The 72089-nt window shown below is 38.8% G+C and overlaps 3 protein-coding genes and 1 long non-coding RNA gene across 7 annotated transcripts; 2 read left to right on the top strand and 2 right to left on the bottom strand.

Annotated features, from left to right (window-relative positions):
- Positions 1-6894: 6894 nt before the first annotated feature.
- LOC104602472 (peroxidase RIP1-like) lies at positions 6895-8720 on the bottom strand. The gene is made up of 3 exons (XM_010266167.3): positions 8449-8720; positions 8116-8310; positions 6895-7697 (listed from the first exon to the last, which is right to left on the bottom strand). Exons 1-3 carry the CDS (start codon positions 8659-8661, stop codon positions 7143-7145), a joined length of 963 nt encoding a protein of 320 aa, XP_010264469.1. The 5' UTR covers positions 8662-8720; the 3' UTR covers positions 6895-7142.
- A 16964-nt stretch (positions 8721-25684) lies between these two features.
- LOC104602473 (peroxidase RIP1-like) lies at positions 25685-27872 on the top strand. The gene is made up of 3 exons (XM_010266168.2): positions 25685-25978; positions 26775-26969; positions 27097-27872. Exons 1-3 carry the CDS (start codon positions 25769-25771, stop codon positions 27649-27651), a joined length of 960 nt encoding a protein of 319 aa, XP_010264470.1. The 5' UTR covers positions 25685-25768; the 3' UTR covers positions 27652-27872.
- A 481-nt stretch (positions 27873-28353) lies between these two features.
- On the bottom strand, positions 28354-45877 carry LOC104602474 (cationic peroxidase 1-like). 3 transcript variants are annotated; one of them, XM_088899081.1, is made up of 6 exons: positions 45778-45877; positions 44960-44968; positions 30921-31015; positions 29434-29625; positions 29103-29268; positions 28354-28920 (listed from the first exon to the last, which is right to left on the bottom strand). In XM_088899081.1, exons 1-6 carry the CDS (start codon positions 45875-45877, stop codon positions 28535-28537), a joined length of 948 nt encoding a protein of 315 aa, XP_088755207.1. In that variant the 3' UTR covers positions 28354-28534. The 3 variants fall into 3 exon arrangements, with proteins under 3 accessions (XP_088755207.1, XP_088755208.1, XP_010264471.1); XM_088899082.1 differs by lacking the exon at positions 44960-44968 and having other exon boundaries at positions 30921-31051; positions 45805-45877; XM_010266169.2 differs by lacking the exons at positions 44960-44968; positions 45778-45877 and having other exon boundaries at positions 30921-31252.
- A 611-nt stretch (positions 45878-46488) lies between these two features.
- On the top strand, positions 46489-57724 carry LOC104602475 (uncharacterized). Of its 2 annotated transcripts, XR_016082066.1 has the most exons (3): positions 46489-46625; positions 46807-47335; positions 57510-57724. It is a non-coding gene; the product is annotated as an uncharacterized LOC104602475 (long non-coding RNA). The 2 variants fall into 2 exon arrangements; XR_736083.2 differs by having other exon boundaries at positions 46489-47335.
- The last annotated feature ends 14365 nt before the right edge of the window (positions 57725-72089 follow it).

The following is a 72089-nucleotide window of genomic DNA, read 5'->3' as shown; positions in this document are numbered from 1 at the left end:
CATCATCATACTGAGCTGCTGCTTCTTTTTCTCTCTCTACACAAGATGAGATGATCATTTTAATCTTTTTGCTAGGCGGCCGGCTCTGAGGTTACGTGTTCCAATTATTGTCCTATTTTTTGGCCTTACAATAATTATTGTCCTCGATTGTGTCGAGAACACTTATTTTGATCGTTTCCCGTTGGCATTTTATTAGGATGCTGATTCCAGGAAGTTTCTCTCTCTTTCTCAGAAAAGAGATAAGAGATGCTGCGCGCACAAACGCTGTACCAAAATTGATGAGCACAAAAGTTACAAGAAAAATGGTGAGCATACTACTGATTTTACTTATGATCCTTACAGGTTACTAATCCATCTTATACCACAAATTAAGAATAACAATTGAAGGGCCCACTTGGAATGACAATACCCACTTAGCAAGTCTACAAATTTCACCTCCACATATTCACTTATGGCCTGATGAAATGAATACATGAAATCATGCATGACCAATGAAGAGGGTCTCTTATCTAATGAACGTGCTCAACATCTACATCACACGAACGAACCTTCCACATATCAGTGAGGGGGCAGAGGGAGAGGAGGAAGGGGCGCGCTTGGGCCCGGTTGTTGGGTGAATCCTTCGGTTTTTCTTGTTGTGTGTTTGGTTTGAAGGGAAAAGTAGGAAAAGAAAGAGAAAGGTAGAAAAACTTTTACAAATCTTGCATAGATTTTTCTCCCTTTCCCTTTCTTTCCTTTCCTTTTCCTTCAAACCAAACATAAACTTGGAATTTGGCTGTCGTTCCCCGGTTCATGGTTTCCAGTGGGATATTTACTATGTTTTGTTGTAGGCTGAATTTAGTGTTGCTTACACGTATGGCTGTAAAGCTTTTTTAGTTTTGTTTAGGTTCCGAGCTTTTCTGAGCCAATCTGTTAGCTGTTGGCTAGTGTCGCTGTAAATTCTCTTTTTTCTTTTAATAATTTTTTTTTCCTTTTATTCTTCAAAGAAAAAAACAATCTTCCACATATCAAGATTAGGCCCAACAGCCAAACAATTCCTTTCTTCTGGGGAAATTTGGATGGCTATTTTATAAGGGTGATGTACTGGTTTGAAGGTCCAAGCCCATTCAAGGCGCAGCCTCTGTCATTCTTCCAGGTGTAGGGCCTGCGATGGATGGACGGTTGGATAAGCCACGTGGCATAGAAGAAGAAAAGTCTTTTAGAGAGGAAGCTGAAGTGAGAACTGATATGTTAGAAGTGCGATGCACGTGGTAGGTCACACCAACCATGACCATAAGATGTGCCTCTCTGTATCAGTTGTCACTTCTGCTTACGGAGTGGACTTGAATTGCAACAAAGTGTACAGTCTTGGGTCCATGACATCGTGGTCCTGATCCAGGCAGCCAGTGGTTTGGGTTCTCTGGTCCATCAAATGTTTTTCCAGTAGCTGTGAAATAAAGCCCATATGTGATATGCCTGAAAAAATGAAAACCAAAAACAGAAAAAGGAAGGTTCTTGCAGTGAAAATTTAAACTACATACAAATTTTTAACCTTGTTCAATTTTATATTCATTTGTTTGTGGCTATGCTTTGTATTTTTACTTGGTGCAAAATTTGTTCTTTTTATCTCGTTTAGAATGGCATAAATTTTGCATTCCAAAAACTGATGCAAAATTTCCACCACTTTCCTTTTACCTTAGTTTTATTTCATATTAAAGTTGAGGACCATATCATTTTCCTTCCTATTTTATTTCTTACAACCAAGGTTCAAAGTATCGATACGATACGATCGTATCGGTACTTAAAAATGGCCGAAACTTTATTTTTTTAGTTTTTTTTCTTTTTCACATTTTGTTTTTTTTTTGGGAAGCTTTTAACATACTTTTTATTATTAAAAAAAAAATTGGGGGTACCATATCTTTTTCAAAAGATACGATATGATACGCCCCGTATCGGGCGTAACGTATCGATATTTTGAACCTTGCTTACAATCAAACAAGACAAAGTCAAAACATATTTTGGTAAAAAGATAAAATCAAATATGAGATAAAAGTACACGAAAATTTACATTTAGTCTATTTGCACTCCCTCTGCACTAATGAAAATGAAATTCACACTGCATGCAGACAATCAGAGCCTAAAAGAAGAGAGAAGTCCGAACTCTCCAAATCAACTCAACTCTGAATCTTATGGCTCTGTTTGGTTTAAAAGAAAAAATAGGGAAAGGAAAGAAAATGTAAGCAAATCTTTACAAACGTTGTATAATTTTCTTATGTTTCCCTACCTTTTCCATCAAACCAAATATCACCTATATGTAAATTGTGAACTTCAACAGTCCAACTAAGTATGGGTCTTTCTCTTATTTACAAACTATTCGTTACAGTAATGAATAGGGATTCAAATGGATCCTTCTATGTCCAATCCAATTCACTCCAACTTGATTTGTTTTAAATTAAGATATACGTTTATCTATTAGTAAAGTTGGTTTGAATGTTGTGATTTTAATAAAAAGAACCATTCAAATAATAAATATCAAAAATATTTTTAATTCATTTTATTAATTACATATAACATTTTGATTTGATCGTTTTTAATTTATTAAAGCTGTGTTTGGGGGCTTCTAATAAGTGATTCTAGTGCACATTGCATTCAAAAAGCCTAAAACACTCCAAAATCACTCAGGATCTGCTCCCCGCAAATTATTTGGACATCTCTATCAATATAACACTATCGCTGTGCATGTATATGGAATATCTCCTGAAAAGATAAATATTTTCAATGCACAGTTGTAATGTTGTATCGATAGGGATGGGGAAACTAGTTGGCAGCAGATAGAAAGCCCCCAAAATAATATTTGGTAGAAAAGCTGCAAACGGGCTTTTCTTTTGGACCCAATATCCCATACTGCTAGCTTTTTACGTTTGTGAAAAGTGTGTTTTCATATTTTTCAGAAAAAGAAAAACCCCGATAGAAAAATACCTCACCAAACGCACCCTAATATTCTTATTATAATTAGAATTCAATTCGAATCCTAATAAAGTAATCAAATTTGGATATCCAATCTGTTTGCACTTTGCAGTAGCCAGCTCTGACAGTCTAGTAACGAAACCCCAGTCCCCCACCCCACGTGTAGGTTGTCGTTTAATGCACATGCACGTTGCCATAATGTATGGGGGAAAGGAGAGGTCAAAGTAAAAGGTGACAAATCAAACTTGGAGTTTTGTAGATATAAAATCAAAGCTATAATTAAGGCGGTTCCAATCAAGACTTTTCTCCCGCAAGAGGACATCAGATCAGTAACATCAGTTCTTCCACCTTCACAAATCACAGAGTTGAAACTAGACCTGGCAATTGGGTTGGGTGGGTTCGGTTCGGATTGGGTTAAGTTATTTTGTTGATTTCGGGTCGGGTTGAATTTCGGGTTGGATGATTAAATGCTAGACCCTAACTTTAAATGTTCGGATTATGATTGATCCATGGGTTAATTTGGGTCAATAATTGAAATTTAAAAAATAACGAAATTTATATAAAAATGTCAAAATTAAAAAAATTAATCTTAAAATTCCAAATATAAAATAAAAATGTTGAACATTTAACAATTTAAAGAGTAAACAATAAAAAGTAAAGACTAAATCGAAAAAATTAAAGAGTGGAAAATTTTAATAATACATAAATAATCCTAATTAAACTTGACAATCGGGTCAACAGGTTGATCCATGACCCAACCCAACCTAACCCAGTTTTTTTCAGGTTGGGTCAAATCGGGTCATTTTCACATTCGGGTAGTTAAATATGAGACTCTAACCCTATTTTTTTTCGGATTGAGTTAGATCGGATTTGCAGGTTGGGTCAATTTTTGCGAAGTCTAATTGACACAGACACATGGACATCGACAAAATGCTTTTATTAAGCAATTGTGTAAGCTAGCCACACACCTCGCTACTAATTTTACCTTCACAGAAGAAAATCATGGTCAAGACAGACCAAAACTGAATTATCGCATTTTAAAATTTGAAGACCAAAGCAACACTAGACAAGAATTTTCCTAATTAAAATTTCGTCATCATCATGATGGTTAATGAGGTTTCAACAGCTCGAGTTGAGAAGGACATCCAAATGGCAAAGTCCCTGGGTTTGCAGATTTGGGGCGGGGAGGAAGGGGCATGGCCAGTTGTTAGTCTCTCTTGGATCTGATGTTTGGATGAACCCTTCGATCGATGAAGACTCATGCGGATGAGAGTTTTTCTTGGAGTTTGGTTGTCGTTTCCTCGGTTTGGGGTTTCGACCGGGGATGTTTGTTCTGTTTTGTTTCAGGTTGGAAATAGCGTTGTTTACATGTTTGGTTTTAGAGCTTCTTGAGTTTTTGTTTGAGGTGCCGGTAGCTTTGTTGAGCCGCTCTGTTTGGCTACCTATTGTCGCTGTAATTACTTCTTTTTTGTTTAACAAAATTCTCTTTTTATTCTTACAAAAAAAAGATGGTTAATGAGGTAAACATCAAGTCATCAACCAGAATCGTGGAGCCTCAACACATAATTTGATAGATGAACTGAACAGTGAAATTGTCTAAACGTAACACGAACAGAGTTGTCATTAATCGTTACTAAGGCTGTCTTTCGTTGCAGTGCAAATTTATTTGCATTAATATAAATGTAAGGAGTGCAAATATAAAAAATGTAAATTCTTAATTAATTTTGTTTTGGATTTTATTTTATTCTATCTCTTGTCTTAATTTATTTTATTTGTACTGCAATCAAACAAAATAAACTAAAATTTAAAACAAAAATAAATCAAAATTTACACTCAAATAATTTGTACTGTCATGATTTTACATCAGTTCATGCAAGTATTAATTCAGTTGGAATCTCCTATTCACAAAATTCCTACCCAATTAATACAGTTGTATATTGGGAACGTCTCCCCATAAATGATAATCAGAGATATTCTTAATATACAATTAGTGACTTGAAAAGAACTTTCAGCCCTTAATATCCACCATGAAAAATTATTGTACCTACAATTTAGTAGGAGCCAACATTTTCTCGAGATAGCTGCAAGTATGGTTTGTGGGTAAGAGATCTAAAATGCATATCAACCATATATGATATTTGGATTTAACTTTTATGATTTGTGTATAAGTCAAAGCAAGTATCTACCATATATTATAGTTATAGGTTATATTAATGTAATACATTAAGGTAGGTCGCCCTTCCAATATTGATTAAGAATCAAGCAAAATCTCACTGGATCTGTAGGGGTATAGTGAAGTAGAGACCATAGCATTTAATGAAGGCGTCAAATGTGGGGTAGAACATGAATCTTACCAAGTCATAATTGAAAATAATGCTCAATTAATACTTGTAAAGCAAAACCATCCTGCCAAGGAGTCTAAATCTCCTATTAACAAAACACATTCCAACACCTTACCAACATGATTTGATACCACCTATCTCATATATGGCAAATCCTACTTTTATGGTGGTTTCCAGTCTCATGGTTGAGATGTACCGTATCAGGTTATGTTGATAGGGTGTTGGCAGGAAATCCCATCTCCCTGCTGAGATCAAATACCTACATCATCACTTGCTGTCTGCACCCCAACAATGCATGCGCAGCTTTACTACTCTTATATTCCAAATTTTCAATCAAGGGCTAGCTCTTAATATTTGATAATTAAGAAAGGGAGGTTCATCACTTGTGTGTGGATGTTACATTGGAACAATGGACACACCTTCTCTCTCCAACCCCTTGCTTGGAGCATGGATTCAGTCCTGCCAAAGCCATCATCATACCGTCTTCATAGCCCCTTGCAACTGTGTATTGAGAATATCTCAACATGAACAACAATATATAAATATAGAGATATTTTCAATGCATGACTGCAAAAGGCTGCTAGAAGGGTGTGAGGTCAGACCAAGTGCAAATTCCCTTGCTCGATGCCGATATTCCTTCTCCCGCCTCCTCTTTTCAATCACATGATGTTAATTAATACAAATGCCAACATATGAATGGTTCTCTAAAAAAGGACTCTGGATCTCATGCCCATGATAACTCTGCCCATATCTATCCATAACACACTATTCCCGTAGATTGAGAATATCTCTCTTTGCATAATATTATGTAGGAGGATGAGATATTCTCCATTTGTGACTGTGATGTTATGTTGGTAAACGTGGGCAGAATTTATGTGAACAGGAGATCCAGATTCAAAAATAAAAAAAAAAGGGTTTGAACTTGTTATTTTTCGTGAAATGTGAGAACTTGTTATTTTCGTGAAATGTGAGTTGTGAATAAAGCAGAGAGATAAGGGCCAGCACAAGATGCCTATATATAATGTACCGTATGAGTTATGGCATCCCCAAATTAGTGGCCCAAGTTTTGACGACATGCTCAATTTTGGTTCCTCTATAGTCTAAATTTCTCCGGTCTCCATCATTTGTGAAGATGTTAAAACCGCAATGTGTTAATCTGAATTTCATGACGTGAGTTATGCATAGCCACAATATATATGTGCACAATAAAAGAAAAGGGGGGCATCGCTATCGCTCACGATTCTGGTTAATAAAAAAAGTAAACCAAGTGATAGGGTGGATGGCACTAGTCTCTCCCTCTGCCAATAAAAAATGCCCATCAAATCATCATCATCAGTCGCACATTGATTGGCATTTTGTTTTGCATATGCAAACGCTAATTGTCCTTTAATAATTTACTCTTTACAATAATTTAAGCTACTTAAAAGTTTAATGATTGGGCCTTAACGCCAGCCTGTGCACCGTTGTCTCCACCCCACACAGATTAGATATGTACATAAAGCGAGAGAGATTTCTTGACAAGAACACAAGCTTTCCTGTTTTTCTTTTTTTTTTTTTTTAGAATTAACTGTGTAGTTATTTAGACCAATTTTTTGACAGCTTTCACTTTTCAAAATAACAATAACTTTTCAAATTTGGTGTCTTCCCTTCCGGAAGGAACAGAGATAAATTATTGTACGACTTGACACATGAAATCCAAACAAAAATCATCAGAACCGATCGAGCAGACCCGCACCCTCTCCACCTCCAGAGTCCAGACTTTGGCCTGGCCATCGTTCCAAAATCGAAACACACACATACGCACATATACATACGAAGCGGCGCAGAGCAAGCATCCATCACAACTTCCGCCTTTTAGCTGGAGTTCACCTTTCTACAGTTCACTCGGATCTGTCCCTTCTTTCCAGTCAGCGGCTTTATATTTCCCATTTTAATCATAGACTTGGCAAAAGCCGCTGAGAAAGCTTTGAAGTTGGTGCTGTAGGTCTTCACCAGTGAGTCAGTTGAGCCACCATTAAATAATTCCTGATCCGAGTGAAGGAGACCCTTTCTCTTCACTAAGTTGGTAAAATATACCGTATCGAAGAGTGACCGTGTGTGGTCTAGGGGAGCAAAATTGTTGTCACCTCCAGAGACGGGGCAAATTGCTTGTCTTGCACGAGCGTAGCTTGGATGGATGTTTGTGTCATTGTAAATGCGGCTTCTGAAGATAATGCACCGTGCTAAGCCGATTGTGTGTCCACCCGACAGCGCCACTAGGTCTTTTCTGTTCAGCCCTTGATTCTTAAAGTTACTGATGAGTGTGGAAAGGTTCGAAAATGGGGAGGGAAGGTTGACGGTAGCCAGGGTCCTGTTCGCAGTGGTCGAGTCTCTCCTCCCTAATAGCACCTTCCATGTTGGCCCACCTAGCTGCAGATGATGTTTCCAATACATTTTTCATGAGTATATATAGATCTAGTTTGATCAAACACTGTTAACCATGGATCTGATATATAGCTGGCTGAAGAAAAAAAAACAGAAATAATTGAAATAGTGAAGAGGTGTTCGATTTGTATTGTAGTTTTCAAAGTGGATAAAACAGAATATTTTCTTCAAAGACGATGACCAAGAACATTTAAGCTAAAATCAAGTATTGCCATTTCAAAAATGGCAATAGGGAGACCAATGAATCCAGTAGAAGTGTTTCAGATGTTGTCATTATTGTTGTAAACAACTGTTAATTTGATCATATATATATATAGAAAGCATTTCATCTCTAATTGGAAAAACAGAATTCATAGTTATAGAATGGTATGTAACTTGTGACTGAAGAACATTTGATACCCACCGCAACCACAGAGTCGCGAGCTGCAACAGCCAAAATATCCGCGCAGGACACGACTGGACCTCCGCAAGCTTTGTCTACGGCAGATTTAATTTTATCGACGACATTGAATCCTCTAACAGAGTTGTTATTGGGAGGAGCAGTCTTCTCGCTAAGAAAACTGGAAGTGCGATCTAGCAGAATTGAAGCATCACAACCCTACATAACAACAAAGAGGATAAGTAGAGTTGTATATATATGCAGGAAGACATATGCCACCCCCAAACCATGATTACTGTGGAATACATAGCAACATTGTATCTTATATATATAGCGTAACAGTTTCATAATTCTTACATTAACGAAGCAATCATGGAAATGAAGACGAAGCAATGAAGCACCCATGCGAGTCTCCTTCTTCACAGCTTCCTCTACGATTTTCTTAATGGTTGGCAAGGCCTGGGGACATACTTTATTGTAGAAAGTTGGTGAGAGATTTGCAGAGAAAGCTGCGGTTGCTAGAGCAACCATGATCAAAACACGCAGGTACATCATGCTACGTGAAGCCATATCTCTTGCTTAAGGCTCGATGGTTCGACGATGCGCTTGTCTTTGAGTCTTAAAATGCCATTGCTATTTATAGATAAAAGGATAAGCGGGAGAGAGAGAGAGGATGCATATACTTGAATCTGCATTTGGGTTAATTATGCCACCTGGTTTGCTTTTCAACCAAGTACACGTGGCAAACCAAACTAGAAGCAGCTAGTTGGAGCAATGCATGTAACGCCTCAGTTACACCAAATATTAATATACTAAAATATTATTAGAACCATGGTAATATTCTTGGGATCGATTAAAGGTAGCTATCGTTCCTATCATTAAGCAGCTTTATTAATTTGGGGACGAGGGTGGGGTTGGGTTGGGGGTAGCGACTAGCTGTAGGTGGTCTAATGGAGCTGAATTTTACTATAAATGATGATTGATGAATGTGCATATATCCCATCAATCACCAAGGACCATGTAATCTGATCTATACCCTGTAGGGAGTGCTTGTAGCTAGCCAGGAAAATTAAGCAGATGAGATGGTGAGGTGACTTGCTGCTGGAAAACAACTGAAGGAGACGGCCAACCACTCTTGGCGCTTTGTATAATTAATGCTTCAATTATTATTTTATTTCTTTAATACTTATTGCGTTATTTTTTTGAGGGAGCCAAAGGAAGGAAGATTGATTGGTATTGGAATTTACGTGTATGAAATGATGAAGAGTCCTCCTATATTCTCAAGTTCTGAACTAAAAGACACATAGGCAAGGTCTAGCCATCCAACCCTAGTTAATGGTCAATCAATGAAATCGTTTACTACTTTTTTCATTGGACAATAGTGATATAGTGATTTGAGTGTAAAATCTATTTTACTTTTATTTTAAATTACATATGAATTGTAAGATAAAGCAAAATCCAGAGCCAAGGAATAAATCATTTTTTTTTAACATTTGCACTCTCATCGGATTGATCACATGCAAATTTTGAATTGATTTTTCCCCTTTGAAAAGGCGTTGCTATTAATATATTACAGTAAGCATTCAGAATTAAGATTGACACAATGAGAAAAAAATGAATCGATTAAACCCCTTGGTTAAATTACTGACGATATATTCATATTACAGAGAGAGAGACAGAAAGGCCGCCTTGCCCTTCCTACTGATCGATAAAGATAAAATGCCAACCTCTTTCTACAAGGACACAATGCCAACCTCTTTCCACAAGGACATGTATGGCTTGGCTTAACGCCGCCCTCTTACTTTAGGAGTCGAACGAATACAGAGGAAGACAGAGACTGGCCCCATTGGGGCCGGGGTAACCCTCCAAAACAACACAACTAAAAATATTCAACTAATTTGCAATAATATAGTACACCTTCTCTAATTTTTAATTTATTTTCGTGGCCTAACTTTGTAATATATCCCAACCACCTCACTTCTACTTGTCGACTCTCATCTCTCTGGCCAACTTGTTTCACTGCCTGTAAATCACATAAATTAGACTGACTGTTACTACCGGCCGGATTATGTGCATACGGATCGATCTCAGTAATACATCCGTTTATAAAGCAATAAAACCCGGATCCACCCAAACTTCCTCCAATGTTATAATATTTATATACTAAATTAATTAAACATGGGTTTGGATATCATGTTTTTATAAAAAATGCGATGTTCCAAATCTATTATATATTGAACCGGTGACCCAAACTTCTCTGCCTTGTGTTTTTCTTAAACTGTTTTGCTCATTTCACTGGGTGAATTGTCCCGTTCGCTGAAGCGACCAATCTGCTACCACTCTAACTTTCTCAGTAGACATCTGGTTCATGTATTCAGAGATGTAAAATTGTAGTCTGATCATGTATGGTTATTTTTAGCTGATTTAACTGATGGCATTCAATATATATATATATATATATATATGTATATACATCAGGTCTAATTTTAGACCAACTCAGATCATGTAATAGGTAACCGGTCCTGAGCCAACCGGGCCGGTGACAGCCCTATATATAAAATCCATACAAATTAGAAAATAAAGAATTATCGCGGATAATGTGTCCATACATGTAGAGACAATTAGTTAAACGATTATTGTGTCCCAGACTCCCCACAACGTAAAAGCAAAGCTTAAAAAGCAAGATATGTCCTCCAACCCATGTTACTTCGTTTTTATTGTTTGTGTCGTTTATATATCATGTCTTGTCTCCCTCTTCGATATCGTCGGAAGGAGCAACTGTTATGACGATAAGACTTGGTCTTTGTAGTAATAAATATAAAACAACAACCTACACTTGATCTTTGTTTATAATATAAGTTCGTACCATGCATGCATGGGATGGCACAGCCTAACTAATTAATTAACCTTGTTGACCAACCGACATTGATATTTCAATATTTTTATATAAAAAATCATTATATAATCTGCAAACCAAGTGGATGATTATCACATTTTCAAAATTTCTTTTTTTATTCTTTTAGATATTTATCTTCATTTTACTTTCCTTTAAAAATAAGGGTCTGTTTGGTTCACAATTGAAATCAAAATTAGAATCTGAATGGTCCATTCCCATATTTTGTTTTGTTCAGATAGAAATCAGAATATAAATTAGAATCAGCAATAATGGGATTTCATTCCTAAGAAAAAGTCAGGGAATGGCCATTCCCTCAAATGGGGAAATGCCATTCCAGCAGGAATAAAAATAGGATTCTATTTCCACTCAACCAAACAATAAGAATTGAGATAGCCCATTCTGATTCCGATTCCAAAACCCTATTCCCATAAACCAAACGGGCCTAATATACAATCCCTAATTCCCTACTGCGGAGTGAGGTGATGAACAAAACAATACAAAACAGTCTCTATCTCATGGACAATTCCATAAGAGACTAGATCGAGTAAGCTGGGAGACCAAGAAAAATGGTAACCTTATGTCTACTACTTCAGTGCGAAACGATTGATAGAGACATACTACCGAGTCCATGTATCGCTATTCGCTAGTCTACCACACCCTTGGACCATGCTTGTGTCTCTCGCACCCACGCTTTTTAAGAAAAAAAAAAAGTAAGAAAGCAACAAAAGAGCTACCCGCTGTATGTCAATTTCTTCAAAATAATTCAAGATCCAAATGATGCACAAGTGTCTTGTATTAGAAGGAACATATTGCAAACAAAGCATCGAGGAACCTGATTTCATGAATTTAGTAGGGTGATTTTTGCAAGGATTCTTCGGTGGATCGGGTGAAGGCACAAATTACCAAACTTTTTATCTTTTCTTGCTTTCTTTTACAACATTATAGAAATGTTCATAGCATGTGGTGTTTTTTTTTTTTTAATTTTTTAAAGAAGTTAAGTTATGAGCAAATGATTTATTTTAAAATGTGGTTTGAATTTTGATTAAAATAGAACATGGGATCACCATGCTCCGGTTGGCACAGCAGGTCCACCTAGTCCTGTCCCGAGCAGCACCATACCTGGGCCAAGGATTTTGTGTACAGGCGTAGCTGGGCCTTCGCTTGGTAGTGAAGAATAGAAGAAGTTTGGACAGCAAGTGATTTTGCGTGTAGCAACCTTAAGCTTGTTTTGAGCCCGCCCCACCATTCTTCATCCAAACCATATCCATGGAATAAGTTTGGACCCAAAGGGCCTTAGTGCCTTACCACACGTTTAATATTTGCTATTCTTTTTTTTTTTGTTTGTTTGTTTTTTTAATAAAAGTGAAAGTTTTGACCCGCATTATAAATGGATATAACACCAAGAGTAACTAATGGGTAATCAGAAGGGCTCAATCAGTCAATTGGTAAGTCTTTGGAGACGTGAGATCATATCCTGCCATTACCGGGGTTGGGGTGGTTATGAGTTTTGGGGACGAGCTACAACTTTATCTAACGCCATGAAGCCAAAATGAGAAAAGAAACAGTGAAATATATAGGGCCATTGGAAGGGTCAGATGACGACTCTACGTTGTATTAATACTTTAATAGATAGGCCTTATAACAGTATTTGTGCATTTATGCGATCGGGCAGGGCTTATCACCTATGGTAAGAAGGCTAAAGGCTGGGCTTATCACCTATGGCCCAGATCAGGTTCACGGCATAGAGACCTAGGATAGTGAGATTCTCCGTACTACTCTCTTCTTTTGTTAGCAACTTTTGACTAAGTGTGATATGGGAACGTTGATATGCTGAATAAATCTGTTGGCCAAAATATGCTCAATACGTACTTTGTCTCCTAATTTTACATGTCTAACGATGGAAACGTGGGGTTAAACCATGGCCGCTTCTGCGTGAGTCACCACGTCGGACTTCCAATGAATTTGTTTTTGCTGTATCGTATCACTTTGTTCCATCTATCTGATCATAAAAGTTAAAATTGAAAAAAAGAAAAAAAAAAAAACAGCAATACAATTGCTTCTTCGTCTTGCTCAGATTCAGAAATATAGATTACAGAAGTCAGAAGTGATCATCAAAATGGGCTTTGCATTTGTTGGGAGTACCGGTATTCATATTGTATTGGATCATTTAGATACGAATGCAGATACATATACATTTTAGAAACACATTGATACCAACAAAAAAATATGAAAATGCTTTAATACGCTAAAGAATGTGTATAAATTCTACAAATAAATTAATGACGTTATATTCAAAATCAAAATAACCATAATTAATAGGGAAAATTCCCGAAAGGTAACCTGTACTTTAGGTTTAGTGCCAATTTAGTATCCGAACTTTAAAACGCAACAATCTAGTATCCAAACGTTCAAAATGTGACAGTTAAATACTTACCGTATATCACATGAGCTCATGTACGATTTAAGACTTTTGAAAATGTTAAAATTATTCTTAAAACTAAAATACATTGTTCATCTTCTTTAAACAGAGCCCAAGCTCTCTAACAGTCCAGACCATACGTTAAACGACAAATATTGTTGTGAGCGTTGCATCCCTTTTATTATCGTCGGTAATGGCTCCAATTGTCTTTTCGATGATTCTGGGTTTGAAGGTTGTGTTATTCTGAACCGGATTGACTTCCTAGAGTGGATCGAACCCGGCGTCTACAGAGTGGGAAGTGGTTACCAGTTCAATCGGTTAGGCGTGCAGTGCACTAATGAAGGATTTTCTGGTCTTGAATTTGCATCTGGAATTCCTGCTTGGAATTGTTTGTCAAGAGACCACACTAGTGAGGGTCTATGATCTTTTATATGTTTTTTATATAGGAGACTGTCGATGCCATTGATACAGTTGAGATCGTTACAGTGGATGGGAGGCATCAAATTTTGTACAAAGGTGATCTCGCCTTTGGGTACCGCATGTCACCCTTTCAAGCAATGCAATTGTGGCTGTAACATTTCGTCTGTTGCCTTTAGCATCAGCAAATGAGCGTCAACAGGCATACCTGTGAAAGTAACAATGATTTCAAATTTTACTTCTTGAATTCTTCATTGTTCTCCTCAGAGATGCCAATGGGATATGGTTTTACTTACAGGATGCGATGGTCTCAGCCTGTGCAGGAACGAACTACTGGATCGGTTTCAGAAATCCTCTTGGCATGGGAGTTTCAGCAGGGGAGCTTATTGACAAGGCTGGACTGAAAGGCTTCAGAGTTGGTAGTGCAGAGGTTTCTGAAGTTCATGCTAACTTCTTCATCAATACCAGCTTTAGGTGCCAGAACCATGAGGGTGTCAAATGGCAAAACGGCAACTGTTCCCCTAGAGAGAGGAGAAAAAAAGGAAGGAAGAATAATGGTCGTGGGGAGCACTATGCACCGCCGCTGTTCGAGAGCTTGAAGAGGATGAACAGTAGTTTAGGGCAACGAGAAACATTGAGTCATCAGTCTTTGAGTTAAACGCATCTCATCACTCATTAGCCTTCAAAGGAAAAACCCGGAAGGGCATTTCTTACACAGTTGTTGCTGATGGTTGATAAAGAAAATTAAATGACACTTGAAGGACATTTCTGTCTTTTCTCATGATACTTAACGACTGTTTAACGGTAGGTACTAAATTGTTGCATTTTAAAAGTTCGGGTACTAAATTGGCACTCAGCCTAAAGTAGAGGGTACCTGTTAGGAATTTTCCCTAATTAATATATAAATACATAGGAATTGCATATTCTAATGGTGTATGTGAAGAAATATATTGCAATTGATATAACAGGATACATAGAAATTATACAATTTTATTGATAGTGTATCAATCAAAAGTGCTTGAACATATTATATTTGTTTTTACAAATTAATACATGCACAAAGTTGTTATTATTATATTATTTTCTATTAAATTTGAAGGCACAAAACATATGCAACTATTAAATCCGAATTATTATATCAATTATTTCATATTTTACTATTTTTAATTTTAAACATTAACAAAAAATTCAATTAAAATTAATTCTCAAATGTTTGGTAAACAACATTTTTACAATTTTAACTTAAAATATGTCAAATATATTTAAATTTCTAAGATACATGTCACAACTCACATGCAAATTGATATTTTTTAATTACTAAAAGAATTATTCCATTAATAATATTTTTATTTATATAAATTTTATGAAATAAAATAATCATTTTTTGTTATGAAAGTATATTAGCCAATTTGAAAAATTCCATTTATATTATATTCTCAAATATTTGGTAAATAATATTTTTATTTCAGTAAATAATAAACATGTTGCTATTTAATGAAAATTAGAATATTAATTAATAATTTATAAAATTTATGATACACATCATGTTCAAATTTACAAATTGTAAGTATTAAGACAATTATTCTAATATTTAAATTTTAAGTATTAAGAAAATTATTCTAATATTAGTATTTTTATTTGTATAAATTTATTGACATTAAAAGTTTAAAACCACTTTTTGATATAAATGTGGATTTATAAATTTATTGCATTAGTTTATAAAATAGTAATTTTGAATAATATTTTTTCATCTTTAGTTGAAGTTGTTGAACATAAATATATATTATTTATTTGGATTACATTTACATGTTTAGATAAAATTTATTTTATTTATAGTGCATATGCCAAAAAGTCTAGGCATCAAATCACCCCGCGGCCAGCACTATTCGGATCTTTGAATCAGATTTGGATCACCCCTATCTGATCCGATATATATTATATATCTATAAATATAAACATATAGTACATATATGTTATTTATTTATTTATAAATATATTTCTTGTATTATATTTTTATAAATTTTTTATATCATTTTTTTATAAAAACATGTAAATATATGATAAAAATAATTAAAATATACTTGTATTTTTTGTTTTTACTTTATTTAAATTAGTATATTTTAATTTTCTTTTAATAATTTATTCATTTTTAAAGAAAACAAGTTGGATTGGATCATATCCGAAGATTCGACTTATGAATAGAATTTGAGTAAATCAAATCCTATCTGATTCGATTGGATCTTTAGATCCGATTGGGTCCAACATGAACAGTGTCAGATCAAATTCAAATATACATTGATCCGAATTCGATCCGATTACATCCCTAATTCAGGGGATATGGATTTAATTGTGATGTTTCCCATATCCCCTTACCCGATACCGATACGATACGCCCAACACAGAGCATATATGAAAAGGCATATTACCTGGAACTATATATTTATTTATTTATAAATATATTTCTTGTATTATATTTTTATAAATTTTTTATATCAATTTTTTATAAAAACATGTAAATATATGATAAAAATAATTAAAATATACTTGTATTTTTTGTTTTTACTTTATTTAAATTAGTATATTTTAATTTTCTTTTAATAATTTATTCATTTTTAAAGAAAACAAGTTGGATTGGATCAATATCCGAAGATTCGACTTATGAATAGAATTTGAGTAAATCAAATCCTATCTGATTCGATTGGATCTTTAGATCCGATTGGGTCCAACATGAACAGTGTCAGATCAAATTCAAATATACATTGATCCGATTACATCCCTAATTCAGGGGATATGGATTTAATTGTGATGTTTCCCATATCCCCTTACCCGATACCGATACGATACGCCCAACACAGAGCATATATGAAAAGGCATATTACCTGGAACTGGAACTGAGAACCAACTTTGTTTGGGAGGAGTGCAAATACAAATATATTCACTACAAAACCTTGTATACTATATCTTTAAATCTTATCTTTTGTACTATATTAACTTTGTATTTGCACTGATGTGAAGCTGTGGCAACACAAATGATTTTAGTGTAAATTTTGACCTATTTTTATTTCAAATTTTAGCTTATTTTGTTTTATTGCATTACAAATAAAGTAAATTAAGACATGAAGTGGAATAAAGTAAAATCCAAAACTAAACTAAACATTGTGGATCTTCAAGTTAAGTTGAGCCACTGGAAAGTAAACATGGCCCTATCCAGTCGGTGCTCCAATTCACACCCCATCATTTGTATGAATGTGCTTCAATTTTCTTTTAGAACCTTGGGGCAAAATAGGTAAAGATTATTTGGGGTTTTTGGTAGTAGAACACCTTGCCAAACATGTCTAAGTTTTGTTGGTGTGGTACTGTGGTTGGAATAAGGCTTGTGGAGGGTTAGGATTTAGGGTCTCCAAGATGTACAGTTTATAAGGCCTGTACAAGAAGTTAGCTTGCCATTTTCTGATTGATCAAGTTGCCCTCTCTCTAGGTGAAGTTGTGGAAGGCAAAATACTGGAACTTTAAGGAGTATTTTTCCTTTAGGATTAAGGCTGCATTTGGCATTCTTTATTTTAAGGACCTATCTCCTTTTTGTTATTAAAGACTTGTGGGAAAGGGATACTAAGCAATGGAAAACCAACAAAAGACTCTTGCGGGAAAGGGATATTCTTGCCTACAAGCAAACACATTGAAAACTTTAACACGTTGAGCCAATTGCCTATTCCAATTACAAACAACAAGAACCAACACATAGAAACACCCTACCAACCCCAGCCTTCCATATACTAACACTCCTCCCTTCTGCACACCCAAAATGGCCTAAAGTGACCGCCTGCCTCTACCGCCCCTACCAAGAAGTGGGTTGTTTGCTTACCCTTTGACTGTTAGGAGGGGTTTTTGTTTTTTATTCCTTAGATTAGGATTGATTAGGGGTTTTAGATGCCTCCGGGACCTTCTGATTCTCAACTCCCTCATGACCAATTTCTTATCTTTTAAATAAGGGTAAATTTCTTAAACTACCCTTATGATTTAGCTAATCGACTAAGTGTATCCTTACTGTTTGAAAATTGACAAATGTTACCCTTATAATTTCTAACAATTGACTAACTCTACCCTTACCTTTAACATCAGTTAATATTCTATCAAAACCCATAAACATGTGACACCATGTGATGTTTAAAATTTTTTAAAACCCAATGCTATCTGATGGAGGGTGATTTGGCCCGACCTTGTAGCACGGGTACACGTGGACGTGACCTTGCTCAAGCGATGACTCAGCGTGACAGCGCAGCAAGCGCAACCGCAACTCGGTGGGAAGGGCTCACCGAGCTGAGTCTGGCAACTCTGTGGGTTAGGCTACTTGCCAAGAGCCGCCTGGCTTGCGCCTCCTTCCCAAGGCTGAGGCACTCCGAGCTACCTCCGAGCTTGGGGCCCCTTGACCTTTTTTAATGCCCGAGCTCCTCCCAGTGGATTTTAGGCCACTCTCAAGCAGGAACACCACGATCCGCCTCTAGATACCCCCTCGGTAGAGACACTTCGGGCCAGACAGCTCGGTATAGTTTTCCACAAGCAGCTCGCCACTTGTAGGGTAGCTCGGTACAGGGTAGCTCGCAGAAGAGCAATTCGGCATATCACAGGAAGGCCTCCAACCCGACCACCGTACCCGACAAACCTGGAGACTGCACCTACGTCTCTCGTCAGACAGTGTCGTGCCTGCCACCTTTAGAAGGTGTCTTACACTTGACAGGTGCGTACCCTACAAGAACGGCCCCGCACGTGCCACCTCAGCCCTGGCTGTAACGGCTGCGGCAGGATGACAGTGGCGGTTATACCTGCCCTGTCAGAGGCAGGTGGGCCTGATTCGACAGAGTTCTATTATAAGCAGCCCAACCCCAAAGGACAGAGGTAACTTCCATATACTCGCGCTATCTGCACTCTTAGCCTTCTTCCTCTCTTCTTGCATCTTTCGCAGAACTCTAACTTAAGCGTCGGAGTGTTCCCGCCGAGCAAGCCCCCGGGGATTCTTCATCTTCTCCATCTCAGGTACCTTTTAGGAGCCATGCAAGTGCCAGCTAGGAGTGATCGGATTGCGCACCATCACTATCTTTATCCCCTTCCTCTCAACCTGGCACACCCTTCCTCCTCCGACTTCTCTCTCTTCCAATGGTTACTGGGAGAAGGGCTTCTACGAAGGTCTAGCATACCAAAGTTGAAGATCGAGGGTGTAGGAACTGGATGCTTGCAACCTGCATAGCGAGAATCTTTTAGCTCACAAGAGAACACGGTCACAAGTTCGACGATGAGACCATTTGTTGGCTCCTTGAACACACTGAAGCCACCATCATAGCTTGCTACAGGTACCAGTATTGTGCCTGCCATCGCCATGTTCGTCGGCGGCACACTTAAGATTCCAACCACGTCTTTGGCCTCTGATGGGGACATGATGAAAAAGGATAGAAAGCGGTTTGCGTCCAATGAATATTATGGCATTAGCGACAGTCACCATTTCTTTAGGTCTCACTCCTATAGGAGCCACAACAGTTCCACAATAGTTGTTGCTGCATTGCCTTGTAATTTCACCCAACGGTGGGTGGGTGGAGTAGAAACTATTGGAGAGAGAAAGAGGTAGAGTAGAAATTTACCCGACCTCTCTCTCTTCCCTCTATGGTTCTTGGGAAAAGGGCTTCTACGAAGGACCGACATACCAAAGTTGAAGGTCGAGGGTGTAGGATTTGGATGCCATCAACCTGCGCGGCGAGAATCTTTCAGCTCACAAGAGAACTCGGTCACAAGTCCGACGGTGAGAACATTCGGTGGCTCCTCGAACACGCCGAACCCGCCATAATAGCCTCTACAGGTATTGATACTATGCCCACCATCGCCATGTCCGTTGATGGCACACTTAAGATTCCAACCACGTCTTTGGCCTCCGACAAGGACACAACGAAAAAGAATAGAAAGCGGTCTGTGTCCAGTGAAACTATTGGAGCCATGGCAATTCTGCAGTAGTTGCTGCGGCACTGCCCTATAACTCCACCCAATAGTGGGTGGGAGGTGTAGAAACTATTGGAGAGAGAATAGTTTAAAATAGTTGTTTTTGACGAATGGTCGATTAGTATGCCTAAACAACATCTGATCTGTTGTTTATGGTTAACGAGTGGTCGATTACTAATTGACCACCTAGCGGCGACAGCATCTGAACTCCAAAGGATAGTTTAGGCATTTTACATTGTTTTTGACGAAGGTTAATGATAAGAATAGAGTTAGTCAATTGTCAGAAACAATTGGAGTAGCATCAGTCAATTTTCAAACAGTAAGGGCATAGTTAGTAAATTAGCTAAACCATAAGGGTAGTTTAAGAAATTTACCCTTTAAATAATGATCATTGGGACCAAGTCTCGATGAATCAACACTTTTCTCCAGTAGTTGCTTCTTCTATACTTCTTACGCCCATTTTTCTTTTGGAATTCCTCAACACTTTCCAGGGTCTTGGTTCCGTTCAGTGGCAATATCTTCATCTCTTTTTTGGAAGCTAAGGTGGCATTTGATAAATCTAAAATTTGAAGTCTGAAAAGTTAAAAAGATATGCAAAGTATATGAAATCTGAAAAGAGGCATTAATGCTTTTCTACTTTTTAGAGGCTTTGAATACTTAAACTTGTTTGTGTTGGACCAAGCCTTTAACATCTGAATTTTTTTTATTTTACTATTTTACCCCTAGAATAGACTGTTTGGTAATTTTGAGCTCAATTTGTACTATTTCATATAAAATAATTTATCAAATTCAAAATAGTATTGAAATCATATAAAAAATTAATAAAATAAATAATAATTACCAAAAACAATTAATAATTAATAAATAACACAACTAGTTAATAAAAATAATGAATCACTATTAAAAATATTAAAATGATTAAAATTTAATAAAAATTAATAGTTACTGATTAGTAATTAATAATATTGAAATAGCATGAATAAAAAATAATGAAATAAATTATAATTGATAATAATTACTAAAAATAACTAATAATTAATAAATAACACAATGAAATTAATAAAAATAATTGATCACTATTAAAAAATATTAAAATGATTAAAATTTAATAAAAATTAATAGTTACGAATTAATAATTAAAAATATTGAACTAACACAAATAAAAAATAATGAAATAAATAATAATTGATAATAATTATTAAAAATAATTAATAATTAACAAATAACATAATTAAATTTATAAAAATAATTAATCACCTACCCAAATTTGTAACCATGCATTGCAACATACATCACCAATAATACACCAACAAAGAAGTGCTACAGGCATTCCCATAGCATGAAACGTTTCACCCGAAAGTTGTGCATAAATGTAATGCTGGAGTCAGCTACGCATTTTAACAAGCACTTGCTGCTGAATGGTCAATCATAATCCCCTTGATAGGATCTGACATTCCAATAGTTTGGTGGCTCTGGTCTAGTCACGATCCCTCTAAAAACAAAGACACCCCAAAGGGGGAATAATCCAAACAACTAATGAACAATAGAAACAGAACCCATTATCACCTCTTGGATGCAACACAAACAGAGATCTACAATGCCTTCAACAAATGAAAGACTAGCTGATTACAAAAAGACAAGGAAAGATGACACACCGCACAAGCTAACTACAGACAGGAATCCAAAATGCACAAAAGTTAATGAAGGGTGACAAGAAAAATACGCAAGAACAGTAACAAAAGAGAAAAACAGATCCCAATATATCATTATGCTCACCCTTGGAACCTTTTAGTTGTAATCCTAGTTTCTTGTGAATAAACGTTAAGAGAAGAGAGAAAAAATAGAAGAAAATCAGAAGAAATTTGGATGAGACATACCTGCGAGAGACTGGAGAAAATCGAATAAAAGCTGCAAGCCGAAGCTAGAATGATGTATTCCGAGAAACCGGAGAAAAAGAAAACAACTCAGTAGCAAATCGAAACCCTAAACTCGTGGAAGAAAACATGAAAAAATCAATTCCACTTGCTTCAAACCATACTTACGAGAGAGTTCGATGGTAGTGGAACTTTCGTTCTCATCCCCAGTGGAGGTGTCGAATGACCTATTTTTTCAATTTTATGTGAAGGATAAAATAAATCATTTTAAAATTTTGCAAGGACACTTGTGTCTTTCACATGGGTCTGAAATGTGTCTGAATGCATTAATGACCAGGATCTGAATTTGGATTTGAGATTTAGTATTCAAAGGGCAATCCAAGGTGACATTTAAAAAACAACATTTTTAGACTTAAGAGGTATGAAAGATACTATCAAACGCCACCTAACTGTCTCTTTGTCTTTTATTGACTCATACTCTTTTGTATCTATTCCTAGATATCTGCTAATGCTCTAGCTCAATCAGCTGGCACATAGGAAGCTAAATGTGCTCCTCTAGATTTTACTTATTTTTACCACTTTCCAGTTGGGGATCCAAATGTACAGAACTTTCTAGACTTTGATTAATTTATGTTAATGAAGTTTCATTATCTATCGAAAAAAAAAAAAAAAACTGGCTGGTATTCATTCAAATTCCTAACTATTTGGTATCATAAAGTTTACCTTATTCTTATTACAAGATTAAAAAAATATTTTCTATTTTGGAATTTATGAAACTTTCCCTGGATTGCTTTTTATTTAATGATCGATGATAGATTTTTTATTATATAAGTAAAGCATTCAGGTTATTTAGAATAATTGCAATATAACTAGGCGTATGTTGATACATACTCGTGTATTTATAAAATTTTTCTAGGAATTGATATTTTTTAAGTCTTTACGACCCTAATATTCTGTGATTCATATTTATTTATTTATATTAAGATTGTGTTTGGTTTGAAGAAAAAAAATAGGGAAACGAAAGGAAAGGTAGCAAAACCTTTACAAACCTTGTATGAGTTTCCCTACCTTTTACTTCCTTTCTCTACCTTTTCCTTCAAACCAAACATAACCTAAAAGTATTATATCCTTTTTGGCATATCATGTCATTGATAGAGACATTTTATAGCATATCTCGCCACACTTATTTAGCTGTACTTCTCGATGCAATCTTAATCATGTGTGCACCCGTGCCTCTCTCCCTTCATTTATCGTGGGCTTTATCTGAAGATCCTTTGGTTTCTAATCTATGATTTGTTGAGTTCTGTATTTTGTTTTCGGTTGAATGATAGTTCAGCCCAGGGTCAGAATTTTTAGGCCCAAAGTACAGTTGGGGTAGGTGCCAGCTTGGAATTGATGTCAATTCACCAATGGGAATTTTTGACATTTTGATTGTTTATAAATCTGCAATGGAATTCAAAAATCTACATTGGACCTATCCATACTTTTCCAAATATATTATGGATGGCTCTCAGCTGTTCGGGGTTTTTTGTGAGTGTTGCATAGAGTAATATGATTGTAGTTAAGTTGTTTTTTTTTTTTTCCTTTTTCTGGTTAATTTGGTTTATGTTGGTTTTTTTAGGTTTTTGGAGTTGGTTCTTCTATTAGGTGACTCATGCATGGGGTCTGGATTCTTTATCGGCCTTGATGTTGATGTTGTATACTCCCTCGATGGCCTAATTGTATGCTACTCTTATACAATTAAAGTAGATCTTTGCATCATCTTTAAAGCTGCATTAATTGGACATTAATAATTTATATTGATGTTTAATGTCTATATTTGGTCTAGCTAAACTGATTACTATGTGGAAAATAGAGCATGATATAATTCAGAAATATGGTTATGGATTTGATGAGGTTACAGGAAATATGGAAAAAATAATAGAAAATCTCAAACCAAAGGAACACAGAATTTTATATAGTTGGGAAAATTGCATGCGTCTTTGTGTGTGAAACACAAATCCAATGAACCAAAAGGAACCCTTTTCTCCACAGGAAAACACGCTTCTGACCTTTAATCAATACATTGTTTAAGAGTAAGGCTATAAAAATATTCAAATAGAGCATGTAGAATTAATAGTGGAAAGAATATAAGATGTCTACCATCAGTAGCAGGCTTTATTTCTTTTTAATTTCTTTCTTATTTTGGGTTTTCATGGCGCTGGCGCTACACACACAACTGGGGCCTGGGGGCTATCCCATTATTTAGTCTCTGCTACAACCGCCGGCCAGAGACCTTACCAAGTACCAACTGAGGCAGTTGGCACCATCTCCTAATAATCTATATAAAATATATTCTGGTTCTGGGTGCTCTGCTCTCTATTAATGGAATGGAAGTAGCCAAGTAGGGGGGGGGGGGGGGGGGGGGGGGGGGGGGCGGTATCAGCCTGCTTCACAAGACGTGGCTCCAGATAAAACCTAGACATTGAAGTAGATAAAAGTGGTTTCGTGGAACGCCGGTACTCCAAAACACGATTTTGAAACTTGAAGAGTCAACTTAAAACTTTGTCAGACTACAATTTTCATATCACCAAACTGACCATGTAAATCTTGGATGACTCATTCTAGTTGACTTGGCCAGTAGGCCTAACTTGCTCAGTCTTTCTTTCCTTTTTTTTAAGCTTAGATTCCATGGTGCGAACAAGAAAGATCCTAACATCACTAATACTTTTTATTACCGAATATATTGTTATATGTCCTATTTTATTTAAAAAATAATAATATTGGAAAAGCGTGGGATTTGAGTAAAAATGAAATAAATCTAAGGGGTTGTTTGGTAACAGCTGAAGTTGATGAATTGAATGGATTATTGTTAAATAAAATAATAAAATAGTTCTATTATCAAATGGATCCTTAAGTAGCATATGGCTAGGCTGACCCAATTACCTAGCCTAGCATAAACTCGCCTGGCATTAGACTGGATCACCGGACCCATTTATTGGTGGATCCTGATGATGAAAATATGAGGGACGGATGAGAAGTTTTCTCCAGACTCACAAGGTTCAGTTAGAACATGTCTGCCCACTGGATTTGGCAATGCAAGGGACTCGTCCTGAAGCCTTACCTCACTAGATGAGGGGGTGGATTCGCCCATTTCTATCCAAACTTCCCCAGATGAATGCTTCTGAATTCTGATGATGATACCCATACCCACAAGACAGTAGAAAGTAGAAACAATCAAATCTAAAGAAAGGGTAAACGTAACTTCACTTGGTGTTTCTTTTTTTGTTGTTGTTGGTAGAAGCTTCGTTTAAGTGTTTAAACATTGAAATATTTCTGCCCGGTGAATGTTCACACAGTCAAAAATACTTGGCATAAATCTAGAGCTTATCTAGTGCAAGGCATCCCAATTAATAACCATTCCATCATTGAATATGAAGAACTCCAGTCATCCATGCATCGCTCATTTGTTTATATTTATTTATTTATTCTCCTTTCAGATAAGTTTTTCCTTAACCTTCAAGGTTTTGACGGAGTAACAGCCCCATCTTTTTTTTTTTTTTTTTGTGTTATATGCATGACACAGCAATCACTTTTCATGCATGTCTGTGGTGGGGCCAGCTATATATATCTGGGGTCTTGGGAGGGGTAGCCCAGATATACACAGTCCTAACCTTAGGCTATTTTTCACATAAAAGTGCCTCACAGACTCGAACCCCAATTCTCATGCTTGCGAGATTTTACCATGACACCAAGTGAAAGATGGTCCCAGCTTAATACATATTGGTTGCACATCACCTTCAGCAAATAAGATCGAGCTCCATCTAGAGAGGTCAACGGAACAAAATCCTTGGAGTTTTAGACAAGGTCAATACAAAACCTAGATGGTGGATCCATTTCATTGATTTGAATTAGTAAATTATAGCTAGCTAGCATATGTCAGATTGGTTGGAACTTGGAATGGATAAACGGAAGTAGGTATGATCGCTATCTGCCCTTTATATATATATAAAGAAAGAAACTCTTGCTCTTAATTGCTTATCAATATCATCCAAACATACTCAGCAACTTAGTTTCCTCCAGCTGGTGCTATTTATCCAATTAACCGCCATGGCTGCTCCTCGCTCTCTCTTCATGTGCTTTGTGGTTCTTACAGCTATCGTTCTCCCTTCATGTGCACAGCTGGTGCCTGATTTCTATGATCAAGTGTGTCCTCAGGCCTTACCAACCATCAGGACGATTGTTGAACAGGCTATTGAACGTGAGCCCCGCATGGGAGCATCTTTACTTCGTTTGCACTTTCATGACTGCTTTGTCAATGTAAGTTTATTATTCATGACTAGCTACTCAACACATCGCGCCTCCAAACTCCAAATATGAAATACATACATAGCTGCTATGCTCCTCATCAATATGCAATTAATGGGTAGATTAATTATTCGAGGAGCTGGGTATAGATGAATCTATTGTTAGCCGTCCCCCAGGCCATCTATAGCATTTCAGATGAGGCTATCCATCGAAGCGTAAGCCAGAATGACCCTAGCTATGAAATTCCTACAACTCCAAACCAAGCCTATATATGTTGTTAATAAAAGCTCCGAGTCACTTCGATCGGCCTAGGATACAGGACGTTCACCAGGTTTATTTTAGTTTTATTCGGGCCCAACTTTGAAATTCAATCATATAAAAACCTCATCTTAATTAGAACTAGTGGGCCTTTCAGTCCAGTTCTTTTGAGCCTTATTAATCTAGCCCAAATCTCACCGAGCCAGACCCATCCATCCATTGAGACTTGAAACCACCACCTTCGTTTCTTCTTCTTCAATTTTAATTACTTTTTTTTTTAATTTTTTCATAATTAATAATACAGTGGGCAACGCCTTATGGTAGTAGAAGAAAGTATTAATTTTACCAGCATACGATAGTAAGTGGTGTTATTTTGTATTCCAAATTCCCAACCACCGAATATCTAGTTTAATTTGTTTCGACTGCATAAAATTAAAACATCTGTCTTAATTTCAATTAATTTAATAATTAGGGTTCCATGCATGGATCTATCATGAAAAATAACTGATTATTTATTTACTTTCGCATGGACCTATGGTGGGACTCTCAGGGTTGTGATGGCTCGGTTCTTTTAGACGACACCCCTGACTTCATCGGAGAGAAGACAGCAAATCCCAACAACAATTCGATTAGGGGCTTTGAGGTAGTAGATGAAATCAAGGCAGCTGTTGACTCGGTTTGCTACGGCAATGTGGTCTCCTGTGCTGATATCTTGGCTGTCGCAGCTCGAGACTCTGTAGCTACGGTAATTAAGTGCATAAAAAATATACTATTAATGATCGATGTTCAGGGCATTATCACAAAAAAATATATCCAGAATTGAATTAAGTGAATTAATGTCTTGTTTATAATTTGGTTCCATCATGTTGTAGTTGGGAGGTCCATCATACCAAGTATTAGTGGGCAGAAGAGACTCAAGGACTGCCAGCAGAGACGACGCAAACAACAACATTCCAGCCCCTTTCCAAGACTTCCAGGATCTCCTCTCCAAATTCAACCAACAAGGCCTAAGCCTGGAGGACCTTGTTGTCCTCTCAGGCGGACACACCATTGGTCTTGCCCGCTGTTTCAGCTTCAGGGATCGGATCTACAACGACACCAACATAGACTCTGGTTTCGCAGGCTACCTGCGCACTATTTGTCCACAATCCGGAGGTGACGACGTCACCCAGCCACTTGACGATACAACAGCAGATTTCGATACCGTCTACTTCTCTAAATTACTGCAAACAAAAGGTCTTCTTCACTCGGATCAACAACTTTTTAAAGGTGATGGTAGCGCCAGTGACGGCTTGGTGAGGTACTACAGCAACAACCCACAAGCTTTCTGGGCTGACTTCGGCGTTGCTATGATCAAGATGGGGAATATAAAGCCTCTCACCGGAACTGATGGTGAGATCCGGATGAATTGCAGGAAAAGGAACTAGGATCAATAATTAATATCGTCTTCTACAATTTTCTTGATCACTACTAGTAGTTAAAGCCATATATACGAATTAATAATTAGAAGAAGCCTCTCACAGCCGGAGCTCAATGCATGGGGCCATATTTTGTTGAAGACCCAAGATTCTGGACAGTCTGTAGAATTCTTACCTTTCGTGTAATCTTGTGTAGTGTGTACCTATATCCAACTCGTCTATGTTTTCTATATTGATTAATCCCTTTTCAGTATAATTATCGTAGAACAAAGGCTCGAGAGGATCTGATCAATTAAAGTTAGTTCTCCATTAAAAAATAAAAATAAAAAATAAATAAAACAACAATTACATTGTGCCTGCCTGCATGTAAGCTCTTAATTTGGTTTACAAGACATGAAACCTGTAAAGCAACAAAGATCGACTACCACTGTATGTATTTGATAGGCATAATTAAGGAACGACCTCGTTTTGTTCTGTTACGTTAAAATTATTGTTGGAATCGACTGAAGGAAACCGTTGTCTAGAACACTAGAACACCGACGGTCCAAATGGTTCAACGCGGTCTATATCGGTCCGATTTTTTAGATTACTGATTAGAGGATAATATTAACTATCTTCACCTCGCTCGTCCTGACATTCTGTTGATCCAGAACATACAAATGCAAAATTGGGGCGAGCATAAACAACAGGATAATTGAGGCAACAGTGAACTTTGGATACAAATGCAAAGCAGCCTTTAAGATACATATAGGTACAAACCAGGAACGTCAACGTACATATATTTTTTTGATGAAGCCAAACGAGAGGAACATACTTAAAAAGATGGGAAAGCAACATAAAACATATATAGAAATAGGTAGCTAGGGTAGGGTAACCTGGAGGTTCTGATCAATTAATTGACCCTGCTGCAATTGGTCCGGATCTCTCCACTGGTGCCGGTTAGAGGGCTAAGGTTCCCCATCTTGACCATGGCATTCGCAAAATCAGTGAGGAAAGTTGCAGCGTTGGTGCTGTAGGTTGTAACTAGAGAATCGGTAGAGCCATTGCTAAAGAGCTGTTGGTCCGAATGCAAGAGCCCTTTCATGTTGAGCAAATTGGTGAAATAAGCATTGTCGAAAACATTAGGAGTGGTGGTGTCAAGAGGAGAGAGATTGTCGTCACCGTCTGAACGTGGGCAATTTGCCTGCAAAGATGCTGCATATGTGGAGTTTATGTTGGTCTCATTGTAGATCCGATCCCGGAACACACTGCACCTGGCCTGCCCGATTGTGTGAGATCCTGATGATACAACAAAGAATAAATATTAATGGTGATGAGGGATTTCTTTTTCTTTTTTGTTTTGTTTTGTTTTGTTTTGGGGTTCCTCAATATCAATTCCAAAAAACCAGATATAACGTCCTCGATCGATGGGTTTTACGTTTAATTATGAGAACATTAGAATTAGCTAGCTAGAAAGCAACCTGACAGAGCCGCCATTTCGCCAGTAGTGAATCCCTTGTTTGCAAAGGCAGTTATAAGGTCGGTGAGGTTGAGGGACGGGCTAGGGAGGTCAGTATTGGCACCAGTTAAGTTTGCCGTGGTCGAATCTCTTCTGCCTAGCTGCACCGTCCATGAAGCTCCACCCAACTGATCATGAAATATCCCAAATCCCTCATATATAAGAACAATGCTGGTTAAAACTTAAAAAGGAGCCGCCGGTAAAATTAAAGATTGATTATTTTGGAACCGTACAGAGATTCTGAAATTGAAGGATATACATCATGCATCGATAAAGCTTTAAGTTATGCTTACAGAAACGACGGAATCACGAGCAGCAACGGCAAGAATGTCGGCACAAGAAACGACACTAGGACATATGCTCTCCAATTGAGATTTAATGGAGTTGATCACCTCGAAACCTCTCACCGAATTATTATTAGGAGGAGCTGTCTGCTCCCCTGTGAAGGTTGCGTTGTCAACCAATAGAATAGATGCATCACACCCCTGTTCAATGTCATGACATGTAAGTCCTGTATAACATTTTACTGATTTTTATTTATTTTTTACCATTCGGAGAAAGAAAAAAGCTAGCTCGTAAAAGTAATATAACTATCGAGTTTATACAAGTACAACTCTATGGATAGATATCTTCATCCTACAAACTACAGGTTGGACCCATGAAATGAAGTCCGACCTTCTATTGTAGTAGTTGCCTAAAGTCGTCGCTCGTATACCAGATATTTCTCTTTTTGTTTTCTCCTTTTAGATATAGCTGTGGGCTAATAATTAATCTTACTGTTAGTAAACAACAATTAACACAATTCTTGGATACCTCGCTATCACGCATGGTATGACTCGTTGTTTATCATTAAGTAAATATTTCCAATAAACATCAAACATATCATATATACGAGAAAGGGAGGCCTTAAATTAAGAAAATTGACACGTCTAGAATTTCGGGAGGAATAAGTGTCGGTTTGGGAGGGCTGAAGTTGAAGCGCAGTGGCTTCTGGCTTGGTCAAAAAAAAAATCTAGAGAGCCCAGATAAGCTGTCTCTCAATTATTTGAAGGGAGACACTTTAAATTAACTTTTCTGAAGAGTTTCAAAGCAGTCGAATCAGAATCTGGATTATTTGCTCCTTACACCAATCTACAGCACTTGCAGCTTCACATCGAAGATATCTTCCATATTATATTTACAGTGAATGTGAATGAGGAGCAAATCCAAATTCGTTGAATCAACTTTGCTGAATCTTCAACTCGGCCCTCTCAAATGGTCCTTGAATCACGGAACAGAATATTTTTCAGAGCCGTCGCATCCTCATAGTAACAAAAATTTTTAATAATACAAACAAAACACTTTAAACACCTGATAGGCACACATCTCTACCAGGGGATTTTGGCAAAAATATATATATATAAATTGTGTAATCAGGGAGTTTTGCATTCGGTGGAATAACAGAGATATATAGATGTTAAAATAATGCAACAGCCATGTATAAATATATAGTATTGTAGACCAACAAGTCAAGTCAATTATTTGAGTTGGCAAGAGTTCTAGCTAGCTAAGATAAAACGGGTGATTTGATCTGGGTGGGGTGCTGAGATTAAACCAATGTCACATTGCCTGATAAATGCATGCATGGCTCTGGGTAGTCTGGAAGTCTGGATGGTCGTGGTTCCAAGCTAGCTGCTAAGATGAGATGTATGTACATGACATGCGCATGCATATAATTAAGCTAAGATCGATGAATGGAAGTTAATGAAATGAAATGAAATAGCTAGAAAATTAAACTTGCATTAACAAAGCAGTCATGGAAATGAAGACGGAGCAAAGAGGCCCCCATACGGGCTTCAGCGGCCACAGCAGCGTCTACTGCTGTCTTGATGGTAGACAGGGCAGTGGGGCACGAAGTATCGTAGAAGGTGGGCGATAGCAGCTGTGCAAAGCATACTTCAACCGGGATTAACAGCATAGAGAAAGAGAGACTGATGATCAAGGAATAGGAAGAAGCCATGATGATCCAGCTGCGCTGGCCTGGCCTTGGCCGGACTTGGAGAAAGATGACTAGCTAAGCTAATTAAGGAGGAACAATAAAAATGAGCTCGCCTCGTGGCTTTGATTACTTGTGGAGCTCCATCGTGGCCAGTCTACCTATTTATAATCGTGGTCGTGGGAAAGATGTCTTTCCTTTTTTTATTATTAATTAATTATATCTAATTTTATTTTATTTTCTGAGAAAATTAAAGGCCAAGGAAACAAGGTGGGTTTCTTTTACAGGCCTGTAAAACAGTTCACTCCATAAGAAATTGCCGATGGATAATTTGCAAACTTGTCCATCTTTCTCTCTCTAAACAGAGAACACCACAAAGGCAAAATGTTGTGCTTATATCGTTTTTTATGATTATATTTTCCTTTGTCCACGGGTGGCCTTTGTTTTTTTGTTTGGAAACGTTGATGTTTGTCTGGAGCCACAACAACACTTATGTTTGGTATCAGTGTTCCATATCTATTTTCAACACTGGTACCTATTATAGAAGTCCATGTCATTGCCACATCATGTCCTCATTGGCAGCAATGAACTCCAATTAAAAAACAAAGGTTGAATTCGGCGTTGCTCCAAACCACACCTTCTTGATTTTTTAGGCATGGCTTTCAGCACCGTTTTTTATGGAAAAATGATTCCAAACATATTGACATTTCCTAGAGCACTGATTTTTCCAACGTGGCACTGTTGTGTCACTGTTTTCTGAAGAAATGACATTGATGCCAAATGGTGCTCCAAGCCATGCCTTGGAAATCGAGAAGGCATGATTTGGAACAACTCCGAACTTGGCGTTTTCTCGTTGATGGTCCACATTTGGTGTGGATAGTTTATGGGAAGGTTTCAGTGTAACACACCTGCGTTACATTGGTCCAATTACTCTTATTTTATTTAATCTTTTAATAATTTTTAAAATTTTATTTTATTTTTATATTTTATCAATAAAATAATAATTTTTAATGTTAATTCTAGCACCAGTTCGACGATTCTCCTTCTCAACTCTTTTTTTTAAATATTATTTTTTTAATATTTTTATCAATAAATTAATATTTAACATATTAATTTCTTATTTTTTAATATTTAAAATAATATTTTTTAATTATTTAAAAAATATAATTGTTGTCTACATATTGATGCCTTTTTTTTCAATTTATTTACCATATAAAATGAAAAAATTAGACATTTATGATCAACTATATAGATCTCTCATAAAATGTATATGAGATACATGGAATCAAAAAGTGTGGTGCAAACTAGTCCATACCTACCACACCAATAGAATGCCATCGTGGGTGTGGGCTGGTCTGGTTTGGTCCATACAATCTATCAACAGTTTAGAACAGTTGTGAAATGTGGACTGGTCTCTACCACAAGGTGTGGTGTGGACTATTCCACACCCACCAATTTCTCATCCACACTACAGAACACCCCTAAATAACTAAAAGTTTAGTCTCCCTCTCTTAACAACTCTCTTTTGCAATGCCAACTACCATAGTAGTAGAAAAAAGGGATCGAATCCAATAAACCCGTTGATTTACGAGGAGCATGCACATCGCCCTTTTCAAATCTAACAATTCCGTTAATGTTAAGTTCGATTCACGCTCCCGTTAAGTGAGTCAATCTGGTTTAACATTGGGAAGAGACAAAACCACCAATAAAAAGGCTTTTTTTCCTCTCATCCGTTTGTATTCCCCTTCCCCCATTTTCATTTTCACCTAAGCCCTCCTAGCCTAAGAGCAAGAGACCACTGGCAGCGATTTCACCAAGCTTTGACGGCAAGGAGCCAACTGGCGATAAGAATAAGTCGAATCCCTTCTTGTCATTCTCTTTCCAACCCTATTATTCCTCTTTGTTAATATCTTCTTCCTCTCTCTTCTTCTAGCAACAAACCACCGGCGATGATTTCACTGTTTCATCGAACTCCAACGGCATGTAGTCAATCGGTAATAAACATCATTTCTTCTCCTTTTTCTTTCAACCCTGTTATTCATCTTCATTAATATCTTCTTCTTTTTCTTTTGGCAGGAGATCACCGACAGTGATTTCATTGTTTCACCAAGCTCCGGTAGTGATTGCCTTCCAATTCGGATGGCATGTCACCTAGCAGGAGGTTGGTGCCGTCAAGCTAGAAGAAACAATTGTGCCTCCGAGTTTTCACATGCTTTGTCGGTTATGACGAACCCAAACGATATTGAATGGAAAATGGAAAGAGCCTGATTTCCATTGAAGGGGTACAAGTGTTTGTTGTTTATATGTTCCAGGCGAAGAAATTGATGCCCTTGAAGTCATGGGAACATATGGAGATTTCATTGGAGCCTTTTTGGCAACTCTTCAACATTCTCTTCATGCATTACTTTGAAACTTGCCCAACTCTCCACTATCAAAGCAATATCTGATCTAGTGCACACTTGTGCATACATGACGCTCCTTACTATAGACGTATAACTCTCTCAATGTCTTTCTTTTCATGTTAGGTTCATGGACAACTATTTATACTCAGCATGTCTCCTTTATTAACAAGCACTATACTTTGTGTGCAATTCTCTATACCAAATATCTACAAGATCTTGTTATAATGTGTGCCCTTGGGATAAATCAAGTGTCTTGTGGGCTTTATCTCTATGGATATCAATGCCTAATACGTAGGATGCTTCTCACATGTCTTTCATGTCAAACCATTCGGTAAGGAATCATTTAATTTGATTAAGCAAACCAATATTCTGTTGGTTATGAGTATGTCATCCACATATAACACTAACAAAATGTAGATACTCCCACTAAACTTAAAGTATATACACTAGTCAACAATGTTTTCTTTAAAGCCAAATGTTGTTATAATACTATAAAATTTAAAACACCATTGACAAGATGTTGGCTTCAAGCCATATATTAACTTATTTGGTTTACAAACCAAATGTTCATTTCCCTTGGCTGTGAAACCCTACAGTTGATCTATGTATATTTCATCTTCAAGATCCTCATTCAAAAAAAAAAGAATGTTTTACATCTATCCGATGTAGTTCCATATCATAGTATGCCACTAAAGCCATTATGATTCATAGCGAATTCTTCTTTGAAACCAAATAGAAGGTTTCATTATAGTCCATTCTTTTCTCTATATTATATTCTTTTGCCACAAGTCTAACTTTGTACTCTTTGCTAGGGTTCCTTTTACTTTTGAATATCCACTTACACAAAATTTCTTTTTTGTATACTAGCAATGATAAAAGTTCTTAGATTCCATTCGTGGCCATAGAATCTAGGTCATTCTTCATGTCTTATAACCAAAGCACAGAGTCCATTCTTCATGGCTTATTGTAGAAGATCTGCTAAGAGCTACTAGTCCTTCAGGTTCAGTAATATCTTCTTAAACCTCAATAATAACTTTAACTTGATCATTTTCAGTGGTTTCATTGGGTGTTACTTCCCATGATTGGAGAGTCGTTGTTGTTCCATTTCTTATACTACAAAACATAATCCATACATACAACAACACTTGTCCCACTACTTAGTTGGGCTTCAAGAAACTCACTCCCACTTTCTTCATGATCCTCTATTAACTTAGCATGCATTCATGGCTTATATTATTCTTATGGTATTATTAGTATAGTAAAATTTGTATCCTTTTAACTTTTCTGCATATCCTATAAAATATCCACTATAGTTCTTGATCTATTTTTTGCATTTATGGGTTATATACCCTTACTTCGACTTTACTTAAATTGGGTTCCTTTCCAACCCACAACTTAAAAGGTATTTTAGGAACTGGTTTTGTTGGAACCTTGTTTAGTATCTATATTGCAAATAGTCATTGCCATGAACCGAATGGATTAACCAACAACCTAGATCGATCCTCCTTGAACTCAAGCTTTTTGCCTTGGAAAACTCACCAAGTGAATGCTGATAGACTTATTCGATCCCACTCTTTCTTTTTTCTCAAAAGAAATTGTTTTACTTTCTCTCTAGTACTTGACTAAATAGCTAGAATCTAGTCTCTCTCTCTCAACAACTTTCTCTTTTGCAATGGAAAGTACGATGGTGGTAGAAGGAATGGGGATTCTTTACACCAACAAGAGGAAGGGACCCTATCCATCATACTCTCTAGATGGTTCTCCCCATCAAGGAACCTCCTTAAGCAATAACCAATGAAAATCACAGACCTCACTTTAAAATTTAGTTCAATCACTCCCAACTCTCTCTCTCTCAATTTAAAATTTAAATTGGAGTTAGAGAAGAATTAGGAAAACTGAGAGAGTCTAGGGCCTGCTATTCTAGACTCAACCAAATGGGAGTCCTAATTATAAGGGACCCTCAATGAGCACAAGATAGGGCCATGCATATTTATTGGTCCATGAGGGTCCCACTAACATAAATTTCTAGAAGTTATGAAGATAAAAGCTCCATATAGGATTTTTATTGCCAAGACATGAATAAGGTATACCTAGTTTGCAAGTATATTGACAGTATCTTTTTCCTTCTCAATTAAATCCACCACACTCATGTAACACAAAGAACCTTTTACTCTTCTATTCTAACAATAACCTCAGTGGAGAGATGTTGAAGGGTTTAAAGAAAATATTATATTAGGTTTTGTGATGAACATAACCCTATATGTCCAGTTTTATCACCAAGCTAGCCTTGTCTTAACTGGTCAGCTACATGAATCCTATTTTGTCATCAACGTTACATTCATTATTATATTATGAACCCTACTCTAGTTTGGGAAGAGTTCATTGATTCAATGGAGTGGTTAAAATAATAATTATAGTGAGCCTGTGTAAATTCCTAGTATAACAGTTTTACGTGTGTGGTACCTAGAAAGAAGTTCAAAAGACAATAAGATTGCATAGGTTTTGTTCTGAAACTTCTTGCAACTGATCCAGTAGGTTATACTTATATAACATCAAATACAAGTTCAAGAGAGAGGATATAATGATGTTGCTAAGGCTCCATTTGGAAAGAGTATAAATAAAATATGTACTGTATAAATACATACAAAATAATACAAAATACAAGGCTTTACACTCTACAAATTTGTATTTATACTCCTTCTAAACTGAGCCTAAAGGACATGAGAGGGAACAAAGGAGGGGGAATATTTGAAGATGCTATTTTAAATTGAAATATGATTGAAGGGCTGACTGTATCTTTATGGCCTGATATCCCTTTGTATAGATTTTCTAGCAGGGTATGGCTTATATATCCCCCCCCCTCCTGGGCAATATTATTTTTTTTATAAGTCATGCATTAATAAAATTTTGGTGGCTACTCCTCTCCATTGAGGGTAAAGTTTGGGGTTTAATAAAAAAGAGCTGACAATATCCTCTTCAAATCGATCATCTCCATGGGAATGGAAATGCAATAAGCCATTAGACACCCGGCCCCTACTTGGAGTTAGAGGCCTTCGAATAACAGAAGGATGATGTTTAACAATTTGTATGGTATGATCACGGGGTGACAAGGAGATACTAAGGGGGCGTTCTTTTTTCAGATTTTGAGAGGGGAAAAGTTGGTCAATGGGATTTTGGTACCCATTAACCAAGAATCACATTTTCTTTTTTAAGATTTATGTGGAGACCAGGGAAAGGTTATTTTCCTGGGTAGGTAAGTGATACCCATCTCCTAGGTGGGTAAATAACTTTCCCACCTATGGGGAAAGTTGCCAACACTTGAATGGGACAAAAATGTCCATTTTAATAATGGATTTTATGGATAAAATGGTCATTGCCTTAGTTACATGAAAAATAAAAGAACATGGGTAAATGCACTTACCCGGATAAGTATTTCCAAGAAAAAACTTATTCAGGTAACTACATTTATGTGAATAAATAACTTACCAAAAAACGAACGAGGCCTAAAAAATTGTTTCAAAGGATAGATGGAAAGAGACTCGAGAGCCAATTAACCAACCCACACCTTAATTAGTTAAATTAAATACCATGTACATGTTTCCAAAATTGTATTGTTACATCATAGAGCATGGACCTGCATTCATGCACTCGTTGTCTCAAGTCTTAATCGGATCATTAGATAGGCTCTAATTAGGCAACAAATTTATCATCTTCTTAAATTTGCAACTTAATTTAATTTCAAGAGATGAATGAATGTTGTTGATCTGGATTCATTAATTTCCACATGGGACTCACAGGCTTTTAGCGGCAGCCTAACTTTCCTAGCCCCTCTCTCTCTCTCTTCTCTATTTCTCTACTATGTGTATGTTTCTATATGTTACGTGTCATGAATCATGGTCCCAGTAAAACTCATGGTAGCAGTGAGTATACTAAATGTGCAAATTTCAACTTGTAGGCCAGCTTTAGTATGATTGTCTGCTACGTAAAGTACAGTTTATCATCAATCATAATTCAAAGCTCTTTGATAAACAAAGCTACGTAGTTTTCGAATTTTCGGTGACACTTTGACTACACACACCCTTCATAACTTCATTATCAATATCAATATCAATCCTGGAAGTTACTTTGATTTACCTAGTTACCTTTATGCAATTAATTAAGCATCTTGAATTACTTGATCAAGCATCGCGTTCAGCTTTCTTGATTTCTTAAGTTAAGACCATAAATTGTTTAATGAATTTTCTTTTATACATACACCTCTTTTTTTCATGGGTTTACCTATTGAGCTACCTTGCTTGTGTCAATATAAGTCGGGTTTGTTGCAGCTTAAGCTTGAACCCAGTCTGAATCGACTTGACTGATGACTATACCATAACCTGAAACTAAACCAAAGTACCAAACACACCATAACCTGAAACTTAACCAAAGTACCAAACACACCATAACCCAACCCTAACATAACCTGATTTTGGGTTACGAAGCCCATCACAATAGCGGGAGCGGATTACCCGATTAAATCCACCCATTGATATCCCTATGCCCTATACCCAATTGTGGATTGGTGTCAAGAGAAGAAACCGTGTGTCCACTCTTCAACGAAAATGACTAGCTTATCTAACCAATAAACAAATTTGGAAAGATACACGCTAACGCTAAGTTAGTCCCTAAGATCAACAGATGAATCCCAGCTAGGGCTGTAATCTGGATCCGTTTATTCGAGTCCAAGTCCTAAATCCAACTCAATTAAGTAACTAAGTTGCATTTAAGTTCATATGCTCCAACCATTTATAATCAGGTTAACTTGGGTCCACCTGAATCATATCCAAAACTCTGATTCAGGGGTGAATTGGGCACACCCCATTTTCCGTAAGGAGGTTGGGGAATACACGCATACACCTAGGTGATGTTTGGCATCAGCATTGAAATTTCTGTTTGATTGGTTGATTTTTAGGAAATCGGTCAAAAATCTATTTTTAAAATCAGCCCTTTTCATGGATCACCTTTTTTTGTGATTTCCTGATTTCTAGCTGATTCTGATTTTTTGAAAATGACATGGCACTTAAAATGACATTGAATAACAACTGTAATACAAAAATAATTAGCCCTTGAGAATCAGTTCCAAACAGATTTAACGCCATTTTCTCAAAAATCAACTTATATGACAGAAATTATACCACATAACAAAATTTACCAATTTTTGAAAAATTAGTAAGGAGGAATCAGCATTGATGCCAAACATCCTCCTAGTCATTGGTCAAAAAGCGTATTGAAAAAGATAAAAACACTTCCTATATATATATATATATATATATATATTAGAAAAATTGGTTTATGTATTATAAGTTTATTGAGAATGGTTATAAATTGGAGTTTCTAAGAATTAATTTTAACTTGTTAATAAATTACTTAACTTTAAATAGAGAAACTATGGTTTATCACATGGTTTTCAAAATCGGACTGGACTGGACGGTCGGACCGGAAAAACTAAGAACCGGTTATGTTTTCCTCCAAAACTGTTGATTTTGGTCAGCAAACCGTTGAACTGGCCGGTTAATCGTTCGAACGATTTTGACCATTTTTCAATTTTTTTTATTTCTTTTGTCAGAACGGGCCGATCATTCAAACCGGTAACCAGATTCCTGACCGATTCAGTCACCAGTTCGATTTTAAAAACCATGGTTTATCATATATATGGGCCTAGTTAGAGCAAATTGGGCTGAAAAACCCATTTATAGTTCAGTTTATTAACTCATCTAAGTCCTTTTCTAGCCATATAGGGCCGGCTGCATGAATCCCGTTTCACCATTTTGTTTCCCATATCCTATTTCAGTTTGAATCTGATGGATAAGATTGTTCAAATTAAACTTTAAGAATCAACGATTGATTCTACATATACTGGATATAATTCATTCCGTTTATGGGCCTAGCCCAGCTGTTCACCATGGCATCTAAAATACAGAAATCCATATCATGATGCACAGCAGCTGACTGTGGTCCTACAGACCGGCTTCGAATTAGGGTGAGAATGGTGACGAAATAGCCTCGAAGGGATTTGGATTTTTGTCTGTCAACTTCCAAAACCTAAATTTGATGACTAGCTCCTTTGGAGTCTGTCGGTTATGCCAACCAAGACCCTATAGGAACTTTCCGACCTCTCACCTGGATCTAACTGGAAGCAGAACCAGATTTGGATTCACGGACATAATAATAAAGAAAACGTACTGGGTCTGAGTAAAAGACTCTAAGACGGGATTGGGCCCCCATAACTTGCTAGCACTTCAACGTTTCAAGAAACAAATCACCCTTTAGGGGGTCTTAACTTAACTATTCATGCTGACTTTTGACTCAGTTGATTGGTAAGTAGAACCGTAAGATGCGGATACTAATGGTAGAAAAAATGTACAGGTAGGAAGGTATGGATTATGGAGGCACAAACCCAACTACCGGTCCTATGTCGATATAGACCTATAGCTACCCCAGATTTAGGCAAACACGGTAATAAACTAAAAATAAAAAATCTTCCAAAAGCAGAATAGTAGTCGAAGAAGGTGGACATGGGTCCACTGGAATTATGATGGGCCGTCTTTGCTACAGCTGATTCCAGCTCGATCCAAGCAGGAGAAAACCATGGATGCTCTCAAATCGATAGAGGAGATAAAAAACATGAAAAACAAACCCGTGAAACCTAGCCTTATAAAAACACATAGCAAATGCAACAAAAAAACAGTGATGGAGAAATAATGCAATTTGCGTAAATGCATCCCAAGATAGGCCAGTCTATGAATGCGAGACCCATGACCTAACCAAGTGAAACAACCAAACATCTCCATCGATTTGACAACTAAACCATCGAAGAAAACAAAGATCCCATACTCGAGAATATGATATAGTCATTCCCCTAAAACTTATTTTTATCGCAACAAATTACAATAATTAGTTGATTAAATGATATTGTGCTTACTTGTACGACATTTGGCTGAAAGCACTGTCATATAAAAATAAACTACCCACCTTAGAAGTGGGTATTTAATTACTGCCCAACTGTATCATCTTGGATGTAATATGATCTAAAAAGGCTTTTTTATAACCTAAAGTTTTTCATTTGTGTTGAAGTTATGTAACACCAAAGATCAACTTGATTGTATACTTCAATTGTAAAGATTGAATTATCTTTGCAGGCCTCGTCTAGTATTTTTTGTCCATTAGATCTTCTATATTATTTATATAGTTCGAATAAAAGAAAAGAAAAAAAAAAAAAAAAGGAGAAATGATCTTTCACTGTGATCGGGTCAAGTGAGCTAGGTTATTCATATTTTAGGTCTTGTTTGGTTTACAAGAATAGGAATCTGGAATTGGGATTGAAATCAATCATTCCAATTTTAACTGTTTGATTGGGTGGAATCGGAATCCCATTCTCATTCTTGTTGGAGTGGCATTCTCCCATTTTAGGGAATGGTCATTCCTGTCTGAACCAAATAGATTATGGAAATAGACCATTCCAATTCCAATTCCGATTATAAACCAAATAGACCCTTAATATTAGTGTTGGGCTGACCTTATCCACAAATATGTGGGAAAGAAAAAACATAAAGATTGACCTCAACCCTTGACATCATTCAAGCACTAAAATGTGAAGTCGGCGTGAAGTAACTTCACGACGAGATTAAATGGACTACCGGAATTAATTTGGCTTGTTTGATATGCCAATTACTTTTATTCTACCAAATCTGATATTGAAATTTTGTTTACAAATATGTATATTTTATAAGTTTATACATACATAGATAATACTTGGATTGGATTTGATTAAGCCCAGATTGAATTGGGTCTGATTCAGGTTACCCTTAAGACCTCAACTCAATTTTAGGCCAGGTCAGACTTTAGTAGCCCTGGCATGTAACACGAAAACACAGGTCCAACCTGTGCAAAAACTCAAGTTGGATTTCGTTGGGCTTGGATTAAGCCCAAGTTGCAGCCCCAAACAACCCCTACCAATCAACAGAGAAACCATCTCCCATTGCCTTTACCTAATTAATACTCATTTTCATCACGCCGCTCTTTCTTTCTCCACTAACATAATATCAACCCTTATGTTCATTAATGTCATCCTCACATCCCCGAACTGTCCTCACTGTACATACGTGTAGATCTGCATCTTGTTTGGGGATCTGATTGTAATAGGGTTATGACTGCTGGTTTTACCTGTTCCAACCCAAATAATTAATGGAATGGTCAAACATGCAGACAATTCATAGTTGGGATGAACTTGGAAGAAGAATATGATGATGAGATAAATGCCCTCGATCTTTTGTACATGTTTATTATTCTTTACCATCCATATCCTTATATAAAATTTTTAAATCATTTTATAGGGGATATGTGGGATATATTTTTAATTTAGAAGATAGAGCAAGAGAATTACAGGCTTGTCAAGTATCAATAGGGTCTTATTGGGCCGGACCAGGCACTGTACCCTGATCCAGCCCAGTTCTGATCCACTGACAACCCTCGTATCAGTGTATCTCCTCAAATTGTAGGCGTGGTAAATATTAGGATTAAATATCAAACATGCGGTATTTAAAAAAAAATGCGGTTGGTTAAGCGAAGATTACCTTTATTTTGCTTTATATCTCTGGTAATTACTGATTTTTTTTTTTTGAAGCCAAGTAATTACTGAATGGTTTGAACACAATCTATATATTGATGATTTTGGAAACTTAATAAGGTATTAGAGCTGATGCCCGGCCCAGGCTGTAGTCCTTATATAACACTGTAATGATAGATAAAAGTCATAGGCCCAAATCGGGCCCAGTTAGCATAAGATGTTATTAGTATAATCATCCACTACAATGCCGATTTCCTTTTGGTTCAGTCCGGATTTCCTTTTAATTCAATTCTACGATCCTCTCTACTAACCCAATAAAACAATGCCACCTGTCTCTAAACATGCTTTAGAATCCTAACTTATGCAAATGGTTAACGATTGTTATTGTTATTCCGTCAGATATCTTTTCTTACAAAATTCTTTTTTTTTCTTGTGCACGATTTGTTTGAAATTCTTCCTCTCACCCTAGTCCTCCATGGCAATCCGCTTACCAGTAATAAGATTATGCTTAGGGAGGCAGCAAAGCCTGTCGTGTTGCAACGAAATAGTCGACGGAATTTTGCTCCATTCTTGTAGGCTAGTATGGCCATGCCTACTTGATGCGAGCTTGGATTGGTGGTGAGAGGATCGCCTGGAACGTCATCTTGCCACACGGTGATCATGGGTTGGGCCTGTGATTCATCTACCGAGGAAATTGGTCATGCTCACTGACCATGGGCTGGCTATACAAATCAGTCCCTTCTATTCCTAATTGGTCTTACAGGAATGACTATACAAAAGTCAAAAACTGTGATAATTGGAAGCAATGAATAAGATCTTACCTCAACCTGCTTGTCGGCTACAGAAAAATGCAGAGACAGTAGTATTGCCATCAGCATCCCCGACGTTTACAAACTTATCGGGGTTACTCATTAAATCCAGCGGCTGCTCCAACACATTCAAGCTTCCATGCTTGACACAGAGGTACAGAATGGTCTCACCACGACCCACAAGTTGAAGAACCGTTCCACGTTTCTCCATAACCAGCTCTTTAATGGCATCCACTTGGCCTTCAATTGCTGCTAGATGGAGAGGAATCATTCCATCTGTATCGCGAGCAAGGCAGAGGCCAAGGCCAGAATCTTGATTCAAGGTACCCTCTTGCTGCTGCCAAGTGAAGCGGAGTGTGTCCTCGTGGGTCTTTGAGGCAAGCAAGTTCAGGCTTGCGGCTCAAGAGCAGTTTAACAAAATCAACGTGACCGAGGGTAGCTGCTATGTGCAAAGGAGGCGCTCTGATGCAACCCATAACCACTCTATCAAGAATTGGATTGTCTTTTTCAAGCAAATCGGACAAGGACTCCGCATTCCCTTGCAATGGCAATGCTGCTTCACGAAGCTGTCTCTCCATTTTCATGCTTTCAGGAAACCCTTCCTCCATTCTCTTGTTCTTGCTCTTGCTCTCGAGAAGCTGCGTGGATCTCCATTAATATTCCATTGCTCTCTATTGTTCTTGCTCTTTCCTCTTTATTTGGGATGACCGGCAATGAACTAGTTTGCCTTGTTTCAGTTGCAGAAAGGAAAGCAGAAGCAGTAGTGTGTGTCTATACTCGGTTGAGTTGAGGATGAAAGCGGAAGTACAAGCAAGAAAAATAAGGGAATGTCAACCTTTACTAACCTGTTCAAAACAAGTTGTTAACAAGATTGATGCAGATTCAATATGAATTGGAGCTGAGATTTCCATATATCTTCATGAATAAGAGATTGACTTATATTTGAAGGGTTTTGAGAGGTTCAAAGGACACCTGAGATGGGAACGTCCTAATCAGCATATTGTCCGGCGAATATAGAAAATTCCGGAAACACCAGAAAGGAGAGGGTGAGAGGAATTTCAAAGAAATCATGTACAAGAAAAAAAAATTTAGGAAAACATATCTAACGGAAGGACAATAACAGTCGTTAACTAGTTGCACAAGTTAGGATTCTAATGCATGTTTAGAGACAGGTGGCATTGTTTTATTGGGTTAGTAGAGAGGATTGTAGAATTGAGTTAGTAGTAGGAAATCCGGACTGCTTTTGGTTGAGTTTGAGAATTGATGAATTGAAATCAGTCGATGTCTAGGTAGTCTGCACCTGTTGTCTAGTTGACGTGCTCCGAATTGAAGCCATGGCCAGCTCAAGTCAGATCAGAAATAGTTGCAAATCAATCCTTGTGTAAACATTCTTTTCTTTTTGGGTGCTAGCTGATAACCAATTATGATTGCTCTCTTAACTATTCTTTCAGTTTTGACTGGCGACTGGTGAGGTAGGTTATGGTATAAAAAGTCCATTTTAGGATTGTTTTCAATTTTCATTCAACAACATGCTCTAACACTGGCTTTTTTTTTTTTTTTTGTCATCTTCTATCTTCTATCTTTATTCCATAGAGATTAGCCTGTGAAATGATTTCTAGACCAATTAAAGTCCCATTTCAGCCTATAGTGACCTGTTAGACTTGAATTTGATGGCTTGGATGGTGACGGTGCATGAAAGGAGACTGACTTACTACAGAGGCAAAGCAGGCTGAACTTTGCTGGTTGGGAGGAATGCTGTAGGCCTGCTTTGTAGCAAGGGATGCGTATAGGAGAAGCAAAGTCCAAATGCAGCATCTGTGCAAGCAAACTGGAGCGGTGATCAAAACTCAAACTAAGCAGCCACCTATATATGTATCTACGTACATATATATAGCAGAGTGCGTTCACATTTGCAGGATAACATGCATGCATTTGGTTGTGTATCAATGCAAGGTTGCCAAGGCATTATGTACAATTAATTACATACTAGTCACAATTGTAATCTGCAAGAGTGCAAACAACCTCAAATGAATATATCTGTTGCTGCTATCGTGGTTGCATGCGACCTCCAATGAATAGCTAGTGAATAGATGCACCATCATTTTGAAAATAATAAAATAAAAAAAAAAAATCAATTGATGTAATGCCTTAGGTTGTGTTTCGTTTGATATAAAAATAAGGCTTTTGCTTTTATTTTGTTTTTGATGTGGTGGTATAAAAATATATATACCACCAACATTAAACGTTTTTTTTTTTTTTATTCAACTTGAAAGAATTTATACGAATCAGACAACTGTAATGTGCAGCAGAGCTGGACCACATTCACACCTTTCTATTCTTCCATACATTTTATTAGTAACTTGGTGGTATATATATTTTTGTCACCCAAACTCCCCAAGAACATGACATAGCAACACAGAAAATTATTAAATTCGTCCATTGACAAGACAATCAAAACAAAAACACAAGTAAAGGCCAACGCGCCAAGGCTAATCAGTTGACCTTCCTGCAGTTGGTCCGGATCTGGCCGCTGGTTCCGGTGAGGGGGCTAAGGTTTCCCATTTTCACCAGAGAAGAAAGTAGCGGAGTTGGTGCTTTAGGTTCTAACTTGAGCACCGGTGGAGCCACCATTGAAGAGCTGTTGGTCTGAGTGAAGAAGTCCCTTGTTGTTGATCAAATTCGTGAAATAAGCATTGTCAAAAACGGTGGCAGTGGTGGTGTCCAGCGCTGCTAAATTGTTATCTCCACCTGCACTCGGACAGTTGGACTTCAAAGATGTGGCAAAGGCGGAGTCTATGTTGCTGTCGTTGTATATCCGGGATCTAAATTTATGGTGGACAGTGCACTTGGGCACGAACTGGAATAGAAATTTGATGACAACTGTGCAGAGGCCACCCCAATCAGAACCACCAACATTATGGAGAAAGAGAAGCAGGAAGCAGCCATGATGAGTCAATGGACGGACTGGTGAGAAGGAAAAGGAATTATAGAATGCGTAGATCTTTGGGGAGTGGATGTGGGGAGATAGAGCTATCTGCATGCATGGGCTCCATATTTATAAGCTGTTTGCATGAGCAATCTTGGCATTTCAACAATCAATCGCTCGAGGTCAATGAAGACTGGAGGGAGAAAGATTAATTCTGTCTTCTTGTTCAATGACGGAGCTTTCACACTAATTGACTAGTTAATTAATCAAGGCCACGCTCACAACGCGTTGTTGGACATACACCTTCACTTCCTCGATCGATCACTATACCCCCACCCCAAACTGTTTTGGATTAATTTTCTAATCAGTGGCATTTATTATATTTAATGGCGTTTATTAAAAATGCCACTATATCCCATATCAAAAACGCCAATTATTAAAATGCCGTTAAAGGTATATTTAAATTGCCGCTAAATATATGGTTTTTAAGTGGCATTTATTAAATCGCCGTTTAAATCACATTTAAAAGCCATTAAATTTCAGTATTTTTTAACCACTGATTTCACTTCTACATCAATGGTGTAGATTTAACTTCATTGGAGAAAATATATGCAACAAAAATTGGCGCGTGGATACCAATTTCTTCCCGCGCGCGAGCCCATTCGTCTTCTCTCTGGCAACATGTCTCCTGCTATACTACCAAAGCCGTATTCATCAGTTAAAGCGGACGTAAACGTAAAAGGGGTAAGAAGGCTGTGAGGGGATGAGGTAAGCTCTGATGTAGTGTGTTCGGACTGAGAGCTGGGAAGAAGTTTGTGTTTTGTTGTGCATTTTTGTGGTATTTTCTGCGTGCTTTTTGGATCAATGTTCAACTGAGGGATTTAAGTTTTGCATTCTTTTGGTCTTTTTGTGCTGTTTTCTGCTATACTACGAAAACCTCATTCATTAGAAGCCACCACAGCAGAGAACCCTAATTTTTTTTCGCTCAAAACTAGCGTGTTCTTCTCTCCGGCAACGCACATCTCTTGCAAGATACATTGAGTTCGGCTGTGCATGTCATCATATCTTCAGCCATTGGTCTTCTGATGCTTGAAGCTGGTTAGTTCAATTTCGAACCTATGCTTGTTCTCTATTTTTGTTTCATTTTAGGTTCTATTCGCTTATTTTGATTTTTGCGTGCTTTTTTTGTAAAACATTTGGGGAGCGTGTTGGAAACATGAATTTTAAAAGATAGATGGAAACCCCTATCTGAAGATGCTGCTCTCTATCTTTCTAGTCCAATCCTAGAAAAAAACCACCAATCGAAAGGCCTAGCAGAGGAGGACTTCTCTTCCCATCGTCTTTGAGTCGTACCTTGTCGTAGATACCCCCCTGTCATCATTAATCTTCAGTTCAAAGGCCAAACTGAAACGCCATCGCCATTGTCTGAAAGAAATCATCGGAGTTGATATCAGTTCAACATTCTAAGGTTCTAAGAGGTAAACCCTTAACCACATCCTTTCTATTTTGATTGAAGTTATGTTTATTGCTTGAATAGGTAGTTTGTTCATTGTGTTCTTTTTAGTACAAATTTTTTTAAACGAAGAATTTTCAATGAATACCATGGGGGATCCCTGACAATTTTCAAAAGGATGCAGCACCAATGGAAATCTTTTCCCTAAGGAAGAATCTTTAATGCCTAGTTTGAAAACTCGAAATTAAGTAATGCCTAGTTTGCAACTCAAGTTTTGAAAGCAATAGAACAAAAATAACTTTAACTAAGTCCCCAATCGTATGCTTATTGGCTTCTAGATTTAAGCACTCTGAATATAAAATCCATGTGTGATCTACATACCAGATGTTCTCGACAAAGCTCCACTGCTAAAAAGGAGGGCAATTCAAACTTGAAATAGCAGAACGATCACTATTTCCAGCATTTGCCACCATAAGTGGAGGAGCATCAACTCCATCCACATAGCCCCCACCACCGAATACTCCTACTGTTGTTTGCATTGTCCTGCAATTGAAATAATAGTAACCTATAGTAGGTTAGTTTAAAAACAACAGATACTTGAAATAGTACTTTAGTTGCCAAAAACACAACAACAACACTACAATAAATGAACAGTATACATCCATCGACTCCCAAGTAACAGATTTCAACGGGAATCCTCACAATTGAAAGATAAGATGACAAGGTACAGACAAGGATAAAATACAAGTATTCAATCCCATATTATTAGAGTTTACGACAATTGACAAGCTAAAATTTATTGAAACTTCTAATATTCATAAAATAATTACTACCAAGTACTGACTATGCTGTAAGATTCATTGCATTATGCCACTATATATCTAGTTCACAAAACTAATACAGAAATTGCTGGTACCTGATCATACATAGACACAAGAAAACTTCACGACCATATCAAGAATCTAGAATAAGAATAAGTGTCACATCATGTGGATATAGGTATCTAAGCATGTTAGCTAAATGAATATAAATTGAAACAGGCTTATGCAATTAAGTTCAGGATCAAACTATCTGAATTGGCCACATGTTTGCTCACCTAGTCCCCCCTTTAGTCTCTTTCACTCCACTTTGAATGGGAGCTGCTCTCTGGTGAGAGTTGAGATTAGTAATCTTTTTCAATTAAAAAACCCAAAATAGAAATGGCTTAATTTTTGGATATATTTCAGGGCTACATATGAAACCTATATACCCAATGAGTAGCAGATGGAGGAAGAAGCATGTGGCATGTGGTGTGTCTCTTTAGTCCATAATTAGGAAAGATTTCTGAATTGTTGATATTAAGGCTTATTTTATTTGCAGTGCAATTTCATTTGCACTGGTATAAAAGTATGGGAATGCAAATGAGTTTGAATGCAAATTCTGATTTATCTTTTTTCTGCTTGGTTGCATTATAAATGAAATAAAATTAAAATGAAACCTGAAGTGAAGTAAAACCTAAACAAAATTTTTACTGTGCAAGTGCCAATGAAATTGCATTGCAAAAGACAGGGCCTTTAAGGATCAGTTTGGAAGGACTACAAATACAAATATGTAGAGTGCAGAACCTTGTATTTTGTATGTATTTGCACTATACATATCTGTATTTGTACTCCTTCCAGTTTGGGAAGAGTGCAAATATAAATATGTTCAGTGCAAAACCCTTTATATGGAATTTCGTTTCTTTTTGACCCCATAGGTATTTCTAAACCTTGCACTTGGACTATACATATTTGTATTTGGGATGCAAATGAAGTGATACTCCATTGAAAAAATCCCTTAGATGCTTGCAGACTCAACTAGAAAACTTAGCTTGAGGCAGTGCTACGAAGAGGGTGCCCTCACCATGAGAGCTAGGAGGTTCCCCCACCCCAACCACTTCTATGTATCCCATGTATCAGACTGGGCCCACAAGTTTTAAAGCAAGTCCAGATGACTTGTCAACTACTATCTTAGACTTATAGGCCTAAAAGTAGACCTATTAAGAAAGAAACCCTATCTTAAATTCATAATTAGCAAATTAAGGGGCTAAGAATCAAGATGCTTCTTGGCATCAGGGAAGTCTAAGGTGGAATCTATCAACTAGTGGGCCTATGAATTATGGGCCCCATACTGATCTGCAATTTCTCCAGCCCCAGAGACCCATATGAAGACATTTACTCGAGTAAGGTTTAGTTTTTTGAGACCACCTCGATTCATTGAGGCAACAGAACCCACCATGATTGATAAATTAGATTGTCCATGGGATAGATTAACTTCTTTTTTTCTGTCTGTTTTTAATCTGCAGTGGTCCCTAAATGGACCAGCTTCAAAAGAGACTTATCTCTCATGGGGCTAAGTACTGAGTAGAGAGCTCTCACCTACAGTCAACAGGTTGGAATTATTTTTGGCCTAATGATATTGCCAGGCGACATTTTACCATTGCCAATTGACAATTCTACAATGTACTTTGTACTTTGTGAAACATTATTAGAAATTTGAACTGGAATCTTCAACTAGTTTAGTTTTGTGGGGTCAAGAATTCTGCCACTCATCTTGACTTATTGCTTCTTTCTTCTGGCCCAAGTAGGAAGTGTCCTTCTATAATGAATAAGTCTATTTCTTGATGCCTCCACCAACTACATTTTGAATAGTAAATTGACCTTTGCTGCTGCAAACAAATTTAGGCTGCTGCAAACTCATTTTGAATAGTAAATTGAACTTTCTTGTTTTGATTCACTTGTAATTGATTTACTTAAGTGTAGTTAGGATCATCTGGGCCATGGAAATCAAGTTGTCCATCAATGTCTTGAACAGCACAAATGTTGATGTTGAATTGCTTTTTCACTTCCTACACTATACATGCGATGAGATTTATGAGTAGTCCATGGCCAATATTCCTAATTTCCCAACTCTGCAACATAGTCTGCAGTCTACACCATGGATCCCCCCACATAAACAGTTTTATTCAAGTTGTTCACTCATTCACTGCCTTTCACCACTGTACTTAGGGCAAATATCTAAAGGGTTTTCTTTAAATATTTTGCCTTTGCCTCTAGTAATCAACAATGATTATCTTTTCTTGGAGAGATGAGAACCCAGTAATCAACAATGATGATTACTGCCTTTGCCTTTGCCTTTGCCTCATTCACTGCCTTTGCCTCTAGTAATCAACATTGATGATGATCTTTACATGGGACATAAGCAAAATAGAAAAAAGGACTTTAAGTTGAATTAAATTATCTTGCATAGATGATATTGAATTGGTGGAGCCAATTGAATTTCTGATCTGATTATTAAATGGGCACCCACTTAGATTTGGTTATTTATAGATTTTATTTGCATTAAACATGTATTAAGTAAGAAATTAGATTTTCCTATCAATTACTTTATGACATCCAGTCAATTGTTGGGAAGAATGCTCCTTTGGTTAACTTAAAGCCCATTTAATAAAACCCAACACTTCTCTATTTAAATGCACATTTTGTTTACCAACCCATCATAAATTCATTCAAAAAATTGCAACAATTACAGAATTGGAGATCTTTGCCTCCTAATGGGCCACAGCATTTTCATGCTTTGTCTTGGGGTTGCTCATTTTGAGGTGCTGATGACGCTAACCAATACAAAGATCTGCTATAACAACCTGTCAAAATAAAATAGAAAGAGTTCCCCTTTTTTGGAATAAGAACTAAGAACATTTTGGCATGCCTGAGCTTCATCATTTTCATACAAGCAACTACTAGTTACTATGAGTCTTTCTTTTTCTGCTTTGAAGTAGTTGTATAGGTACAGTACAGTAGAGAGAGAGAGAGAGAGAAAGAGAAATTGATGAATGTGAAAAGGAATTATACATCAAATCAGGGCCCTCGAGAGCTAGTGCAGATTTCAGTAGTAGTATTTAAAAATAGGAGGATGAGGGGAAGTGAGCTAATTTATAGACAAAGCTGGAGTCATCAGGGCTGTTTGTTTGTTACAAGAAGAGAACCACCAACCCTCTTCAGAAATTATTGTATTTTGTTGGAGGGGCCCCTAGAGATTACCCAATCAAGTAAGCAGGTTTCTTCTTGATGCTGAACCATATGAGCTAGGTTTCTCCTAGGCAAGACATGAAGGGAAGAACAGTTCACATACCTTCAAAACTCAAGGAGAGGTTTAGAAATGATACTTAGATGAGATTGAGCCAAATGATAAAATTTGAATGACATTGTATCAAATTATTAAATTATTTTGTTATTTTTCTTTAATGTGAATGTCGATCTACTTCTTCACTGCTACCATTAAGTTTTTCACACTATCTGCTAGGTTTTCAGTTGTCCTATTGGAACTACTACCTTGTTATAAGCTTGACTTACTGATTGGCACCTTGCCAACCTAGGTGCAAGTGGGTTCGATCCCAAGTCTCCGCTATGACCAGTAGGAGACCTTACTGATGTAACGCTTTCTGGTCACGTATCATTTTTTTGGCTAAGTACCTCGTCATCTTGTATGCTCCCAAGTGGCCGGTGACTCAGAGACTGAAGTAGATCTCTCTAGTGTAGTGCAACCCGGCTGCTCCCTACAGGAGATGATCTGCTCATCTTTGTTGACGACGGGAATTGAGGAACCTACAAGAACTGAATCAGAGAAGCCGGGGTGTAGACGGCGGGAACTGAGGAACCCATCCTCCCTACAGGAGATGATCTGCTCATCTTTGTAGACGGCGGGAATTGAGGAACCTGCAAGAACTGAATCAGAGAACCCGGGGGGGTTTACCCGGCGAGGTCACTCCGATGGCTAAGTCAACGCTTAGTTGTGAGCTGAAAATGATATTAGAGAATGGGAGAGCTGGAGGGCAGAGATTACCATCTCATCTCCTCTCGCCCCTGGAGGGTGAGGCCTTTATATACTAGTCCTCGTGGGTTTGGTGGAGCAGTTCCTGGATTCCCGCTGTGATGGGATCTGTTTCCGTGTTAGGTGGGGATAATGCCACTAACCGGTAAGGTTGCTCATCTCCGCCTGAATCGGGGAGTGGGTGAGCTAATATAGCCGTTACAAGTCACAATCCCATAAAATGCGGGGTACGGTGGTGAGCTCCTCAGGGTTGTCGTGCGGTGGTCGGTCTGACTAGGAGGCGAGCTGCCCGTAAGATGCTAGGCTGCATGGTGGCGAGCTGCCTGTAAGGTGCCGAGCTGCTTGGGAGCGAGCTGCCTGTAAGGTGCCGAGCTGTATGCTGGCGAGTTGCCTAGTGGCGAGCTGCCTGTAAGGTGCCAGGCTACATGATGGCGAGTTGCTTGTGAAGTGTCGAGTTGTCTAAGTTGCCAGGCTACATGATGGTGAGCTGCCTGTGGCGAGTTGCCTATAAGTGGCGAGCTGCTTGTGGCGAGCTGTCTAGTTGTCACGAGGTGCCAGGTGTCATAATGTCACTCTAGGGCCAAATCTGCCCTCATCATTTGCCCCCCACTCTCGAGTTGAAAGTAACTTGGCGAAGGGAGTAGATTTCTCCTTTTGGCCCATAATTCGACGAGCTCGTAAGTGCTGATTCAGTTTCTTGGGCTCTAGGAGCTGCTTGGATGCGAGCTGCCCGTAAGGTGCCGAGGTCTCTACCAGTTCGGTACTCCCTTAGGCTCTGGGGGCAACTTTTGTTGATTTTGTCCATGCCGAAGAGGCGATTGTGTCTTAAGTGCCCATGCCAAGGAGGCGACTGGGACTAGCTTGCCCTTACCGAAGAGGCGACTGGGTCTTAAGTGTCCATGCCAAGGAGGCGACTGGGACTTGCTCGCTCATGCCGAAGAGGCGACTGGGTCTTAAGTGTCCATGCCAAGGAGGCGACTGAGACTTGCTCGCCCATGCCGAAGAGGCGACTGGGTCTTAAGTGCCCATGCCAAGGAGGCGACTGGGACTAGCTCGCCCATGTCGAAGAGGCGATTGGGTCTTAAGTGCCCATGCCGAAGAGGCGACTGGATCTTAAGTGCCCATGCCGAGGAGGCGATTGGGTCTTAAGTGATGAGGAAGTCTTTTATTAGTTCGTCAGTTCGCGCCTGGGCCAGGTCGCGCCAGGTCGGCGCATGTGCCAAGCTGCCAGGCCACGTCAAGTCGCGCCAGGCTGCCGGGTGGGTGCCTTAGAGCTATGATTGCGTTGCATCAGCCTTGTAATGCCGGTCACCCACTCCTACAGGAAGCTACTAGGAGCTCGACCTTTGGGGGCAGCACTATTAACTTTAGGTCGCCAGCTCACATGGGAGCCTTGGAAGGCTCGACCAGCAAGGGCACCCATGTAGTCCATTGGCCGCCAACTCCCGCGGAAGCCACGAAGAGCTCATCCTTGTAGAGGGGACCTCACGAAGAGGACTGATGAGGTTTTATTTGAATTGAAAGTAAAGTTGGTAGAGCTGCTTAGTCTGTTAGCTCCCTACATAGTCTTTTTGTTCATAGAAAATGGAAACTATAAAGCGAGAGTTTCGGTTTCTAAAAAGTGAGGACTTAGCTTTTTGTAGGATGAGAAGTTATCTTTTTGTAGCGTTTTCCACAGACGACGCCAAATGATGTAGCATTTCCCACAGACGGCGCCAAATGATGTAACGCTTTTTGGTCACGTATCATTTTTTTGGCTAAGTACCTCGTCATCTCGTCTGCTCCCAAGTGGCCGGTGACTCAGAGGTTGAAGTAGAGCTCTCTAGTGTAGCGCAACCCGGCTGCTCCCTATAGGAGATGATCTGCTCATCTTTGTAGACGCCGGGAACTGAGGAACCCATCCTCCCTACAGGAGATGATCTGCTCATCTTTGTAGACGACGGGAACTGAGGAACCTGCAAGAATTGAATCAGAGAACCCAGGGGGGTTTACCCGGTGAGGTCACTTCAATGGCTAAGTTAGCGCTTAGTTGTGAGCTGAAAATGATATTAGAGAATGGGAGAGCTGGAGGGCAGAGATTACCATCTCATCTCCTCTCGCCCCTGGGGGGTGAGGCCTTTATATACTGGAGTCCTCGTGGGTTTGGTGGAGCAGTTCCTGGATTCTCGCTGTGATGGGATCGGTTTCTGTGTTAGGTGGGGATAATGCCACCAACCGGTAAGGTTGCCCATCTCCTTGGGGTTGTCATGCGGTGGTCGGTCTGACTAGGAGGCGAGCTGCCCGTAAGATGCCAGGTTGCATGGTGGCAAGCTGCTTGGAAGCGAGCTGCCCGTAAGGTGCCAGGCTGTATGGTGGCGAGCTGCCTGTGAGGTGCCAGGCTACATGATGGTGAGCTGCCTAGTGGTGAGCTGCTTGTGAAGTGCCAAGTTTTCTAAGTTGCCAGGCTACATGATGGTGAGCTGCCTGTGGCGAGTTGCCTGTGGCGACCTGCCTGTGGCGAGCTGTCTGTGGTGAGCTGTCTATGGCGAGCTGCCTGTAAGTGGCGAGCTGTCTGTGGCAAGCTACCTGTAAGTGGCGAGCTGCTTGTGGCGAGCTGTCTAGTTGTCACGAGGTGCCAGGTGTCATAATGTCACTGGAGGGCCAAATCCGCCCTCATCACTTACCAACCAGTAGATTGGCACTTTGCCATGTGATAGATTTATATGGACCATAGTGGGATCACATTGTCATGGATGGGTTAGCTAGAATGGGGCTAATAGGACAGAAATGTGTAGTGAGCCTTCACAGTTTAAGCGAGTCAATTGAGAGTGTGTGTACATGCACACACTCTCACTCTCTCTCTCTCTCTCTCAATTGATTCACTTCATTTTGTTTTGATGTGCATCCCATACTCTCTTTTTGTAACAATTTTTTTCCTTCTTACTAATCCTATCTTTATTGTCACTTCCCCCAACTAATGTAGGGTCTAGTAGATAGAAAGCAAGGTTGATGGATACCCTTCAAAAATCCAACAAAGTATGTACTGAATTTAGGGGAATATCCAGAGAGTAGTTGCTGGTTTTCTTCTAGTAGCAGTGAACTACTATAAAATAACAGAGGAAAGGAGAAATTACATGTTTTTCTAACTGACTTCAAGAGGAGGAAAAAAATGAAAAACTGTAGAGAACAAAATTTGCTTCCTTCAATACCATTGTCCATTATCACCTGCACACATAATTCTTATTAATTATAAATATAAATTGCATTCAACAACAAAAAAGAAAACATAAATATGTATGAATAGGCTAAATTTTTACATGTTTGCCTTGCACATGCAATTGAACTGGAGGGCTTGCACATTCTGCAATATACAGCCATACAAATAATGAAAACAGACCCAGAAACAGTACTGCATGAACATGGGAAACAAACCCAGAGACAGTACAGCCATACAGATAGAGTGACTCTTTCAATTTGATACCTGCGACGAGAAATCAGCCCTATTATTTTTGAACACCTTGCCCTATTATTTTTCTTTGAAAAATCATAACTAGATCTCAAATAAGATCTTTGAAGTAAAAATACAGACCTAAATGTCATAAAACAAAACATATGTATCAGCTGTTCTATAGGCTTATGCCTCTGTGTCCTTGAAGTTTGAAGGAACCCAAGTCTGGTGGATGTATTAAGGACTGTATGATCAGATTGTGATTAACAGCTGGCCCCAATTATCTGGGCCACCACAGAAGTAGAGGATTGTTTTCAGTCATCCTTAATCCGATGGCTGAGATGGTCACAAGGTTGTCTGACAGACTCAAACCTTTTACCTTTCAAAAAAAAGGCTCTTTAATAGGGCTCTCTCTTCACCAATTAATTGCTTATGTAATGCTGTTGCTGGTTTATCTATATAGATGCTTATCTATATACATTCCTATATTAGATAGAGTTGCAACCTTGAAAATGTAGAAATTACACTTTGTGTTGTTCTGGTACAAAGTCTGAAATGTATGGTATTGGACTTTGATGCTTATTTTCTGTACTTGAGGATGACATCATGCTAATGGAGGCTATTTGCCTGATAATATGATGGAAAATTACAGGATGAAATATCTTTCTCAAAAAGTTACTCTTAAGCGCCATTTTATTTGCTTTGTCAAAGCAAGAAGATACTTTTTTTTGGGTACAGTGCTTATAGGGAACCCTATTTTTTGTTGTAACTACTCTTTAGGGGAAAGGTCTGCGTAGCATACAACACAATTATTAACACATTTATTTGCTGGGTAGAACATAGGAGATCTATTGTTATAGGGTCCTAAATGTTAAAGTGCTTGGATTGACATGTTCCAATGGTCTTAAGGCCTCACTATGATTCAAACTTGAGGCATGGTGGGCTTTTGGCATGTTGGTCAAGCACATAAGAAATGGTATCAGAGCCTACCAAGTTTGAACCATAGTGAGGGCTACCTGGGAGAAGGGCTCCCTAGAGCAGAGTGAAAGCTTTCACAGAAAGGGCTACCTACTCCTAGAGTGAGAGCTGCCCAGGCAATGCAAAGTTGCAAACTACAAAGCATCTTGTTTACACTAAAGTTTTATGTTATATGTAAATGGGTTTTTGAAAAGAAAATGGGTAGAGCAGAAATAGAATTTAGAAAGAGTAAGCATCATATTTACACTAAAGTTTTCTGTTGAATGTGAACGAGTTTTTGAAAAGAAAATGGGTAGAGCAAAAATAGAATTTATTAGAAAGAGTAAGTGCAGGTGCATTGAACAAGAAAGTGTAGAAGCTAAGAGAGAAATTAAAGAGGTTCTTTTGGGGGGATAGTTGGAACTTGGAAGAAAAGAAAGAGCTATCTAGCTAGCTAAACCAGATTGGTACAATGATTTTTTTTTCTAATACGTAGTTGATTGTAGTTATTCTGAATATAATATGTTTCTGAATTTTATATATTTTCTGGGCTTTTGTGTAAATTTTAAAGTTTCATTTAGTTTGGACCGGATTGGGTCCAATCCGGTCCATTTGCATTTCAGTTGAATCGGATTGGATCTGGTTTGTATGGGGTTTGGACCAAATTTGGTCCAGTCCATTTTTAAATGGACCAATGATGGATTGGATCAGATTGGACCAAATCCAGTCCAATTGACACCCCTACTCTCTAAAGCAGGTGAGAACTGTTAAAGATACAACCATAAACTTGTATGCTGTCCTAGAAAAAACAAATAGTGAAAGCACACAAAGTAGTCCATTTGTAAAAGGATATAATATATCTGTTATGGAAGATCTCTATTTATCTATCTGTCAGCCATCTATCATTAGATCCAAAGATATAATATTATATCTAGTTTTTATTAATAAGATATATTTGATTTTTCAGGAAATTGTTAACATGGAGGGTATTGAAGATGTATACTTTGGATTTTGACGAAGACTTTTAGACATCATAGAGCGAAATGATTTTTTTGTTATATTTTTTGTTGGTTTTTGGACTATCCATTATGGATCTATGATCTAAAAGTTACAGTTGTATATATAAACATTTTATGATAAATTTGTTTTATATGAAAATGGTTTATTGGTTACATTTCATAATTATTTGATTTTTTAATATTTATTGATAAAGGTCCATTTACCATTATAAAATAAGCAGCATCTTTTTTGTTGCTTCATTTTATTAGTTTTTAGCATGTATGTACGAACATGTTTAGACATTTAGTGGCGCTTGTAAATGCCACTAAATCCTAAATGAATAGAATGATCAAGACTTTTTAGTGGCAATTATAAATGCCACTATACCAGTTGCTATTTAGTGGTACTATGAATTGCCACTAAATGTGTCAATAAGTGTCATTATTAAATTTAAAAATGGCATTTGAAACTGCCACTAAAGGATGAATAAAACGCCACTAAAAATAGTTTTTATTGACATTTATATAAGTACCACTAAAATTTGGATAAACGCCACTGAAAATAAGTTTTATTGGCATTTATTTAAGTGCCACTAAAGATTGGATAAACACCACTAAAACTTTTACTGACTCAAATATCAATGGTGTAATTTGAAAATGCCGCAATAACCTTTAGTGACGTTTTTACGGCATTTTCAAATGCCGCTAAAAATCATTTTTCTTGTAGTGGCATAATTAACTGCATGCTCAACGGCTACTACAATGAAATTAACTTGCCACATTATTGTAATTAATTAGGTGACGTGACAAATATGCGAGTCCCATTTAGGGGGCACCTACGAAGCTGAAGTAGTCAATCGTATTAAGCTGTTGAGAGAGTGATATGCCCGGTATCATCTACAAATTTCAAAGTGGGCCAATTTTTGGCCGGCTGCCTAATTACTGAAATTGAACTTTGTTGGGGACCCCAACTCGGCTCCCCTTTCATTGTCAATCCAGGGTTTACTTGATTACAATTAGATTTGAAAGTTGAAACAAGAGTGTGAAATCCTCCGCAATTAATGATTAATTTAAAAATTAAAACGCAATGGATATCTAAAGATTTTTGACATTTGAGTTAGATGTGACAACCCTTTACATGGGTTGACAAACGTATATATACTCGGGGCCAAGCACCATATAGGTACCGTCCTGCCTTCTGACTTCTAAGACTGCTAATTGACCCTGTCTAAATTTACACCGGTTGTTGACTTGTTATACGATGTATTCGCCAACCCAAAGCTAGACTTAATAAATAAGAAAATAAAAGACTAAGGACAACAGATGAATCGTACATGTTTGGTTAGGCCTGGAAAAGTAAGAAATAGCCGCTCCTCCTGTTGCCATGGATAATTGGCTTTCTATTATCTAGCACTGCTGCCATGCATGAATTTATAACAATTTATCGTGATACTCATCACCCTAAACCCATAACATTAATTAATTGATTCAAGATATTGAAGTAAATTAAACATCGAAATTCCGTGAGTTTTGTCTTAAATCCATTTAATTTTTCTTCTCAATTTCCAAAATCCATCCTATCCCAAATCTGTTAAGCCCGTTCCACCCATTAAATTCCAACTAAAATTTAAAAGAAATACTATTTAAAATTAGCATTTTATAATTAAATGAAATAAACAATTTATCAAATCTAAATTTACATCAAATGATGATTTTAATCCCAAGAAATTTATACAAATAAAATATTAATAATAGAATAATTATCTTAGTATTTAAAATTTATAAATTTATACATGATATATAATATAATAGGTTTATATTTATACATCCCGAGTATCGGGTATCAAATACCCTAAAATCAAAATCTAAACCTGCCCCAAACCCTAATCCCAAACCCTATAGGTTTTGATAAACGGTTAGGATAAATTGAATATCCAAAAAATTCCTGCAAAATTACCATCCTAGGTGGGAATTGAGGAGAGAGAGGAATTGCTTACTGCCAAAACATCAGTAAGCACCTTTATTAAATATTAAATGGTACGTCATCGCAAAGAGTCTTTCAACAGTATACAAGTAATATATGGAAAGAGAGGAGCAGGCGCGAGACCAAGTACACAGTCTGTGTAATGACTAATGAACAAGAACGTTTCACTAGCAAGGAACATTCATATTGCCCGTAAGAAGAATTGAAGGAAGGAGATAAAGTGATGATTAAATTCCCGCAATATAATAGGTTCGTCAGTAGCTATTAGGTGAAAAAATTCGCCAAGGAACATTCATATATATAGAGAGAGGCATGGTTTTTAAAAACTAATCGGAAACAGAACCGGTCAGGGGACCGGTTCCTGGTTAAGTGTTTCAACTTATGACGTCATAAAAAAATATGTATAAATAATAAAAAATAGCATAAAATTAAATAGAAAATAGAAAAAATACAGAAAATACAGAAAACAAAACTATCTAAATAAAAAATAATACAGTACAAAATACATAGAAAATATAATAACAAAATAGAGAAAATTCTAAAAAATACAGCAAAAAATAAAAAAATAAAAAATACAAAAAAAAATAAAGCTATCTAAATACAAATAAAAAAAAAGAGTACAGAAAATACTGAAAATACAAAAAAACAGAAAAATAAAACAGAAAACTGCAAAATAAATACATAACAAATACAGAAAATAAAATAGAAAAATAAAATAGAAAATTGCAAGTTCTTCCTTTCAAGGTCATACAAGTTTCTAATCCTCGTCATGCTGCATATTAAGATTTCAATTATAGAGAACCAAACAGATAACAGATTGTCAGCACAAATGCACAAGTAAAATAATAGCTTCTGTTTTATTGAGTTTGCAAAAAACACAAAACCCATATGTTTGCAAAAAATAAAAAAAAATCCAAAAAAAAAAAGAGATTTTAATATTTTATCATTCTTTGACATCATTTGATCATCATCATCATCATCATCATTCACATAGCAAATAAGCAAGGAATTAAAAAAAAAATTAATATAACAAAATTAATTAAGCCAATGTGATAATGTGAATCTCTGTAATTAATTAAGCAAAGAATTCAGAAAAAAAAAATAATTAAGCAAAAAATTCAAAGAATCAATTAAACTCACAAAAAAAATAATACCTTCAGGTCCTTCACGGTTTCACTACTGGTAATGGTGGTGTGATAGTGTGCTCGGGCTTGGTTGCAAGCAAGTTGCTACTGCAAGTGTTGCTACAACTTGCAGAATCGCCGATGGTGGTGTTTGCAAACTTCCCACCCACAACTGCAAACTCGTTGGACAGCCGCTGTAAACTTGCCTTTCGCAAAGCCTGGAAGTGCTACAAATTGCAAAAAACGCTGGTTGCGCTGCAAACTCGTTGTCGTCGGTCGTCGTTAATCGCTATCGGTCGGTGTGTGTCGCCATCGAACGCTGGAGGTGCTGGCTGCCACAGGTGGTCGGTTGGGTGTGAGGGATGGCCGCCGCTGCAAACTTGCTGTCGCTGGTCATCGTTAATCGTCGTCGGTCGGTGTGTGTCGTTGTCGAACACTGGAGGTGCTGGCTGCCATAGGTGGTCAGTTGGGTGTGAGGGATGGCCGTTGCTGCAAACTTGCCTACCGCAAAGCCTAGAAGTGCTGCAAATTACAAAAAATGTTGGCCGTCGCTGTAAATTCACCGTCGCCGGTTGCCATTCATCGCCGTTGGTCGGTGTGTGTCACCATCGAACGCCAAAGGTGCTAGTAGTCGCAAGTGGTTGGTTGGGTGTGAGGGCTGAGAGGAGGGAAGAACGAAGGGTTAGAACGAAAATGGGGTTCTAACCCTACATTCGATTAATCGATTTGGGATGGGAATATAAAGTAATTTTATTTTATTTTTGTTTTATTTTTATTTTATTTAAAATAGTGAAAATAAAAAAGAGAACCCGCAAACCACTGCCCAGGTCGAACGATTTAATGATCCGATCGCTCGGGTCAGCAATTTTTTGACTTTTTGAACATTTTTTAGAAATTTCCAGTTTTTAGTATAACTGGACCCAAGGGCCTGACTGGTTACCGGTTTTTCCGGTCCGGTCCAGTTTTAAAAACCATGGGGAGAGGTGTCCAACAGGTAACGAACTATGTTGCACATCTCCTTAAATGCAAATGGATGTGATACCATGGACTAGCTACCTCTAGACATACATCTCTATCCACCATAAACACTTGCCCCATATACGAAAAGCTCGCCTTTAAAATTTTGAATTACCAGCCTGTGGTCCGATTGAGAATTGCTTGACGCTCCATCGTCATTGAGTTAATTATTGAGATAGGAAGCCGGGCGCCGAGGAGTCCACTTGATGGCTAGCGCTCTTCTTCAGCAAGGCCAGAGGCCCAGAGCCTACTTTCCATGGGAAGCCGCCCCTCCATTAATTACTTAATTTCTTGCAACGAGCCTTCCAAGAATGCGACAAAATAACGGCGCACTTCTCAAAGAAATCTCCTCTCTCGATGGTCCACCATGACGCTAACCACTCAAAGGATCTGTTCCCATAACATGAGAGTCGATAATCACAACCCCGCCATGAAACCAAACCAAACCGGCCGGCCTCATTGTAGGAAATAGGAAATAATCTAGATACTTTACGTGGAGTGTCTTTAAAATGCGACAATATAATATCTCAAGTATTCGAATTTTTATTTTACCATTAATAAACCGTCAGTATATATATCACGTGTCCTTAAGTACGATTTAAGACTTAAAAATATTAAAATTACTCATTTTCTCTTTCAAGAAAATGAAACAGAGTCCAACTTTTTGCTTTCAATTTCTCATTACCGCTGGAACGTGAGCACGATGGAAACGAAACTGACTTGGAATGACTGTAAGCGAAAATATGTATACCGGTGTTGCCGAGGGAGGCAGCAGCGAGCTCGAGGTTGCCGAGATGGCCAGAGAAGATCTGGATGGACGTGGACATAACATAGTTGATCATGTATACGATGACAGCAGGGGCAGCAAGGTAGAAGAGGAGCGGCAGTTCGATCCGGGTGGCAACTCGGTAACGCTTGAACGCTGGCATCTGCGTGTCTGACAGTATCTGTTCAAGTTCGTTGCTCCATTCCTGCTTCGCCGCCGATTGTTGCCGTGAAACAGGTGCAGACGGAGATTTTGAGTGTAAGATGGCTCTTCCCCAGACGTTTCCATTTTTATTTTTTTTTTCTGGGTCGGTTATATCAGGGGAGATGATTGGGGAAGAAAATTTTTTGTCCATATGTCGCCGGAAAAAAAGGCAAAGAAGTGGATCTCGAGCGTCGGAAAGGGCATTCACTCTCCATGAGATTCGACATGCGGCCGGTGGCCCCGATCCCGGTGTTAGACTTGGAGGAGGAACGAGAGAAGAAGGAAGAGGAAGACGAAGACGAAGAGTGCTGAATGCGCTCGTGCAAATAATGTTAGGTGATTGATTACAAATATACTTGACCTGCTGAGTTTTGAACGCGCTCTCGTTCGGTTCAGTTCGGTGATTCATGAGCTCCCTTCCCCCTAAAGTAGTCAAGTGTTTAATGCGGTTATACCAGTGGCCGGCCAGATGGATTAAATAAGTAATCAATCAATCCCGGCAGCTTTAACGGCGCTAAACCGGAAAAACAAGACTCTGAGTCTGAGGGCTCATCGCATATAATTTCAGTTTGCGTTGGCTCCTTCACCATTTCTACTTACCCCAACACAGCAAGTTAGGTACTAACAAAAAAGACAAGCTAGTCTTTCTTTTAGCTAGGAGAGACCATCCCTTCTCTTTTGGCTACTTGGAATCCACTATCCGGACTCCAGCCAGCATAGTCTCGCTAGTAAATGCAGTTCCTACAGCGGGTTCTGTATCGCCACGCCATTTCCAAACTGGGATCACATATTAACAGAAAAGCTTGATAAAGAAAATTAGATGATACGTAAAGGGCATTTGTATATTTTCCCGTGACATTAACGGTGACTTTAGGTATTAAATCATGCAAAATGAAAGTTCGGGTATTAGATTTTCTTGTTTTAAAATCCGGGTACTAAATTGACACTCAACCTAAAGTACAAGGTACGTGGGAATTTTCCCTAAAAATTAGCACCAATTGACAAGCATCTCGTAAGATACCTTGGAAGGGGACCTTTGAAATTCCAAAATTGTTTCCAAAGGTTACATTTGTAAACGATGCAAATAAGTGTGAATGCAAATAAGTAGTGTACAACCATTTTGATTGTGCACGATTTGTAAGTTCTTACCTGAAAGATGACCTAAACCTTAGTTGCGTAGTGAACTGGACTAAGTTGCAAGACAGAGGATTAGAGAACCCAGTGGAGCTAACCCGGCAAAGTCGTTCTGATGCTTAAATCAGTACTGGGTTATGCAAACTAAAAGTTTATATGCTAGTAAGCTAGTGAGCAAATAATCGTGTATACTTGAATCTTGGGAGTTGATGCCTTTATATAGTTGGGATGTCGTAGGTCTCTCGAAACGTTCTCCAAATCTTCGACCCGTGATGTTGGGATCCATTCCGCTTAGTTAGGTGAGTAACGCATCAATTAATGAGGTTTATCGTTTCCCTCCAATTCGGGCAGGGAGGATATAAGGCCTAAGGTTACGTGATGTGATCCCGGGTAGTTCGGAGTCCGCTAAAAAGCTTCTATAATCGATTATGTGGCACCTCGGCATATATGGGTACCTAAGTGATTTTAGCTCCAAGGCGACCAAGCACCCGAGCTCCCTGATCTGCTGACATGGCACTTCATGTTGAGTTGTCGTCTTGCTGGCAGGCTGCATCCACGTGTCCTTTACTTACTAGGTCGGGTCAAATCACCCCTCATCAGGTTCATATAAATTATAAAATTGGATTAATTTTGCACCAACAAATTTACCTTCTTACCAAATAGGCTTTTAGCTGTAATGGATGCAAATATGAATTCCAATGAAGCATATGTTATTATTAATTTTTTTTTATCAAAAACCCACTTGAATGTAAATTTACTTCTTTTACATTGATGTACTTTTTTTATTATCAATGTAAATATGCCTTGGTCTGTCATTTGTCAATGCATAAATGTAATGTTGCCAAACATAGGCGATGTAATATTGTACTGGTCCAGTTACAGCTGTTTGGATGGAGTGTAAGACAAGAACGAAAACTGGTGTAAAACACTTTTTTGAGATACTTTTACATCAACAATCGATGTAAAAAATGAATCGAAAAAATCAATGTAAAAGTACTCCCACTTGTCATTCAACTCTCTAACAGTTGATAAAATTTTCAATCAATCGACAATGGCGAAAAACGAAGGCATTTGATTAATTTCATCTTGTATCAAGCTCCCCCCGGCCACTATCCATCATCTTCCTCCCTTTCTCTCCGATCTTCCATTCTGCTCTCAGATGCTCTCCCTGAATCTAATTAGAACCGAAGGATAAAATAATCCGTTTCATTCCGTCTGCTCTCAAATGCTCTCCCTGCTCTCAGACGCTTTGATCGATCTTCCGTTTTACTCTCAGACACTCTCCCTTTCTTCGATCTGGCGATTATCAATCAAAAATGGCATAGAGAGAACATCCTTGGTGTGTAGCCGATGAAGCAACGAGTGGTGTTTCAGTATTGAGGTCCCACAGATCGAGCTCGCCATGTTAGGAGCCAAAGAGGGCAAATTGATGATCAGATGAGAGTTGAAAGGCAATCGGAGTGACGATCATATTGTCCACCAAAGTGTCAATGTCGGTTTATTTTCTGTTTCTGTGAGCATTCCTCCTTGTAGATACCTTGATCAACCAAACACGTAAAGAGTTTAATGAATGTAAATACCGGTTCAACTTTGTTGTTAAACTTTATCGGCGTAATTTTGTATTTACACCGCAAATAAATGCAGCCTAAGCCTCTAAGGTCTTTTGGTTTGGTTTAAAGAAGTCTTCTGCGTGTCATTAGAAAGGTATGTTTTTGTTTCATTTGAAAAATCCCACAATTGGATATTTGATTGCACACACCCACCCACTAGAATTGGACACAGTGCTTTTATCCAAAACCTCGCGTCCTGCATCCACCCCTTAAAGTTTGGCATTCGCTTTATTTAATCAAAATCTCACTTCCTTTCCAAACCAAAGCCCCTTCAGCTCATTCCCTAACATTCACATCTGTCTTAGAAATAATTAGTCATGATAAAGTAAGTATCAGTACAAAAGAGGAAGAGATAAGGAGAGAGAGGGCAGTCTTGTCAAATCGCCATTTGAAAGCTAGCGATGGTAACACAACTTTTACAGTTAAGGACCCACCCAAGAAAGGGAATTCAATTTTATCATAGCTAGGCCTTGGATAATTCCAACTTTAGAGCAAAGCAGCTGGATCTCCTTTCATGTGGTTAATTAAAACTTTGTATAGCTTATAATGTGATGTTCCTTTCAGGGGGCTTCCATCGGTTAACAATAATTTTCACCACCACTTGGTAAGGAAGATTAGCGAGTCCTGTGAGATCTCAAACTAAATCCACTTTATCCTTCTTTGGAATCGACCTCTTCAGAACTAATAATAATAATAATAATAATAATAAATTGATTAAATAATACAAATTAGTTGTCGGTGTTATTGAGATCTTGAAATACTACTGTTTACGCAAGTACAATCCTTTCAATTTGATAAAAATGATTACTTTTTACCTGAAATATGAATTAATTACCTACTTTATACATCTTTTTTAACTAATCCATTATAAAATAGTTCTTTTCTACAACAATTCCTTAGTTAAACCTTTATTTCAAAAAATTGTTCGGCAACATGAACAAATCTTAATTGCTGAGTTAATTGACTTTCAAAACAGTAATTAATATTTATTGTTCCTGTTGCCGATTTAATTGATTTTAAAATAACAACGGATAGTACTGACGAATGGCAAAACAGGATTCATATAGCCGATCATATACAGTTGAAATAAGGGTTAAATGATGATCATGATGGTTGATTTTCAAATCAGATCCCTTCACATTCTGTTGAAACTTTTCCCTCCTGTTCAATTTCGGATTTTCTGCTAAACTTTTTCTTCCTCTCCTCTCTACTAACCCACTCAAATCAGGCCATTTGTCCTTATCTGCCCAACCTCCCAACAATTCTTCAACAAAGGTTAACCCTCTGTTAACTTTCTTTATGGATTAATCTTTTGGGAAAATAGATCCTACTTTTTAGTTATTCATGCCACAAGAGAGGAGAGGAGGAAAAGGTTAGATGAAATCCGAATTGGCATCTGCATGATGTCTAATATTCAAAAAGACAAACCCTTCAACAAATCTGATGGAGGACGATTTGACCTATGAAATGGTGACACGTGGACACTGATTCAGTATGAACAATAATTCAGTATTGTAGTCTAATGCAATCAAGTGATGGGCCCATAAAGCAGCTCGCTGTATCGTAGCTCACAAAAGGAGAAACTCGCCACAACGCGAGCTCTGGGTTCCCCGAGCTACTTTTGAAGGGATACTCTGAGGCAACTTTAGCTCGCGAACTAGGGAACTAGCTCGCCTGAGCTCCTAAGCAGACAAGTCATCCCAAGGACCAATTCTATTAAAGGTAATCTTGAAGTATTCCGAGCTCGCCACAAAGTAGCTCACGAATGAGCCGCGCGTGCACTCCTCTGGAAGCTTCTATTTGACAGGCCGTACCAATCAGACTGTGCCACGTCCCTTACTGACGGCGCAGTCCCTGTCCTTTCGACAGTCTGCATCCACGTCTCTTAACAGGAGGAGGCGTGCCTGGCACTTTGGGGACGTGTCACTCACCCGAGCGAGGAGTACGTCACAACGGCCACCTGCGCAGCCCTGGCAGGTAACGATTGTGGCAGGGACCCAGTGGTGGTTACGCCCGACCTAACAAGAACGCCCCTATAAAAGCCCCCAGGGCAGAAGAGAAACTTCTTCTTGAGACTTCAAATCTCTCGAGTATAGTGATAAAGCGTGACCAACACTCTTAGCACCGCACTCTTCTTTCCTTCCTTATTGCATTCTAACTTAAGCATCGGAGTATTCCCACCGGGTAAAATCCCCGGGAATCCTTCCTTTCTGTCTTCTCAGGTGCCGTCCATTGCCAACAAGGAGCCAATCAGCAGCCAGGTAGGAGTGCCCGGATTGTGCCGCATCATTTGGCGCCGTCTGTGGGAAACACTTCTAAAAGCTTTCCTCTAAACCTTCATAGTTCCTTTTCTCTGAAAACTCAGCACTCATGGCTTCCTCAAGCAATATCGGACACAACATGGAGATGGATAATGCTAGGGAACAACCCCAGGTTCCCACGGTCTGCATTGGGCAGTTCACCATTCCCCTCTCGATGAACGGAGTCCCCAGCCTGAACCTGTCGCGAGTAACGACACCTGTGGGTGTTCCCCTTCATTCCTCTATAGAAACGACCTTTTCTGAATCGACTGTCATCCCTTTGGCGACTAGCCAGAACCAGCTCGATGACCTGATGCAATGCATGCGAGCCATGCAAGCCCAAGTGCAGCAGCTCCAGCAACACCAGCTTTATTAGCAGCAAGTGTTGCACCACGTCTCCTAGTACCACTACCAGCAACAATTCCCTAAGCTGCCTCAACCTCAGCTTCAGCAGCCACAGCTCCCTCCTCGGCACCCGGCCTCGCAGCGAGCTAGGTCTCGCCGCCAGGACGAACTTCCTTCTCGCCAAGGAGAAGCCTCCCAAAACCCTCCTAAAAGCCAGGCTTCCTCCCACGGCAGACAAGAGAGACCGGCCACCCCAGTGTCGCCGCGGGCGGTTAGGTCGGGAGGACCCCAGCTCGCCAGGTCTACATCACCTCGGCAGTCGAAGTTTGAAACCCCGCTCCTAGAAAACCGGTTTGAGATCCTGGCTGCGGATTCCAAACAGGATCCCTCTATCCGTAGCCATCACCAGCGGCCCGAGCTACTTCCTGCAAAAACCATTCCTGATAGCATGGAGGTGAGCAGCACAAATGTAGAGCCCACCAAGAAGCAGAGATGTCGCCGCCGAGCTCACCGATCTGCCACCCGCAACCTACCCGAGCTCAGGGGTAGAGAAGAGGTAAGCTCGGGCGAAGTCAAGGCTCCCCTCCTTTCAGTTCCATCCTCCTATCTTCCGAGCTCCTAGTAGTCCCAATGGCTAAAGACTTTAAGCTCCCCCTTCTTGACAAGTATGACGGGTCGTTTGACCCAAATGGTCACGTAGACGCCTTTCAGTCACAGATGCATCCGTCAAGAGCCAGTGAGTCGTGCATGTGCGTGGCCTTCTCCACTACTTCCAGAGGAGTAGCCCGCACATGGTACTGGAACCTGGCATCCGGATCGATAAGAAGTTGGACGCAGTTCGCACAAGCCTTCACGTCCCACTTCGTCACCAGCAAGCGGTGCCCGCGAAATGAAGAAAGCCTCCTCGACATAGTACAGAGAGAGGGAGAGTCCATCCGGGGCTATATCAAGCGGTTCAACAATACTTGCATGCAGATACCGCGCCTGAACCCCGCCGTGCGCCTCGCAGTAGCCAAGAAAGGCGTGACACATAAAGAGTTAAAATGGCACATGGTCGTCAACCAACTGGACACCATAACTGAATTTCTTAAGCTCGCGGACAGGTTTATAGACACAGAGGAAGAGATCAACCAGAAGGGCGAGGGCGCGCCCGAGAAGAGGAAAAGGGAATGAGAGCCTTCCAGCCAAGGAGACAGCCGAAAGAAAAAAGATGCAGCTCGGGGGGCAAAGCCGGGTTAGTCGTTCCGAGCTCCTGTGGCAGACCAAACTAATTACACCCCACTGAACGCGAAGCGGGCCGAAATCCTGATGGCGATCAAGGACGCCCCATATGTGAAGTGGCCACCCCGTCTGAGGGGGAATCCCAATGAGAGAAATAAGAACTTGTACTGTAGTTTTCACAGAGATCACGGTCACAGTACCAAAAATTGTAAGAACCTCCGCGACGAGATAGAGGAACTCATCCGTCACGGATATTTAAGGAATTTCGTACGAAATAATAATAATAATAATAATAATAATAATAATAATAATAATAATAATAATAATAATAATAATAATAATAATAAAACAGGTCGGCAAGGGGAGCACGGTAAGGATGCTCCCGAGTCCAGCTGTAGGTCGGCCGAACAGTCACAGAGACAGCCTCCGGAAGAGAGGCCGGTTCGGGGCACCATCCACGTGATAGTGGGAGGTTCGATTGTCGCAGGTTGCACTTCAGCAGTAGCTCGGACATCAGTTCGTGAAGCTGCCCGGGAAGAAAAAAATCCTCCGAAGCGGCCGAAGACAGAAGAACCAATTTTCTTCACGGAGGACGATGCGCGAGGGGTCCACTACCCCCACGACGATGTGCTCGTGATAAAGCTGAGGATCAACGACTTCGAGGTCAGGCGCGTATTAGTCGACTCAAGTAGCTCGATAGATATTCTCTTCAAAGCCGCATTCGACCAGCTTCAGTTGCAGAGAAGTGATTTGAAGCCTGTGAACAATCCTTTGGTGGGCTTCAACGGAGAAGAAGTTAGACCCCTTGGGAAAGTGACAGTACCTGTGGAAGTCGGCACATGGCCCTGTGTACTCAGACTCAACCACGACTTCCTGGTGGTCGCGACCCCCTCCCCATACAATGCCATAATAGGTCGGCCGATCACCCACGTTCTACGGGTGGTGGACTCCACTTATCATTTGGCAATGAAGTTCCCTACAGACTTCGGTGTGGGGGTAGCGCGGGGCGACCAGTTCGAGTCCCGCAAGTGCTATGCCACTGCCCTAAAGGAAAAGACCAAGGTGGCCGACAACCTCGAACTGGAGAGGCTTACGGAGCCAGAAGAAAAACGAGCTGCACCCACGGAAGAAACAGTCATTGTTCCGACCTCAGCTACAAACCTAGCTCGGACGCTTCAAATCGGTGCTTCCGTCCAGGAACCTCTACGATCCGAACTAGTAAGTTTTTTACTTCAAAATTTAGATATTTTTGCATGGTCTGCGGCAGAGATGCCCGGTATAGACCCCGGCCTTATAACTCACAAGCTCAATACTGATCCTGTAGTTAGGCCCGTTAGACAGAAGAAACGTAACCTAGCCCCGGAGCGGTGGAAAGCGGTTGACGAGGAGGTTGCGAAGCTCCTCGCAGCTGACTTCATAAGAGAAGTCCATTACCCGAGCTGGGTAGCCAACCCCGTTCTGGTAAAGAAGGCTAACGGCAAGTGGCGCATGTGCGTCGACTACACCGACCTAAACCGAGCCTGCCCGAAAGACTGCTTCCCGCTCCCCAAAATTGGCCGCTTGGTGGACGCGACCTCAGGGCACGAGTTGCTGAGTTTCGGGCTATAACCAAATCAAGATGGACCCGGCAGACGAAGAAAAGACTGCCTTCATCACAGAGTTCGGTCTATACTGTTACAAGGTTATGCCCTTCGGGTTGAAAAACGTAGGGGCAACCTTTCAAAGGCTTGTAAATAAATTGTTTAAGCCATTAATTGGCAGAAAAGTAAGAATGTTATGTAGACGACATGGTCGTTAAAACCGAATTTTCGCATGAACTAATTCAAGATTTGCATTCTATTTTTGAAATTTTGCGTAAGTTTAATATGAAGTTGAATCCGAACAAGTGTGTCTTCGGTGTTACCTCGGGTAAATTCCTAGGGTACATCGTTAACCGGCGCGATATTGAGGCCAACCCAGATAAGATTAAGGCCATCTTAGATATGAGACCACCCCGGAAGTTGAAGGAGGTTCAGAGGTTGAATGGCCGCATATCCACCCTGAGCCGCATCATGTCCAAATCGGCGGACCGCTGTCTGCCATTCTTTAAGGCAATTAAGAGCAAAGGGTTCGAGTGGACCCAAGACTACCAGCTCGCATTTGACGAGCTAAAGAAATACATCGCTAGCATGCCGATCTTAACCCGGCCCGAGGAGGGCGATGTTTTAGAACTGTACCTCTCAGCGAGCGACGAAGTGGTCAGTTCGGTACTAATAAAGGAAGTAGATTGGGTCCAACAACCCATCTATTATGTTAGTAAAGTATTGCAGTGAGCAGAGACGAGATACCCGGAGATAGAAAAACTAGCATATGCATTGGTAATTGCAGCTCGGAAGCTCCACCCGTACTTCCAGGCTCACACTATTACCGTCCTCACCGATAAACCTCTGAGGCAAGTCTTACTTAAGCCCGAGGTCTCTGGTCGGCTGACGAAGTGGGCCATTGAGCTCAGTGAGTATGACCTCCAGTACAAGCCGCGAACTGCCATTAAGGCCCAAGCCTTAGCAGATTTCATCGCCGAATGCACATTCAATTCCGAAATTCCCAGGCCAGTTGAGCACAGGGTCCCCAGTTCGGGTGGACCGGAAGCTCCCAGGCCGGTTGAGTCCGAGCCCTGTGAGGTAGCAGCCAGTGTGGCATCTCTCCTAGTTCGGCCAAGCACAGGTTGGGATGAGGAGCCCTGGATCCTTCACGTAGATGGCTCCTCGAACCAACAGGGCAGCGGAGCCGGAATAGTTCTGCATGGCCCAAGTGGCACGAAACTAGAGTACGCGCTACGCTTCGAGTTCATGACATCTAACAATG

The sequence above is a fragment of the Nelumbo nucifera genome, chromosome 2 (genome assembly GCF_055504915.1).
Source record: "Nelumbo nucifera cultivar China Antique chromosome 2, China Antique-T2T, whole genome shotgun sequence".
Taxonomy (NCBI): Eukaryota; Viridiplantae; Streptophyta; class Magnoliopsida; order Proteales; family Nelumbonaceae; genus Nelumbo; species Nelumbo nucifera.
Note: the sequence above shows the minus strand (reverse complement) of the source record. Positions and strands in the feature narration are given on the sequence as shown.

Coding starts and splice junctions, on each gene's coding strand:
- LOC104602472 (XM_010266167.3), bottom strand. CDS start 8,661: ATGGCTTCACGTAGCATGATGTACCTGCGTGTTTTGATCATGGTTGCT. Junction 8,311..8,448: donor TCCATGATTGCTTCGTTAAT/GTAAGAATTATG, acceptor GTTGTTATGTAG/GGTTGTGATGCTTCAATTCT. Junction 7,698..8,115: donor CTCGCGACTCTGTGGTTGCG/GTGGGTATCAAA, acceptor CATCATCTGCAG/CTAGGTGGGCCAACATGGAA.
- LOC104602473 (XM_010266168.2), top strand. CDS start 25,769: ATGGCTGCTCCTCGCTCTCTCTTCATGTGCTTTGTGGTTCTTACAGCT. Junction 25,979..26,774: donor TTCATGACTGCTTTGTCAAT/GTAAGTTTATTA, acceptor TGGGACTCTCAG/GGTTGTGATGGCTCGGTTCT. Junction 26,970..27,096: donor CTCGAGACTCTGTAGCTACG/GTAATTAAGTGC, acceptor ATCATGTTGTAG/TTGGGAGGTCCATCATACCA.
- LOC104602474 (XM_010266169.2), bottom strand. CDS start 31,139: ATGGCTTCTTCCTATTCCTTGATCATCAGTCTCTCTTTCTCTATGCTG. Junction 29,626..30,920: donor TCCATGACTGCTTTGTTAAT/GCAAGTTTAATT, acceptor GACATTGAACAG/GGGTGTGATGCATCTATTCT. Junction 29,269..29,433: donor CTCGTGATTCCGTCGTTTCT/GTAAGCATAACT, acceptor TTTCATGATCAG/TTGGGTGGAGCTTCATGGAC.